Source organism: Euleptes europaea, chromosome 6 (assembly GCF_029931775.1).
Source record: "Euleptes europaea isolate rEulEur1 chromosome 6, rEulEur1.hap1, whole genome shotgun sequence".
In the NCBI taxonomy this organism is placed as follows: domain Eukaryota; kingdom Metazoa; phylum Chordata; class Lepidosauria; order Squamata; family Sphaerodactylidae; genus Euleptes; species Euleptes europaea.
The window spans coordinates 41,665,810-41,736,585 of NC_079317.1; the positions used below are offsets into that span (position 1 = coordinate 41,665,810).

A 70,776-nucleotide genomic window follows, 5' to 3' on the forward strand; every position below is an offset into this window, starting at 1 on the left:
CGCTTCTTGCCTCACCTGGCGCCCTGGACTTTCTAATATGTCCAAAATGACACACTAAACTCTGGGACTACTACATTTCCCACAGTGCAGAAAGTTGCAGTACTGCAAACATGTATGAGCTGCTGAAGGAAGCTGGAAGTGGGGGAAGAGATAGCAGCCCTATCATGCTGCACACTAGTTTGGGAGAGGAGTAGAAGGAAGAGGGGTAGATTTGGGGGGGGGCAGACTAACAGAAACAAAAAAACTGTTTTTGAAAAGAAAACATAGATTCTCCACCATATACACACCCCTTACTGCTTGGTTGAAGAGGATAAGTATCTTCAAAAAGGGCTATTTCCCCTCCCAATCTAATAACTAAATTGATAACCTCGCTTGGCTGCATACAACTCTTCCTAAAAGGCACCACAGTAGTTCCTATACAAATGCTGACAATATGTTTGACACCCACGTACTCACCAAAGCATTCTTGTAATCACTGCTGACATTTTAGAGTAAAGAATTTTATATGGTAGAGGAAATGTTATCTGATATTATATTCCTTTTAACTGGAAAGATTTAAGAAGCTAATAGCATTTAATTCCAGGAGCAGCTGTGTATTTTCTCTATATACATAAAATGGATAACTTTGACTATAACTTTAAACTTTAACTGACAGATATTAAATATACATATATGAGGGAAGCTTTGGGACAAGTTCTGCATTACTTATCTAAGCAAAACTTCCAGGGATTCCAGTAGAAGTTTTGTTAGAAGAAGGCAGAATAGTAGCCCTTTGTAGGCAAACCCCAAACTTTGCAACTTTGTGTGCTAGAACAATATAACATTTGTACCATAAAGAGAACTTGGTTTTCCTTATGTAATTTAAAATGATCTTCAGGAGCCTCCCATTCACTGATTGGAGTCCAAGAAATCTTTGCATATGGCTCGAATAACATCCGGAACGATCTGCTCCAATCCTGTAAACTCTCTGGAGAAGAAGGTGTGTGTTTCCTTTGGTTCAGATGCCATATCCCTTAGATCATCCAGTGGGGCCCAAGCAATGCCGATGGAGAATACAGTTATACCTGCGAAAAATTGATCAAGGGGTATTGTTTAAAAATGTGTTTGAAGTTTAAACAAATATGAAAACTCTTAAGTTTCAAATTCCACAGAAGTAGCTGTGTTAGTGCACTACAATATTGTGGCTCCTGGAAGACATAGGCTTTTTATGCAGAGACGTTTTCTCGCGGTCACCCTCGCTGATTGCTTTGGGGCTTCCTTTTGATTATGCATGCCTTTTCTGACAAAGATATGCATAATCAAAAGGAAGCCCCAAAGCAGATGGTAAAGGTGACCGAGAGGAAACATCCCTGCATAAAAGGCCTAACTTAAAATACTTTTCTATGCCTTATTAAACTGTTAGTTTATTTATGGTGCCACAAGGCTTTCTAGGTTTGTATTTTCATGGGGTCTCTCAAAGAACCTGTCAGACTTCTGCTACCAGTGGAATGATGTTACAGCACCAGGAATAAAAAAAAAATTTTTGGGTCCTGAATTAATCTTAATGACTGCAGTGTCCAAATAAGTAATGAGGCACACTGACCCAGAACACAAAGAAATGTTTGTGACCTTCAAGATGATTCTACAATAGTGTATATAGCAACTAGGAAGAAATTTCCTCTTGCATTCACGCCCACTCAGACTACAAGCATTCTGAAACAGAATTTTCCAGAATGTTACTTCTCTTACCCCAAGGAAGCTTGGGAACTGTAGTTATCTCAAACTTCTTAACATACGAATACCAAATTACAATTGCTAGGCTTGGGGGAAGCCACATCAATCAAACTTATTTAAATCTGGCTTGGTAGGTTTCATACCTAGGTGTATGACTGCAGTTCTGTGAACACAGATGAAAAAGCATTAATTAATTTTTAATTTGTTCCAGATTCATTTACCTGCTTTTTGAGCTGCAACAGCTGGCCCTCTGACATCATCGTAAGACTGGCCATCAGTCAAAACCACCAGGAAGTCCTTGTTCGGTCCATTTCTCACTGGTCCAAAAACATTTCTGGTTGTGTGTGTGATGGCTTCTCCAGTAGCAGTTCCACCACTCATGTAACGAACTCCTCGAACAGCAGCAATAACCCTCTCTTTTGTGATGTAGTCTGTAAAGCTGAACTCAATGCGTTGGTCGTAAGTGAACTGTACCACTGCTATTTTGGAACCGATATCTGTGATCTCAAATGCTTTGGCGATGTTACTAATAAATTCAAGCATAAGACGGAAGTTACTGTCTCCAACACTGCTGGAACCGTCAATCAGGAAAGCTATGTTGACTGAGTTGTAGCAAGTCTTGCTGCAGAGCATTTGTTCATGAGCGCATAGTTTTTGAATGAGAGGTTTCACATATTTTGTAGTACCAAACCAGGAGGGTATGTTGTAGGAGAAGAAGCCATTGTTTCGACAGACAGCCTGTTTATAAAACAAAACAAAACAGCTATGGATTTTGGGACCTCTGATTTTCTAAGGTTGCGTCTATATGGGGGGGGGGCAAATGCCCCCAATGTTGCAGCAACAAGTGGGGAGGTAACGGGCAATAACAGGATCTGCACACGGCTCTTTTTGCTTTGCCTGGCACTTCTGTCACCTCCTCCTCCCCCTTTCCTTTGCATTGCACCTGCAAAAGTGCTGTACAATGCCAGGCTGCCCACAGCCCGAACCCCCCCCCTTTCCTTTCACTGTCTCAGTCCAGCATGGATTGTCTGGGAAAGGGAAAATGGCCTTCTAAAGGCTTCAAGGGGGGAAATCTTCATATGGGAGCAGCCAAAATCAGAGGTTTGTGTATGCGTGTACGCACTTTGTTAAGCATGGTGCTTATGTCTTCCCTTGACATGTTAGAAATTGTTCATTTTCACAGCATCCAAAGCACAGTATTTAGAAATCTGTTGAAGTTACCTGTGACAGTTGTTCATCGAGTTGTCTTCTCTGCAGGTACACATTAGGACTGTGCATGTGCAGGCCAGACACTCAGAAAAAACAGCTTAAATTTTCTGCCTAGAGACAGAGCATCAGAGCCCTTCCCCTCTGGAGCATCCTAGTGGCCCTTTTCCTGTTCAGACAGCCATGTGCTCCCCTTCCCTCAGTTCTCCTGAGCTGCGGCCATGAGTCTCGATCAAGGAAGGATGAAATGAGAGCTCACAGCGGGGTCAGGGAGGGGGAATGTGTGCCTGCACAGAAGGCAACTCAATGAACAACAGTTACAGGTAAGTGCAACACAGTTTTCATTGTTGTTATTCTGTGCAGTCCCACATTGGGAGATTAGCAAGCTAATTTACCAGGAGGTGGTATGAACCTCTCATTGGAAGAGTGATTGTAGCACTGCTCTCTCCCTTCTCGTATTGGTGTTGGCCTTTTAAAGGAGATGGAACGGGTGATCAAGAGCGCAGTGATGGTATATGAGGAGGGAGGTCCTCTGGTTCTAACTGTATGGGCAGTTCCAACAACCTCAGCAGTTCCTTTGAAACCGATTGGTGCCATTCCTTATGCTTAGTTTTGGTCTTCTGTTTCTTAGAGGTTTGGAGGAATATGGTAGGTACTACTTCATGTGACCTTGATTGTCTCAGGTTGGTTCCAACCTCGGAACTGATGGAACCATGATTATTGATGATGGGTGGAAAGTCACTTTGACTGAGGAACTGATCTCATGGCTGAACGATGGTTATGTTTTGCTGAGGCAGATGAGTTAACTGCTGGTTAATTGGGACTTGAGAAGACCCTCTCCCATACAGCCACCTTGAGAAACACAGTTGCTGCGGGAAGCACAGTTGCTGCGTGCCTTAGGGGTAAACAGTTGGCAAAGCTGCAGACCACCACAGTGTCCAAGCCCAGACAGATTAAAACATAATGTGTGCTCGTCATTGTGAGTCATTTTTGTCCCACAAGAGGAACTTTTTTTAAAAAATAAGGCCTTCTGAGATATCATTGAAGGCAAAAATTATAGAAGAAAGATCTTGTGTGAAGCAAAATACTCACAGAAAGCCAAGAAGAGCCATCTTCACAGAGTGGTAGTGGAGAATGAACTGAGGGAAGGGGAGCACCTCCCCCTGGAGCATGTGGCTTTTTGAGTGGGAAAACAGCTGCTATAATGCTCCAGAAGGGAGGGGCTCCTCTGGTCTGTCTCTAGGCAGAAAATTTAAGCTAAAAAAATCTTCTGAACAGCTGGCCTGCACATACGCAGTCCCAGTGTGGGACTGGAGAGAAGATTGGTAATGAACTCTGGGAAATGTGCTACTTTCCCCAGGTATCTCACCCAATCATAACTACTGTAATTGCTATATAGAATTTGTCATAGGCTTGAGTTGGACATTTACTCTATCAAAATTAGTGATGGGACCCAACTCCCTTGGCATGCCTGCACTATCTCATACTGTTCCTTTTCTTAAACTTCTCAGCTCTCAGAGCCTTTAGTTGACACTGCCTACGGGCAATCTCTTCAGGCTACCTTTGATTTTTCAGACAAAAAACTGGGCTTGCCTAGTGGAGGTGCCTCACGTGGATGGGGCTTTGGCAGCATACTATCTGCTTGGCATGCACAAAGTCCCAGTTTCAATCCCTGGCATATGCAATTGGCAGATCTAGCAGTGGTTGATGTGACATGAAAGATCTTGGCCTGAGACCCTGGAGAGCAACTGCAAATCTGAGTAGACCAAGGGTCTTATTCAGTATAAGCAGCTTCATGGGTACAAACCAAGGCCATGTACATGTTTGCTGCTTATGTTGTTAGGGACAGAATGGAAACACTGAGGAAATTCCCTCCTCACCTTGTCAACAAAGGCAACATCTTGAACCATCCCAAGTTCTTCAGGTGCAGGTTTTGCAACGGACACAATGAATACATTAATACCAAATTCTCTGGCCACTATGCCAGCTTCTTCAATATCATCTGATGGCCAACCGTCTATGAAAACTACAATGATTTTAGGAATCCCTTTGCGTACTCCATTTTCTGCAGAGAAGAATCTTTGTGCTGCATGCTTCAAGGCTTTTCCTAATGGGGGGAAATGTAGATTTTTATCATTATTAGCTTTCATTACTGTTATAAACACAATTTTCTCTGTCTCTACCAAGGCGTAGTGGTGTACACCAAGAAAAATTTTGTTACAATTTTGGATCCAGGATTTTTTTTGGGGGGGGGGACCTTTGCCATAATTGCTGGTTGTCAGGTAGGACATTACACGTTTCAGTTACAAATCCATGTCATTTTGGGGAGGGGGGCTTCCAGATTTTTGGGACCATTATTTTCAATGGGAAACAAATTTGAGGGACTGAGGCCATCTGTTTTTAAAGATTATGGTCCCAGCTTTGCAGATCATAGTCCTTCTTGTAATCTAATGAACTTTCGGCATGGTGAGAGCCAGCGTAGTGTAGAGGTTAAGAGTGGTGGAGTCTAATCTGGAGAACCAGGTTTGATTCCCCACTCTCCCCATGAAGCCTGCTGGGTGACTTTGGGCTAGTCACAGTTCTCTCAGAACTTTCTCAGCCCCACCTACCTCACAAGGTGCCTGTTGGGGGTGGGAGGGAAGGCAATTGTAAGCTTCTTTGAAGCTCCTTACAGTAGAGAAAAGCAGGGCATAAAAACCAAATCCTCTTTTTCCAAGTTTCAAGTGAATTGGACAAGGTACCCCCAGCCATCCTTACTAGCAGGAAAAAATTCTGGAAAAGGGCTTTGCCTCCACAAAGTAGGGAGGGAAGGAGAAGGAGTGAGCCAGAATGGCAGCTCTGCCATTATTCCCTATGAAGAACTTTTTTCAAGGGGGCTGGAGTGACTGCTTTTCTACCAGATGACCCCAAAAACTGCAGAGGAGCTAATGCTGGCTGTCCACTAAAGACTCCCCCCAAGTTTCAAGCAAAGTGGACCAAAGGGTCCAATTCTATGGGTCCCTGACCATTGTGCCCCTAGCCATTCTAGCTGCAAGGAAAAAGGACTCCCCCCTCCCAAAAGGAAGGAAGGAAGGAGAAGGAGCAAGCTAGAACTGCAGTTCTGCCCAGCCCTGCACCCCAGGTTGCTGCCTGGGAAATTTGGAGAAATAAAGAAAAACAAGACACCTGCGGCAGCTGCTGGTAAACTGAACATGAACATGAAAACCTACACAGATTTTTTGGTGTGTGTGTGTAGTGTAATGTTGAAGAATCCCAGATTTTTGTAACCATTCTGGAAAATCACCATCCTATCTAAAGGGATGCATACCAAAATTCCCAAACCAAAAACATACACAAAAATCACTGTTTTGGGTCATCACTATGATTTCTGAAACAGTAAACAAATCTGGGATTCGTAGGCATTAGAAACACACATGTTTTTCGTGTTTGGGTACTTACCATAAGCAGCAGGCATCTTGTTTTTCTTTTATTCTCCTAATTACCTAGGCAATGACATTTCTCCCTTCCAACTTGACCCCTGCAAAGGATCAGGAAAGTGCTCCCAGCCAGTCATCATCAGAGACAAACCCCAGATAAGGAATTTTTTAAGGCCTGCAGCTGCTCTTCTGAGCCAGATTACATTTTCAGAGGCAAAAGAGACTCCACCCACTTCATTAAATAGCAGTAGTAATTAAGTATGAAGACATGCATATCATAGCAATTGGATGATTGATCCATCATATGCAATCACAAACACACAGTCTCTTTTTTACATTTTAAACTGTTTTCAAAGTTTGCAGTGATGGGGTAGGGCATTTTTCTGCACAGGAAGCCTTCCTTATTTTATGAAAGGAGACAACAGAGCACAAGGAAGAGTGGCAAATGGAGACTTACAGGAGAAAGGTAAAATATATGTATAATTCAGTTGCTGTCAGAGTACATAAACTGGATGGGGCCAGGAATTTAATGGTGGCAGCCAGTGCCCTCCTGCTTGGCTGCGCTCCATTTCCCCCATAGGAAAGAATGGAGAAAAGTGTTGGGGAGGCAGATGTTTCAAAAGTCTATACCACTGAACCTATTTATCCATTGAAACTTAGGGGGGGTCTTTAGATTAGAGGAAGGTGTCTTTAGATTAGAGGAAGGTGTCTTTAGATTAGAGGGAGGCATGGACTCTTGCAAATTTGGTGCCATTATCTTTAAAAACAACTGTTAGAGACCCCTGGATTTCCCCCCAATGAAAATAGAGGCCTGGGAATTCCATGACCTTGGGGGGGGGGGAAGTGAAGGGAAGCATGAATTTGAATCCTGAACTGGTACTACCCTACCCAAAAAACAAGAATGATAAAGGTGTCCTCAAATCCTGGATCCAAAATTATAATTTTTTTTCTTGGATCACTCATCTATTGGTATCTACACCCGGATGAATGGTTCTATACAATGCATTATTTGAATTACAAGGCAACTTCTTGATTTTGATTAATTTAGTTTTTATTTATTGACAGTCCTGAGATTTAAAATTGTTGTGGTCTATGTGTGTTTTTTTATAATTGTTGTTTTGTTTACAGTGTAAGCCGCCTTGAGTTCCGCAAGGTAGAAAGGTGGCTAATAAATGTTTTAAATAATTATATACACTTCAGAAGGACAATTTGAGGGGTCTAACCAGATGTTACATTTTACGTAAGTACACTCACAGGTCGGGTCTGCCTGGTTAGAGCTGCTATTGCTCTTGAAGAGGATGAGCGGGATGACAGGAGAAATCACCTAAGCTCTCTTAACACGGTTGTTCCTTCTTCCCAGCAGTGGAGCTGCCTTCCAAAAGGGCTGTGGTACGCAGCAGCCTCTTTGATTTATAATGTGAAGAATGGCTGAAGCAAGATTGCCCCCTTTACCCACATGCAGCCTTAAGAGCAGAGCAAAATCAGTCATGGGAGGTAGGAGGGATGGACAACGCAGCCCCCGCTTATTCTCCCAGTCCCATCCCACAACTCACGAACCCATCTGTGAGCCAAGAGGGCAAGATTAAAGAGTGCTCTGGAGTTGAGGAAGGGGCAGCAGTGCAACTCCAAGCCTTCCCTTCCCAGTCATCAGGGACTGACAGGAGAATCAGATGGTGGGAAATCAACAGGGCCTGCGGGCTGCTGTCTGACAACTGAGGAGGGGAAAGCAGGCAACAGGGCTGGCGCTTCCCTTTATCATTTCCTAAATGGTGTGTGTATGTTTAGCAGCAGTAGTGGGTCTAGGTCTAACCAAGTGAACATGACGCTTATGAGTTCCCGTAAATGTACATGTGTAAAATGTCAAGTCTAGTTAGGCTCATTATGAACTCTGACTGTGAAAGCCTTTGACAATATCTAGTTAGGCTCTGAACAGCTTATTTCCATATACAAATGTCCTTTGTTAAACAGAGCTATATATTGTTTGCCAGCTTGTTTCATGTACAAATGTCCTTTGTTAAATATATTGTATTCCGACTGCGGAGTAAGTTTTTTTCCATCTAGAACAGTAATTTGGGCCATTAACCATTTCAATGCCAGGTATCTTAGAAGGCAGCAGTAGCCTTTCCATGTACAGATAGGTCAAATGCAATACCATGTTATGCCAAAGAAGATAAACTACATACCGGTAGTTCTTAACATTCTTATCTTTTGCTTTCATGGGCTTATAATTACCTGTATTGGAATTGCCTCCTCTGAAGCCTATCTCTTTTATGGCAAATAAAGCATCTTTTGCTGTAGTGAAGTTTTTCAGGTAAAATTCAATTTTGGGATGCTCACTGTAAAAAAAAAAAGAAAGAAACAGAACAAATTGTAAAGATGGCCCACATTTTCCTTTAACAGACAATATTCAATGTGTTTGGAGTTCACTTACATAATTTCATTGATTAAAATCTTCTGAAAACTAATTTAAATATGTTTTGACTAGACTGTTTTCTTCTGCTTTCTATATACATTAGCAAGTGAAAAACAGCACACCTAAAATCACTGATGCACCTGATTTTATGCATATTTATTCAGAGGTAAATTCCACTGAGTTCAATATAGCTTATACTTAAGGAAATAGGTGCTTGCCTGCCACCTTAAAATCATGCTTTAAAACGACCCAGCTATGATTCACTTCTATTGTGTATATAGTTCCCCCTAGTGGAAGGTCCTAATCAACAAGCACTTTGAAGGAACCCTTGGGGGATGGGAAGTGTGTGCAATCTATAGCTCTGATACAGAAATGTGTCGTCCCCCCCCCCACCACCTGCGGATATCTTAATCCATGGATCAAGGCCAAACTGACACTAAACAGATTTTCCTGCAAACTTGGGGGACCACTCCCCCCAGATTTGCAGAAAAATCTGAACTCTCAAAATAAATATATATTGAGGGGTTTAAATTTCCTCTAAAATAAGAGTTTGTTCTCTGCGCAAGCACAGAGAATGAACCTACCTCCAGCGTGTTTGTTGGTGGCTGCAGCAGAGCCTGGGAGCCATACCGGGCCCGGCAGCAGCTGTGGCAAAACCCAGCAGCTGCAGCGGGCCCAGTGGCAGCTGCGGGGGAGCCTGGGAGCCGCGGTGGGCCTTGTAAGAAAGTCAGGGGGGGTGAGATGGGATTTCCCCCCACAAGTCTTGGAGGCCCACAGTTGTTCTTCTCTATTCCTATCCAGCCCTTTTCCAAGTTAGTCATTTCCTAAGCATAGGTAAATTGCACAGACAAAGCAGGAGGGTTGGAAAAGGGTGTACAAAACAGCCCATTCCCTTTAAGGGCCTATTGCATGACCTGCGCATGTGCTTGTTGCACACTTGTAAGAAGAGCAAAGTGCAAACACTTACACTGTTGAGCCTTCTCAGAATCCTCGATGATGCCCATGAGAACAGGGCTTGAATATTCCAGTTTTGTACTTTATAAAACTGTGTTAAGTTTTAAAACATACCTGGAATGAATTTAAGTTCTTTGGTTTTTAGGAGTCTTGCAACAAATTAGCAAACAGTGTTGTGTTGTACATTGGCTCTCATTGTCCTAGGTGAAACCTTATGCAAGTACCAAACAATTTCCCTGGGAAATACTGTCCAACCCCTTATTTGATTCTGCCAGATTTAGGAGACCAAACATTATATTTACAGTGTTAATCTTTTAACTTCTCTGTCCACGGTCTGTAGAGGAAAAAATCCTTCCATTCCCCTTCAGCATTTTCTGCCTGTGATCTTCCCCGGGTGACTCACAACTATACCTAACAGCTGCTTTGTTTTCCTACTACTCCCACTTGTCGCATTGTCTGCGTTCATGATCTGTGTCGGTAGAATAAATTCTGTGTGAGCCTTAGGGTTAGAAGTTTTGCTGTCCAATCTGTGTTGATCCTTGGGTATCAGAGGCACAGGGGGCTGTTAGGACTTATGTCACCTTAACGGCAGCCCACAATGTCAATAGACAGAGTGATGAATCAAATTTTGGTTTTAAGCAACTGGGAGTTCTGTAGTCAATAAACCCCAGGTCAAAATGCTGAACCTCTTTGATATTTAATTCCCATCCTAAAGCTTCTTGCTTCATTGAGAGTTGGTGTATGCTTTACTCCCGTTTATTTTTCTGTCAATCTATGAAAGAACTCTGACGTCAACCCGGAGCCTAGGCCTTTTCCATTGTGGCTCCCGCTCTGAGGACAGGCTCCCTGGAGAGGTGAGAGAAACCCCAGCATTGGAGATCTTCAGAGGATGTTAAAAGACTTGTTCATTTGCCAGGGCTTTTCATGGGGCAATGAATAGCAGGCGTCTTTGGGAAGTCTTTGGGTAGAGGTTGTTTTATTTGGTTTTAATCTGTAACATTTTAATTATTATCTGTAAGCCATTTTGAATCGAGTAAAGACAGAGTGCAAATGTTTCAATAAATAATAAATAAGTTTCATTTATAAACGGGATTTTTATGCCAGTGTCCTGCTCAAGGAAGCTTATGAAATCTGAGAAATGGTTTATTGAACTTGTAGCTATCAAAAGAAACAACCATTTTGCAAGCAAACCCTCACAAAGTGGTGTGAACAGTAGTGTGTAAAACTATTATTCTGGTTTGTGATAAGATTGCCAGCTCCGGGTTGGGAGATTTTGGGGGTGGAGCCTGAGTAGGGCGGAGTTTGGAAAGGGGAGGGACTTCAATGCCATAAAGTCCAATTGCCAAAGTGGTCATTTTCTCCGGGAAACTGATCTCTGTCACCTGGTGAACAGTTGTAATAGCAGGAGATCTCCAGCCAGCACCTGGGGGTTGGCAACCCTAGTTTGTGATGCTTGATTCCCCCCCCCCCGCCATAAACTGAGAGTTTCTATGGTCCAAGAAAAAATGGAAATAAAAAGCAAAAAGAAAGAAACAAACAGTGAATGGAAGTATCAAAATGTGTGTGTGGGGGGATAAGGGAAGAGATCTCAACAGGCATCCAGAAATAGTTTATTGAAATGGTGAGGCAGAATAACAACATATAAATGTTCCTAACAGAATTCTAAAATATATATTTTAAACAAAAAAAGGGAAAACATCTTTCTTGAAGATATATGGGGCACAAAGGGTGTTGGGAAAGGGCTCAGGGATCATATTTTCCCTGCATGTTGATAAATGCCAGATTATCTCCCCAAACCATATCTTTACTCTTACTGGTTCAAAATGCACTTCTGCACTTAAAAACACATGTCTGGTACTGTACTGGAAATGTTCAAGTGATTAGGAATGGAGGACTAGCAGGCAAGGAAAGGGTTAAGCTGCCCTCTCCTCTTCATTCTAAATTCTCTCCCCTCCTCATGTTTTTTTGTTTTTTTTTTAAGGCAGGGCTCTTTGCATATAATATTTTCTCAGACTTTGAACCCCAGGTATTTCAGATGTGAACCCTTCTCCGAGGGCTATGAGAACATCATTTTCCAGATCAATTTAAGAATAAAAATAAAATATTCAACAGAGCATCGTACTATCTGTTTATTCATGGAAAGGTTTTTGAAGTGCAGCTTGTGAAATTCTGCTGGGGTGTGTGTCACTCTCAGAAACAGAGTGGGAGACACAGTAGGGAATCCACATTGGGAGAATGAATCGGCAAAAATCACCCTCCCCACCTGCGCCAATGGACATGCCATTGTGTGGACAAAACAGACCTAACCCTTTGGAACCAACCCTATGTGTTTATATGGATGTTTTCACAATTGCTGTTCAAAATGGTTAACTCTCATCATTCATACATTTCAATAAACTTTGTTCATACACCTTCTACCACAAGCAACATAACTATATCCTTTGGTCCTAAGTCAGAAAGGCAATTTACTGTTTTCTTCGCTCCATAAGACGCACTTTTTCCCTCAAAAGTGAGGGGAAATGTCTGTGTGTCTTATGGAGTGAATGCCAGCTGGGCGCATGCACGTCGGGACAGCGCGAGTCACGTTCCCTGCCCCGACGGCCAGCTGGGAGGCGGGCGGGGAGCATAGAGCCAGCTCGCACCGTCCTGACGCGCACGCGCCCAGCCGGCTCTGTGCGGCCCACCTCCCAGATGGCTGCTTGCGCCGTCCCGACGCGCACGCGCAGCTCTGTGCGGCCCTGCCCGCCTCCCAGCTGGCCTTCGGGGTGGGCAACGCCGGCTCGCACCGTCCCGACATGCATGCGTGGCTGTGCGGCCCCGCCCGCCTCCCAGCTGGCCGTCGGGGCGGGGAACGCCGGCTCGCGCTGTCCCAACGAGCACGAACCCAGCCGGCATTCACTCCATAAGACAAGTTTTTAGAGGAGGAAAACAAGATTCTTTGTTTTCCTCCTCTAAAAACTAGGTGTGTCTTATGGTCAGGTGCGTCCTATGGAGAGAAAAATACGGTAACTAACTCAAGGTATGCTATTTCCAATTCAAGTCCTGCCCCACCTTAATCTCTTAAATATATTTTTTTCCACCATGGTTGATCCTTCAATCCAAACACTTGTTTTGGCTCTGCAAAAGTTTTCAGAACAATTACTCATTTTTGGAAAACAGAAGACACTAATTCCCTTGGATGAAAAGTTTGTGCTGCAAATGTGGTCAACAAGTTTATTTGGGATCATTCTTTTCTGGTTGAAACTTTTTATGTGGCAACTCATTATCAGCATAGTAACAGGCAGTATAAGTTCTTCCAGATGTTTTGGACACTTGTGTTCATGTATTTTTAAGTGCTCATTTTCACACATCATTCATACAGTAACCATCATTGTTTTGTTGACAGGTAGTGAACATTGCAGAGTTCATTACTTAGTAAAACATTTTTGAGGAAAGAGAATGAAAACCTCCACTTTGATTCTCACAGATGTTTCAACTTTGAGAAGAAAAAAAAGTTTTATAGCCCCCTTTCTCTTCCTTTACCCCAGAAATGAATGCCAGAGTAGTTACAGCATTGGAAATTTGCCATCACGCAAGACCAGATGTAGGCATGTTAATGAAGATCCCCAATAAACTGAAGTAAGTGTTCAAAGCTAGCAGAGTTGATCTGCAATGCTGCATTCTATTCCAAACCATTATACTAATCACAGATGATAGATTTCTTTTTAACTGATGTATCAAAATGAATACACTTTCTAAAGTGTCCCCTTAAATGCAGGACAATCACAGCTTTGGAACAGCCATCTATTGGAGCATGTGCTGGTGAATGGCCTATGTTTGTTCCATACTACAGCCTGGCAACTCCTTGCTAAAGTGAAATATAGAATTATTTCTGCCTATTTAGTCCAATGTTTGTCTACTCTGCAACTCTACTGTTTGCCATACAAGCAAGCATAATATTGTGTATGTGTGTGTGTGTGTGTGCGCGCGTGCGGAATCTGGAATTGTGAAAACTTCAGTTGCTGTTTAACCAGCAGCAACAACAAAAATAACAAGCTGTAGTTCTTCCAGCTGTGCAGAAGAACTTGGAAAATGTGTGACCAATGTCCGGAAGAGATCCGAAAACAAAAGAAGATCTGGCAGAATATGCAGGGGTGCGGATGCAGGGCTTCAGTGATGAGCACAGCTACCTGTTTTCTCAAATGAGTATTGTCTTCTGTCCTTGTCTGCTACAGCTAATTTTACGCTCAATCTGCACATCATCCCTCTGTAATCCTGCCCCTTCCTTTCCTCCCTTGCCAGCACTAAAATAAATCTAGACACAAAAAATCTGATAGTGTTCACAAACCAAGAGCACTATAGCCATATTCTGAGATAATCATGCCTCTGGCTATCTCTGGATAGTTAGTGGATAATTATCCCACACTCTGTGCACTTTATAGAGACAGGAAGTTGCACTAAAGTGACAATAGCAATTTTTACATTCTTACTCTTTATTTGCAGTTTTTTCTCATGTACTGCCTGGGTTTCATTCATTCTTCAATGAGTAGGGCATTGTTAGGCATTGAATGTGATTTCAACTAGAATAGCATTTAAGAGCTCTTTGAATATGTCGACCACAATCATCATATCTGTATTACTTGCATCACACCCTAAGCACAACAGTATAAGCTCTAGCACCCAAGAAGGAGTGATGTGCCAAAGAGGACGTATTTCTGGTACCTGGCTTGTACAACTCCCACATGTGGTCCTTCAGATCCAACTCCCAGCATCACCGCTAGTTTCCCAACAAAGTTCTTCTGCAAATTAAATCTACGCTGCCCAATATTGTAGCTTCCATCAATCAGAAAAGCAATATCCGCTTTACAGTCTGTGAATACCCAAGATAGTTAGATTAACTTAAGGGTAAATTAACATTGGGGATTTGTTTTGCTTGGCATGGCTGTACAGTTTCCTACCTTGGTTCCCAGACTTTTTCAAAACAGGCTTCTTATGCCGTTTTCCTAAAAAAAGGAGGAAACATCATGAATTATTTACATGGAAGTAACTTGAACAATACTGTGGCATGAAATAAAAGCTAAATGCAGAAGGCATTAAATGCTGAATTAAATTTGTATCCTGCCTCTTTCCCAAGGATCTCAGTGGCACACATGGGGCTTTCCCTATTCTATCCTCACAACCAAATGAAGCTGAATAAAAGATAAGTGACTGGCCCTTAGTGAGCTTTATGACATAATAGGGATGTGAACCAAGTTTTCCTAGTTCAATCTCTATACTACATAGGCTTATACATTATATTTTTAATGCTTGATTTTTTTCTAGATAGTTTAATTGTGTTTATTATTAGTTTTTGCTGGTTTTTAGTATTGTATTTATTGTATTAAAAATTTTGTAGTCTGCCTTGAGTCTCTACAAGAAATGAGCAGCATAAAGGAAGCAAATAAAGAAATAACTGTACATACCCTTACAATCAGTAATTGAATGGAGGTGAGAAATTAAATATATACTGTTGGTACTGACAGAAGGGTGGGGGAGATCTGCACAGCTTGTGTGTGTGAATGATCCCTGACCTTTCTCTTGTGAGAGTTTGGCCACAGGTCAGCCAAAAATAGTGACCAAATTCTTGCCAGAGAAAGGAGTCTTGCAAAGGTTTGGGAAGCCCTATGAGGAATGTTTGGCTAGGGAATGAAGAGGCAGGGAGGATTTTGCTGCACCAGCTCCCGTGCAAATGCAACTGTAAGGGGAGGTAGAGAAGGAGATTTTACATTTCAGAATCTGGTAACAGGCATGTGGGACATTGCTACCCCCCTAAGTTGACCATCTGTTGCTATGGCCATTAAGCCTCCATATTGTTGGAATCTGCCTCATATCCTCTCCTTCTTGGGTTTGTGATCAGACTCTTTTTTGCTACTCACACAGGGCTCATGACCTGCAGCTTCTAATCCCCAACTCCCCCACTTAAGTTAACACATGGCCCAGTGTGTGAGGGCACTTGGAATATTTACATTTTTGTAGGAGTCTAGTATTTACTACTGTATGCATGCCTGATATTACTCTGATTGCTTAAGTATATTTCTATATTCCTCTCAATAGATCTCTGTTTTTCTACTATATGAAAATCTGTTTTTATCCCAAACTTGATCTGGACTCTGTCTTTTTATCACAGATTCCTAAAATAGAGAATGATAGTCTGAGTCCAGATCTGAATGTTTCTCTCTAGCCAGGTATTAAAACCTAAGTCAATAGCTTCTGCCAGAACTGGAGTGAGCAACAACAGAGATTTCTTTTATCCACTTGGCTGTTTAAGTGTGATTCTGCAGGAACTGGGCTCATTCACATACCACATGGTAACACACTTCTGTTGGCCTCGCAGCCAGCTCCTGAGTCCTGTCATAGGTGGGCTTTCACTATTACGTATGGTTTGTTTCCACTGGATCTGCTGCTCTCTAACGGCATAGTATTTGCAGTCGAATTCTCAAAACACTATGTACGGGGGCTTCCCCCCCAAAGAAATTCCAGGAGTACCTTGTGATCAATTATGTATCCCCAGCAAAAATGCGGAGCTTCTGAGTCCCTCCCCCTGAAAATACTGCTTTGTAATTGGCTGTAGTGTTTTTTTTTTTAAATATGTCACCAGCCCACAGTGGGATTCTTTCATTTTAACTGAACCGAGTGGCCATTTTACAGCCAAAGCATAGAAGGGACCAGACAAACAGACATCCCCAACCAATTTGTTTCTGGCTATCTCAATGCAGGGGTCATAAGAACATAAAAACACTCGCACGGACATTTCCATTTCATTGTTCCATCAGTAATCTTGCACTCGCAAAAGAAAAAAAAAGGCTTTCATGCCTATAGGAGGAGGATAACGCTCACTCTCTCACACACTCACACACATTTTTCTTGTGATTTACAGATAAAGTACCCCCTCCCAATGTTTGTGAAAATGCTAAGAATTGTCCAGAAGTCAGAATTTTGCCAGGTTCAGCTTTCTCCAACACATGGTATAGTAGTGGCAGAAACTGCACTGTTTCCTTCTATGCAGTTCTTAAAGGTTCAGGAGTCCTCTTATCCAGACCTCAGCGGCAATCCTATTTATAGCTCCACTTTCAAAGCCAAATTTTATGTAGTGCAGTTTGTTCTGAGTTCAAAGCATTGTGTGTGTGAGAAATGGTAAGAGAATTGACATTGGACAAGGAGGTATTTGACTGATGCTTCCCCCTCCTCCCCAATCTCAATAGCACCCACTGGAGTTGACATTTTTGTGCAGGGGCAAAACATGCAGGTTTGATCAAAATGAAAGCAAAGCAAAGTTTACCAATGGGCTCATGCTAGGATATGTATTGCTTCTACACTGATTTTTTTGTGAAGTGTCTGATTCTGTCACTTCTGAATGGCAGTTCTATTGTGCCACATCATGTGAAACTTTTAAAACTTGGAGTGACCTTAGAAAAGTATATCCTAGGTAGCAAAAAGAGGGTAAGAGGGGGGTGAGAGAAGGACGTACAGGAGGTAAAGTCATTTTATGTCAACTGATATGGTTGCATGCTCTTCTATATAAGTGCTACCATATAGGATGCATACTATATAATAATAAAATAAAAGCAGAGTAGTTTCTTACTTGAAAACTCTTGATTGAAAAGATCATCTTTTGAGTGAAATATCTTACCTGTAGATGGGCGTGCTGTTGAAACTGGCCGTGCAGCTGCTTCAAGTACTCTACTACTTGCTCCTGTTACCATAATGAAAAATAAATCCATCTTGTTACCTTACTATCAAAAGATGTTGCATTTAATATAAGAACATAAGAAAGGCAATGCTGGATCAGACAAGGATCCATCAAGTCCAGCAATCTGTTCACACAGTGGCCATCCAGGTGCCTCTAGGAAGTCCGCTAACAAGACGACGGCAGCAACATTATCCTGCCTGTGTTCCAAAGCACCTAATAATAGGCACGCTCATCTGATCCTGGAGATAATAGGTATGCATCTTGACTAGTATCCATTTTTACTAGTAGCCATGAATAGCCCTCTCCTCCATGAACATGTCCACTCCCCTCTTAAAGCCTTCCAAGTTGGCAGCCATCACCACATTCTGGGGCAGGGAGTTCCACAATTTAACTATGCGTTGTGTGAAGAAATACTTCCTTTTATCTGTTTTAAATCTCTCACCCTGCAGCTTCAGCAGATGACCCCACATTCTAGTATTATGAGAGAGGGAGAAAAGCTAGTATCATGAGATAGGGAGAAAAGCTTCTCCCTGTCCACTCTCTCTATACCATGCATAATTTTATAATTTGAAGTTATTTGTTCTGTTGAATGGACTGGTGGTTAATTAATGCAGTTCACTTTAAGAGCACAGACCAGTTAGGCAGATTATATAAGTGAACAACTGACTGACAAAGGTAGGCTTACAATTATTTAACTAAGCTTTTCAGATATTACTTATACATTAGCACATTTGGAAATCCCACAACCTCCAAAATGCCCCCTCCAGGCTTCTCTAATCTCTCAGGGTCTTGACCAAGGTAATTCATCCTCCCCCATCATTTCTTTTAACAGAATTGTAGCTTCTGTCAATATTCCATCCCTTGTGATGCATATATAGTCTTCATTAGGCTGTATTAAGAGTTTCATTGTTTTTCTTTTGCTTTCGTGAATTTCCTCTGGAATATGTTCCCAAAGGACTTTCATTAAAACATTCCTTAAAGAAAGAAAAATCTGTACTCTGTTTCTTTGTTTAAACTGCACTTTGTTTAATTAAATTGTATTTGGGTTGGGGTTTTTTTTTTTTTTTTTGGTAAGCTGCTTTGAGTCCCCATTGGGCAGAAAAATGAAGTAGAATGGTTAAATAAACGAATAAACAAAACAAAACATCTAAGCTTGAGAAGGGACCATTCAGACTGCACACTATTCAGCGCCTCAAAATAAGGATCAGGATCTAAATTTTAATTAATATGTTTATGAAGACCTCTAGCATCTTGTGGTTTATGGGCTACAATTTTTAATATGTTGGTAGTCCAAGTGATTATCTCCAAAATGGGTTAGATCCAGCGATCTGTCAGCAGAAGGCGCTGACCATTGCAGATCGTCCCAGCTTTCTCCTGCCATCAGCAGCAATTTCCAAAATTGCTTCCTGTGATAGCAGGATGTATGTGGAGTAACAGCTATGCAGATCAGGGGGCTACACTGTGGAGAAAGGAACGAACCCTCTTATGTCAGCAGTCCTCCACTGAGGGAAGAGAGCAATTTTGCCCCCTTGCCTCTCCTCATTACAGCCTAATGACCCACATGGCTATTGTTCTAAGTGGGTCATGTGACCCTGGGAATAAACTTTCCCAAGGTTAGAGGGGACTTCTGGGGCCAGGGGAAAGATCCACAATCCTTCAGTGAGAGTATCGTTGGATCCAATTCTATGTGTAAACAAGGAAATGTCCAGGAATAATGTGTATCTATTTCCCCCCGTAGTTTGTTTGTGCCCAAAAGGTAATACTGCATGGAGAGAAGCTCTGACTGCTTTAACTATGAATTAGGATATTATCATTAGAGGTTCGGATTGCTTGTACAGAAAATTTTACATAGTTAATCAACATAAATCAAGAACACAAATCCAATATGTATAAAGATTTGAAACTATTGAAATTATTGTATGTTTTGTGTATTTTATTTTTGGTGTTGCTGATTTATTATTTTATTTAAAACATTTGTATGCTGCCTTTCGACCCTATGTAGGGTCCCTAAGTTGCCAAACAATCTCAATTATCGTTGTCATATTTAAAGCCACAGAGGAACAAGCAACATTTTGATAATTGCATATTCACCTGTATGTACTTTTTTACCATAGCCTAGGAATAAAGGATATTCCTACATGGATACTACAGAAATAATAAGGCTTAATTTGATTAGTGCTTACATCATGCATTCAGTTTGTCTGAAATTATCTTTAATAACACATTTACTGCAGCTAAAGAAAGCATAATTTGAAATCATGATGAAAATTAATGTTAGCCAGTCCCAGCTTTTCCTGTGCTGATAAGTTCAACATAAATTTGTAAAAGACACTACCTTCTCATTTACTTACTGGCAACTGAGAATGATGATGACCATTTACCAAGCCCTTGGGACTGGATTCCATTAGCATATATTCCAGAATAGCTCTCTTGCCCTGCTAACTTTTGCATCATTACAGGTCCACCTGAACTAGTAATCACACCTCTAGGGCAAAAAAAAAAGAAAAGAAACTATTATTTGTTGTTATTGTCATTATTGTTATTGTTTTTAGACAAATAATTCAGGTCAGTATAAGTGCAGGCATTTAAAATGGTTTCATAAAGACATGTCAAACTCCTAGCCTGAGCATTTTACGAAGCAGTTGTAAAACCTTCTTGATTGAGTTGACCTTTAATGTCCGGGATAAGCAAGTATATTAGCCCGGATAACCTATAAGAAAGAGCCCCGTGGCGCAGAGTGCTAAGCTGCAGTACTGCAGTCAAAAGCTCTGCTCACGACCTGAGTTCGATCCCGACGGAAGTCGGTTTCAGGTAGCCGGCTCAAGGTCGACTCAGCCTTCCATCCTTCTGAGGTCGGTAAAATGAGTACCCAGCTTGCTGGGGGTAAAGGGAAGATGACTGGGGAAGGCACTGGCAAACCACCCCGTAAACAAAGTCTGCCTAGAAAACGTCGGGATGTGACGTCACCCCATGGGTCAGGAATGACCCTGTGCTTGCACAGGGGACCTTTACCTTTTTAACCTATAAGAACCTATATTAGCACTGTTTCAAGGCCAGTGGTTCTCAACCTTCTTTGGTCCATTATCCCCTTTCACTATTGTTCAGAATGTAATTCCCTCCTTCCCAAGATAGTCATAAACTTTATTGAATGTCGCAGATTAAATTAAAAACAAACTACAATTTTACAGATTGTACATAATCTAAAGGACATCACACTTTGCTGAATAATGGTCCCAACCCCCCCCCCACGGAACACCAAAATTCCCCCCCAGAGGTGGAATTCCCCCCTCGTTGAGAACCCATGGCCTATAGCATTGTAATAAAAATTAGTCCTAAATATATCTACTCAGAAACAACAGGACTTGCTTTCTAACTATCTGGATTAGACATTGTAGCTTTCCTGGATTTATTGGATAGTGATATGTACGTAGTGTTAGGTTTTAATCCTGTGTATTTTTACTTGGGAATAAACCCTATTGAACTGTTTGACTAGCTCACCAATTATACAATTCACCATAGGCACAGAGTACATATAGTGAATTTGCTAAATTTGAAGCATGCAAAGTGTTCTCCAGATTTATTTAGAAGCAACTGTACCTTTATACAGTGGTACTCACTCCACACCTCATGGACAGCCACATTTGCAGTAACCATCAACCACATATATTTCCATCCCTGGCCGGCACCTCCAGCAGCCTTGCAGCTTACCTGTTCTTTTTGTGATGGCTCTTTCAAGGTGGGAACCAACTGTGAAGAAGCACAAGCCCCACTGAGCAAGGACCTTGCCCACTTTCCTGAAACATGGGAAGGTGCCATACTGGGGAATGGTGCTGAGAAGATCCATAGGTGGCACGTCAAAGAGCCACATGCGGCTCCCAAGCCACTGAGTGAGCATCACTGCCTTTATAGTTTAACTATAATTTCTATGGGTGAATAATTGTCTGGGCAGTTGATAGCCTTTGAGGTTTTGCAGTTATTTTAGTTTGATAGCACCAATGGCATATTGCCAAAGTGGCCATTTTCTCCAGGTGAACTGATCTCTATCAGCTGGAGATCAGTTGTAATAGCAGTAGATCTCCAGCTAGTACCTGGAGGTTGGCAACCTTACTTGAATCACTGCATCATTAAATTAGTGTGTAGAGCTGTTGCAGAAAACTATGGCACCAGCACATCAGAGGTTCTGGTGGTGTTCCACATACGTTCATTAATGAGTTCCTTTTGCAAGTTGTGATTTGGTGATGGCACTACAAACTTGTGCAACACAGAACTGAACTGAGTACAAATGTTCTTTGATAAAGCAGGCAATTTAACTATAAAGCTAAGCATCCTCAGATGTATCAATGTGAATAAGCACAACTGACATATTGTGTTTACTATAGGGCGATTACAACTGAAGAGTAGAGTAGCAGATATCACTAAAGATATTCCATTTGGTAATGCTAATTTAGATGTCTTCCATCCTTTCTGTCAAAAATAAATGATAACAGACCTTTTGAAAGGCGCTTCTGTTTTACATATTTCTAAATCAACCAGATTTACTTTGTGGAATAGTAATAAATAATTCTTGAGCGTACGTCATTCATACTTCTCAAGTAATCAGTTGTAAGTATTTGGCATGTTATTTTATAGGAGTAAAATGATGAAACATGTTAAGGTCAAAAGGAGTCCCACCCACACCAGTTATGCCCTGTATGTAGAAAGAACTAAAATAAATTAGATTCCTTTGAAGCAGTTCCAGATAGACAAAAACAGAGTTGGGGTGGATAACAGTAAAGCTGTAGAAGGAAAAGTAAAATAAGGATTTTATTTATATACGAATCATATCTCCCTCACAGACTATTTCAGAGAAATATTTTTTCTGCTAATGCAGAGGTTTTTTAATAGCCCCAAACCTTTTGGATTATTTAAACCCTGAACCTCTCTCTAGTGACATCTATATACATGAAGAGAAATGCCACCACACATTGTGTTCAGACCACTCAAACATTTTGGCAATTCTCAGGAATTGAAGGATTATGAGTGGTATTGGTTCTCAAAAGTGCAACTGCCTTTAAATTGCTGTAGGAGTGATAATGTGGTATTTCTACTTTAATGGTCCAGCAAAAATGAAATTATGACTCAGATCCTACAACACTGTTCCCCTCATGCTTCTTTCCAGCTTTTCACCACTACGACACTCACTTCCTCTGCATGAGAGGAACAGTGTCATAGGCTCCAAGCCAATGTATTGTATCCATGCCTAACACTGCAGCTACATGAGTTCAGTTTTTTGCAATTTTAAGGCAACATGAATATGAGGTAACTGGTAAATCACAATAGATAGGAGTGTGATCCATTAATCAGAAAGTCCTTGCTTTCTGTCTTCACTTTGTTATGAACTCATAGAACTGAAACTGATTGGTTTGCACAAATATCTGCAATATGAGGATAATAATACTGGTACGGAGTTTGGTAAAGATTAGTTTCAGAGGCAAGCCATGTTGGTCTGCAATAGAACAGCTACATTCAAGTCCAGTAGATACCTGGTATCTGACAAATGGAACTTTGACTCGAAAGCTTATACCTCCAAAACCATGTTGGTCTCTAAGATGCTACTAGACTCGAATCAAGCTGGTAAGGATTACACTTATTTTGCTTCACCTGCAGTATTTTTAATTTAACCCATTTAGACTGAAAGTACAGCAAGTGAGGCAAAGTCAGTGGAAAGGGATTGTCCCCCTTCCTGCTACAACCACTGAAACTCCATAAATTCTGCTCCAGGGTCAGAGGATCTTCAGGAACACATGAAGACAAAGTGGGAGTCTGCAACAGGAGGGAGGAATCAGCCAAAATTGCCATGTTCCTTTGCTGTTCTGTTACTGTGGGTGTTGTTACCTCTGGATTTAAGTATTATACAAAATGCTGGGTTATTATAATCTTTCATTCTGACCTTGCTGATTTTTTAAATCTTCCAATGTGTTTCAGCCACATGTTTTATTTTATAAGCTGACTCAGACAGGTTCTCCAGAGAGGCAGTATAGGCATTTTTAAAAATAATGCATACATACATACACTCACTGCTCTTTCGATTCATTTCATTAAGCTAATTGTAGACAGACCTTTAGTTAAGAAAATAACACAACCTTGACATCAGATCACCATTCATCATCATGTCTAGAAATGGCATTTTTGCTGGTGCACATTCAGACACTGTTCACTCTAAGATGCACTGTGATTTCCCATAATTTTTCATACTCCTGTTTTGCCATACACTCACACCATTATGCCTTGCAGCAAATCATTTCTGTATCTAATAGGAAAGTGGCTGGTCCTTGTGCCAATCACATAAGCACCAAAACCAGGCCACCGCAGACATGGTAGGGGAGTCCACATACTTCAGACTTCTCAAGAATGCACAAAAATAATATTTTTAATTAATAAAAAACCCACCAAACCCCTCACAAAACTTCATGAAGAATGAATGAAACCAGCTGGGTGTTAAGTAAGAAAATAAAAACATGAAGGGAGGAGGAAATGGCCTGCTCAAGTGCTGATTTCCAAATTGTTTCGCCCTCCAGAAGGCCTTGTGGTTACAGACTGTAGTTCAGTAAAACAAAAATGACCTGAAAATCACATGCAATAAAGACAATGAGGGCTACCTCCAAGATATAGGTTTGGGATTTGTGAGTTAATCAGAGTGCAATAGAACTGAAACAGAATCACATAGAAGTATTTTAGTTTAACCAAGTTGTTAATCATTTTATATCACCCCCGGGTGATATTTCTTCCATGCTGCAGACTATGTACACAGCATTTGCAAGGCTATGCAATTCCTTACTCAGAGAAGCTAGGGCTGCAAGCTCCAAGTTGCGAAATACCTGGAGATTTGGGGGGTGGAGCCTGAGGAGGGCAGGGTTTGGAGAGGGGGAGGGACTTCAATGCCATAGAGTCCAATTGCCAAAGCAGCCATTTTCTCCAGGGGAACTGATCTCTGTTGCCTGGAGATCAGTTGTAATAGTGGGAGATCTCCATCCACCACCTGGAAGTTGGCAACCCTAAGAGAAGCCCACCCGTTCAAGTTTTCTTAGCTAGAATTCAAGATGCACATTAAAAACAATATTTTCCAACAGGCAATTAGGACTAATTTTAGGTTTTTGGGTGGATGTCTCAGTTTTCTGTTGCCTTAGGCCTTGAGATTTGCATATTGTGGACTAGGATATTATTATTGTTCATTCTTAGATTTTTAGTTTTCATTTTGTAGCATTAGCTGCTTTGTAAGCCAATAAGCAAAAAAATGGAATATAATTTTTAAAAATACAACGAATAAATGTAGAATTAACCGGTCCAATATTATCTGATGTGAACTTACCACATCTGCTATTATTTTAGTGGCCACATCATTAAAACAATGGGAAAAGTCACCACAGCACAGAGCCCTTTTAGAACAGGCTTTGGATTTGCTTCAAAGGAAAGAAAATGATTTCTCTCATGAAACAGTTCTTTGCGATTCAACGCCATTTCAGTATTTGCGCCTTGGCTTGTTGCCACCTTCCATATCAACATTGCTTTAAATTACACCAACAATTTTCCAGCACTCCTTTCACTTTGGCATTTACCAATGGTTACCATATTTCCTAATACTGTCCTACTTTTCTGACAGGGACATACTCCTTTCCTTTATGCCCCACTGCACTGCTAATAATAGTACTGTTTTCACGATTTACTAATTATCTTGCATGCCAACTTCTACAGAATTGACAGTGGAATTAAAGACTTTGGGGAAAGCAGCAAAGAATATTTAGACCAACAGTCTTAAACTTTTTGGACCTAGAACACACCAATGTGCAAACAGATCCAGCTTTTAATATTTTTCCTCATGTGATTGTTGTTCTCCTTTTCTTCTCTCTCCCTTTCCTCCTCTTTCTCCCTCTTTCTTTTTCTCTCCTCTCTCTCTATCCCCCCCCCATTTTTTCCTATCTTAAACAGACCCCTTTAAAACCCACAGAAATTGTGATTGTTGTCAGGACACTTGTGCAACTGACCAGGTAAAAATTCAGTTGAAGACTAATGCTTTCGATTATCGTGGTATGTTATTATCAGCTTCTCTTCAGGGAACAGAAGAGACTAATTCACAGTGGGTAGCCGTGTTAGTCTGTTTGCAGTAGTCAAAAAGGGCAAGAGTCCAGTAGCACCTTAAAGACTAACAAAAATATTTTCTGGTAGGGTATGAGCTTTCGTGAGCCACAGCTCACTTCTTCAGATATATCTGAAGAATATATATATATATCTGAAGAAGTGAGCTGTGGCTCACGAAAGCTCATACCCTACCAGAAAATATTTTTGTTAGTCTTTAAGGTGCTACTGGACTCTTGCCCTTTTTGACTAGACTAAAATATCAAAGGCACCCTGTTCATTTCAGAAGGCTGAGTTATTCTGTCTTTTATTGGACTAATATCTGACAGTGGACATTTTTATCCCATCCTTCCTCAAAGCACTAAGAATAGCATTCTTGCTTCTCTTTCTTCCATTTTATCCTTGCAGTAGCTCTGTAAGGTAAGTTAGGCTAAGAGAGACAGTCCCAAGACCACCCAGCAAACTTGATATTACCACTGGACTCCCAGGTTTTAATCTAACACTCTAACTAGTATCCCATACTGGGTCACACTGTAATGTGCCAGTATTTCAAGTTGTACTTACATTGACTTCTTCAGTATAAAAAAAGTTATTGCCAAATTATGGCAAGATATATACACAAGTATATATCTTTTTAAAGTAGTTTTTAAAAGTAGTTTGCTTTGCCTGGACTACGCCTAAAGTTTGGGTTACTGTAAGATGAAGCACATGCATCCTCAGTATAATTTCCTTTCCAAATCAGACTTGATGACAGGCCCATGATTAGACATAGCACTAAAAGGGAAAAACCTTTACTTAATATACATTACATATACAACTTCTTTTCCTTAAAATTTGGGATTTCTACTGGGAAAGACAATTTTCAGTGGTTTCAGAATTTGTGGAATTATCAACAGATTTTTACTTCAAAATAACAACCCTCCTGTTTGTACACACAAGCTGCTTGTGCACAGATCAAACAGTGGCAAGTCCCTATTCTCTTGAATGATCTTATTGCTGTTAAAATAATGTCATGATCAGTGCAGCACAATTGTCCAGGGAGGACAAAATGGTGCCAAAATAATGTCCATTCAAGCTGCCATGCAAAGACAGGAAAAAACATGTCAAAGTGAAGGAAAATTGCTATTTGTCTTTAACTACAGGGACTATGTTCCACTGTGATGAAAGAGGTAAAAAATAAAGGAAACAAGTTGCGGCTGTATAAGCGGTACATATATTACTCAATCCAGAAATCCAAAGGAAAACAATTTCTCCTCTGAGATCCAAATGGCACACCATGATGCTGTTACTTTGCTGCCTGTGCATACAGATGCGAAAACCACATGTGCATTAAATAGAAAGCAAAATACAGCTCTCCTGGCCTACCATAACAGCATCAAAGTAACAGCATCAAAGTAACAGCATCCAAAAATGAACAATTAATTAGATGTGACATGATTTCATGTGCTTAAGTACAATATACTTAACCACTGAACTTAACCACTGGGATGCCAAAAACAAAATTACTCATTCTTGAATTCAATGGCAAAGAAAGCAAGGGAGAAAAACAACAATGCTCTCCTTCTGTCTCCCTTTTCCTACTAGTGTTTCTCTTCTGAATGTTCTTTTCTCTGTCTTTCTTTATTTTCATTTCTACCTTGCCCCAACCTTTGATTAATTGTCTTTTTTTGATGTAAGCAGCTGGATCCCTCCTCCTGCTTAGGGGTGCCATGAAGGCACAGGGGCCAAAAGACTGGCTGAAAAATAGGGCTAGCTAATCTCCATTGTGTCATCCTAAGGTGATTTAATCAGCGCTCCAAGCAGACCACTACTTAGCCTATCTGCACCCATCCCACCAATCAATCAGAATTCAAGAGGCATTCTTTTGGGTTCTGATGACTCATCAAGCCACTCCTACCTTATTGTGGGAACCCCAGAAAAGCAATAAATTCTTTGATCTGATTTTCCTGCCAGCTTACCTCATACTGCCTCACTTCTCCAGGACTACTGCATCTGCACAATGCTATCCCGCTGACCATTTCCAGTTTGTGAAGGGGCTGTTATCCCAGGCCTCTGAGGAAGTTGTGAGTCTTTTGCAATGCATTTTGCAGATAAAATTGCCTACATCCACCACAACTTAGTTGCCATAGTCAGTTCAGTTACATTTCAGGATGCCATGAGAACGCAGTTTGGTTCTAGTTGCATGGGTGAGGCCTGATGAAGTGGACAAGCTGATTAGAAGCACATGGCCTACCACATCTAGGCTGAACTCTTGTCCCTTGCAGCTGGATTGGTCAAGTGGGTCAAGGAAGTCATAGGTGCCTCTCTGCAGGGGCGTTCAGTTCCAAGGTCAATGAAAAAGGTGGTCCTGAGGTCCCTCTTGAAGAGGGCATCCTGACTGACCTAAACAACTACTACCTGGTGACCAATAATCCATTCTTAGGGGCAAGGGGCTTGATTGTGCAAGCTGGCTATTTTGAGTCAGACTGTTGGTCTATCTAGTGTAGTACTATACAGTGACTAATAATAGTTCTCCAAGATAAGAAACCTTTCCAAGCCCTGTTACTAATTATCATTTTAACTGGAAATGCCAGTGATTAAACCCAGGGAGCCACTAAACTATGAGCTTTCCCAATATATTCCTCCCAACCTCCGGTCTTCCCTTTCAGGATTTGCCAGAGTTAACAGATTTCAGCCATTCTCCACTGCTAACCTCACCAACCAAATTTAAGAAAAGATATCATCTCAAACTTTTTGATTTTTTCTTCTAAAAAACGGTTAGTGTTTGTCCCTTTAAAGAACAACAGATTTATAGTTCTTCTCTTGGTGATATGCCCAACATTATACATTCTTAGGAAAGAACGCAAGATGATATAGTAAGTGTTCAAGCTCTTTTTGGAAAGTATAAAATATTTGGAATTTATAGGCTAAGATGTGCATCATTAGAAATGATTCATCTCTATTGTGCAAAAAGGGAATTCTTCTTATGTGGTTTTCAGGCCACATAAGGGCAGCATGAGTGTTGTATTCCTTTTCACTGTATAAACAATATCTGAGTGTATCTATATTATAATAGCCAAGTCAGTCAAGAGATTGGACCCAAAAGATGAGACAGAAGAAGAGTTGGTTTTTATATGTCTCTACTTTTTTTAAAAAAGGAGTTTCAAACCAGCTTACAATCTTCTTCCCCTCCTCTCCCCACAACAGACACCTTGGGAGGATAGTGGGGCTAAGAGAGCTCAAAGAGAACTGTAACTAGCCCAAGGTCACCCAGCTGGCTTCATGTGTAGGAATGGGGAAACCAACCCAGTTCACCAGATTAGAGTCTAATGCTTATGTGGAAGAGTGGGGAACCAAACCCGGTTCTCCAGATTAGAGTCCACCACTCTTAACCATTACACCACGCTGGTTTGTAGATCTTTCTACAAACCTGAAAATTTACCCCAGTGTGCAGAAAAAGCTGATTTTTTTAAAAAAAGTACTGAGGTTTTTTAAAAAAACCAAAATGATAAAGGAAGTTTTAAGAAAGGGATGCTTCTGTCACTACAAGGCAAGGGGAAGGGACATGCCCTTTCCAGGGCTGTTTTGCCCTTTGAGGGAGGACTCATTGTGACCAGGCCCAGCAGCAACCACCGGGCAACTTGATACCACATAACTTGCATAACTCATCCAAGCCTAGCTGCTTGCTAACATTCAACAATATTCACCCTACAAAAGTGAATGTAGTGCAGTGGTTAGTTTTAGACTCAGGTCTTGAATCCCCATTCTGCCTCAGAAACTCACTGGGTGACCTTGGGCCAGTTACACACTCCCAGCCTAACTTATCTCATAGGCAGGGCCACTAAGAGCATCTGGATGCCTCCTACCCACACCTGAGCCAGCCAGCCTTCTGACAGAAGGGCTGAGTCTGACCTACCCAAGCCCCACACTAGGCAAGAGAGGCAGCATCCAGCCAGCCTGAGGTGAGGCAGGGGAGACAGACCACAGCTCATTGGAGCCCTCCATGAGAGGCAAGACGGGGGAGATGGCTCAGCCCCATCGAGGTTAGGCAGACACTGGTGCCTGGCCCAGCCAAGCTCCATACATGGTGAAGCAGACAGTGGGTAGAGGATGCCAGGAGTAGGGTAGGGTAGAAAACTGAAGATGGGGAGAAGATAAAGGTAGGTTGTCTGGTACATGGGAAGGAGAAAAAGCAGGAAAGGAGGAGAGGCTATGGAGGTTTTCAAAGAAGGGAAAGAGAAAATAGTGGGGGAAAGGGAAATTCACCCCACAAGTCTTGCAGGTTCCCACTTGTAGGTAAACAGTCATCAGGGAATTGCATACCCCAGAATGCTTCCATCTAGGTGTAAACAAAGCCAGTTAATTAACATAGATGGGCATGCTGAGTTACTGAAAACAGTGGTCTTTTACGCGTGGGGTGTTTTACTCTCCTCCATTCCTGCTTTTTCTCCTTCCCATGTACCAGCCAACCTACCTTTATCTTCTCCCCATCTTCAGTTCCGTCACCCCTCCGACAACTTTGGGACTTTCTTTGTTTGGATTATGCATGCCGTTCAGGACCGTCAGAGGACACCTTGGTCTCCCCCTCCATTTCCCCGCATTTTGCCCACGTTTTAAAATTTGAGATAATACAAGTCCCTCAAAATGCAGGCAAAACACAGGGGGAGAGCAAGGTGTCCTCTGACAGTCGGAAACTGCATGCATAATCCAAACAAAGACCCAAAGTCATCGGAGGGGTGATGGCGAGTGGAACAGCTATGCATAAAAGACCAGTGAAAATACAGGGGCAGTCCAGAATCTTATTCAGGATAAATATGATTTAATAATTATATTTAATAATCATATTTAATAACACACAGCCCTGTATTAGCTAACAACTCACCATGGAGGAAATGTGGGGAAGTCTGCTTAGTTCTTAAATGTGCAACATAGATTATAGCTTGTTTTGTCGCTCTGGAATGAAGACATTAGTATTTCCTATCCCATCATGCATTGCTCCAGAATTTTGTCCTCCTTGCTTTAAGTTGATGGAACTAGAATCACACCCCTACGCAGTGGTGGCCAACTCCCCCCCACCCAATCATAGCCCCCCTTATTAAACCTTAAACACAATGCAAAAATGAAAATTTAGAAAAAACCTCACAAGCCTGAATATTTTAGCCTTTTGAAGCATATAAACCATACTTGGTATTGTACAGAAAAAATCAGGGAAGATAACCCATTCCTTAAAAGAACACTCAAGCCATTAGCCCAACTGGGCCATACCTTCCCTGTTCATCATCACCAGTCATAGAATACCTCTACAGAAAACTCAAGGTTCTGGTATGTGTATTTTGAGGCTGAAAAACTATGTGTTGCACATGCCAGACAAAACAGTGATCACCTGTACTGCAAATATCTTGTATAGTGCATTCTCCCTGTATGCATGCTCAAACATATTGCCAGAAAAGGGTTATTTGGGACCAATCAAAACATCTGAGCTACCTTCTTGAGCAGCCTGCTTATGATCCACTTCACAAGGTGGGGAAAACACTTTGCAAACCAACTTTCTCTTCAACTGAAAGTCTATAATATCTCTTGTGAGCAACACTAAAATACATTCTAAGCCAAGAATGCCTTATTACTGGCATTCATCCATGATTTAGGGGTTATTGCAAGGATCACTATAATCACTGATGTACTTAGGCAGAAGAGGTTATATTATGGCTTGAAACATCACATTTTCTCTGATTATGTCAGCAGTCATAGTCATATGAAACCCAGATAAAAAATTATAGATCTGAACAAATAGTTCTATGGATCTGAACAAATAGTTTTAAGCTCTGTTTTCAGCAGACTTTAAGAGTAAACCTTACTCCACGTATAAAAGCTGTACTTTATTATTATTATTTTATAAGAAGGCAGTTCCACGTGTATCCACAGGTATATTCAAATATATAAGTAAATACTCAAAGCTCAGAATGATATCAGATCATTCCAAACAACTTGAAAAATGTAGTTATCTATATTGTAACCAGTAAAGTGAACAAAAAAGGGGGCAATATCCTTAACTTACCCAAAACAGAAAAAAAGAAACAGAAATTGAGGGGGAAACTGTAAATGATCAGCTATGTAGAAAGAAATAGCCATAAAAGAAATAAATAAAAGAAATGGTTGTTAACTCCACAGTTTCTAAAACAAGAAGTACAGTATGCAAACTGTACTCTGACTGTAATTAACACAAGACACTACAAATCTAACATTTAATAAAATAAAATATCCTCTGTGGGAAAATTATATTCCTCATACCGGTATATCTGTCTCAAATTTGAGGATTAGATTGCCACTAAAAACATCTTAGGATATGAGCGAATTGTTTTTAGGAAGGGCTTTGCCCCTCAGGATCACTGCCTAATCTTAGCTCATTTGGTGGAAAAATATCCCCCCCCCCAAAAAAATGGCAAACTATATGCCCCATTTATGGATTTGGAACGAGCATTTGATACTATACCCAGAAATAGGATGTGAGGAAAACTTGAACTCACTTCTACTGACAGAAGATTACTCTGGCTAATTAAATACCAATATACCTCTTGTGTGGCCCAAGTATACTGTGGCGAAAAGGGAGAACTCTAGGAGAGTTTCTATGTGAATAGAGTGAAACAGGGTTGCCTTCTGGCCCCCTTACCTTTTAAATTATATTTAAACAACCTTTCTATCAACCTCTCCTCAGCAGATTATCATCCCCTTTATCTACCTTCAAAAGCTTTAAATCTGCTTTTATACGCAGATGATGCGGTACTTTGCAATACGGAAGGACTTAAAATTAACTATTCAAAATCTAAAGTTCTGATATTTTCCAAAACCAAGAGACATATTCCTGTGATTTGGAAAATTGATAACATCAATTTAGAGCAATTCTTTAGTTTTTCATACTTGGGCGTGACCTTTAGTTCTAACGTATATTGGAAACCTCATATTAACTACATAAAAGGAAAGTTAAACCTTCGGTGGCAGCAATTGAATGCTTTCTGTTTTATAAAGGTGGCAAATATATACCTGGGGGGTTATATGCATCCAATATGAAAATCATCCCTCAGCTATTATATGGAAGGTCAGTCTGGATTCTAGACATCAAAGAGAATACTGATATCCTATTGTGTCAATTTCTGTGGCAAATTACAGGAGCGCCGAGATTATATAGCTGCAGTTACCCTATGATTAGAGTTAGGCCAAGGCTCTATTGAAGCCAAAGCATGGCTGCAAGCCTTTAAACATCGCCTAAAAATTATATTTGCGACGGTGAAGGACGGCTTTATCTATGAACTAAAACAAGATCACTTCAACACCTGTTGGATGCAAGAAATGGACAAAAATTTACAACTTTTTGGTTTGTCTAAGGATACTCTACTAAATATGAGGAAAAGAAAATCTATACTAACTATTAAGAGATGCATAAAAGAATTAGACCACTATAGCTCCACAATGGGTGCCTGGAGAGTGTGTTCAACTCAGTTCTTTGGCATTCTTTCCCCTTTGCTCACTCCACTATACTTTTACAACTTGACAGTACCTTCCTTCAAAGTGCCTTTATGCTCACCCGTTTAAATGCTGCACCCTCAGCAGTATTAAATGGAAGATATAGAAATCTACCATATTCTGACAGACTCTGTCCATGCAATACAAAGAAAATTGACACATTATCTCATAAGATGATGGAATGCCCCCTCTTTAAACACTACCGAGATAAATGGATTACCCCCCTACTGACGAGAATTCCTGCCACCATAACAAGAGACAAAATATTCCCCTTTTTGCTGATGGATAGAGACCCAAATATAACATTGGTTGTGACCAAATATCTCTCCATCATATTTTCCTCTAAGAAATAACTGCTCAGGACCTATGGGTGATAGGAGCAAAGAAGGAAAGATCAAAAGATTTAATAAAAGACCTATTACATAATGTATGCTTCAATCAAATGTGTTTTGACCAGCTGGTCTTCATCAGTGACAACAGTATGTAGCAGAAACACATTAAAGCATTCACATTCAGCAATCTGTAAAAACGAAAACAAGACAATGAAGTTATCAAACAAACAAATAGGTTAAATTGATTTTAAATCTTTTTTTAACCATTTTAACTTTTGTTGAATGTGTATGCTTTTAAATTCTCTTTATTTCTGTAATATGACTTGCTATCGTGATGTCAATCCACTTCCAAATAGGAGTCAATTATGTGCGAAGTAAACCCAGCCAAACCTTGAGAACCAAATTTTTTAATAAGTTCCAACAGTGAAGCAAATTCTTAGGAAGAATTCTTTATTGAGCTTATGACAATCTGTTGGGTCTTAGATAGCGAGATTCGTTACATGTCAGACAGTCAAAGGGTTAATTAGCCAAATGGTCAGGAAGAGCAGATCGCCATTGCTTCCATGTCATATGGTCACGTAGGCAAAGTAATCTGCATTTTACTGCTTTGGTATATCCTTTGTTTGAAAGGGAAACTGTAGCTCAGTTACTTGTAAGTTACCAACCTGCAAGCATGGAGGAGCACATTCTCCTTGTGAGAATGGCTACTCGTGAGTAAGCGTAGTAACTGCTAAAGGAGTTTAGCAAGTCTAGGAAACTTAGAGATGTAGGATGTTTATTGTTTAATCCATGTACCCTACCCTTGAGATTAGTTAGTAAAGAATTGATTTGATTAAGAAAACGACTCTGTGGTATTTTTGTGTGTGACTAACCTTTATTATCAATAAGCCAAAACCAAGATTCATCGCCCTGAATGGTAGCAGATTAATTAAGTGAGTTTCAGATCCTAACAAGTGGTAGCAGAGTGGATGGATGGTTTATTCTTGGCTATTGATATAAAGTCACACAGAACAATTTTTGATTTTTGAATAGTGTCCCATCGGGGAACTGAGGAATACAAAGGACCTTACAGACGCCTGAGGGAATTCCTGTAAAGAAGCCGAGCAGCCGAGTCTGTGGGGACGACAGGAAAACTCAACCCTCACGCCTGTGAACTGGAGGAGGAGAGCGACAAGCTGCAAGAATGGGAGAGGACGCGAACCGGGCAGCCACGCCAGTAACATCGAGCACAAACGCAGGAGCCGTGAGTGTAAATGGGAAAGGGATCCAATCAGTAATAATTCCCCACATAAGTCAGTCATCCTTCCCAATATGGAAAAGATCTGTCGAATTAGCATTTAAGGCACTGGGGATTAAACACGTACTAAATGAAGATCCCCCAGATGAGACTGACAGAGATAAGTTTAATGCCTTTGATAAAGCTGATGCCCAGGGGATGTGCCTTCTGGTGGGAGCAATATCACCAACAGAATCATCCATCATTTTAAATAGTAATTCAACGAAAGATATGATGAAAGCACTAAATGAAAAGTATGGTGTTTTGTCCAGAGGTCAGAGGATGAGCCTCAAGGCGAATCTACTCTCATATAAGATGCCTGAAAATGTAACTCTCTTACAACATTTAAAGCATATGCAAGATTTGGAATCAGAGGTGAAATTTGCAGGAGGGGAAGTGAGCTCAGAAGATTTTTTAACAATATTCATTGCCAGTCTCCACCCACGCTTTAATGCAGAGAAGCGAAACCTGCTAGCCAGAGAGGATTTAACCCTTAATAAGCTGATCACAGCCTTGAAAGAATTTGAAACAGACAGAGCACGCGAAAATGAACTGTCTAATGGAATACAGGTATTGCATGTGCATGAGAAAAAGTTCCAATGTTTCACCTGTCGCAAATTTGGCCATAAATCGTATCAATGCAAGCAGAGGGAATCAAAAGGGGGAAAACCCCCCTCTCCGGGGGAAAAGCCCGCGAATTTTAGACAAAGACCAGATTCAGCCACAACAGGAAGTCAAGGCTATAGTAAGCCCAAGAGACCAGATCAGATCGCTACGCTTTTGCTAAAAGATCAATCAACTCACATTTTACCAATAAAAGATGACCCAAAGCGTGTACAAAAATTGCTTTTAGATTCAGGGTCAAGTAACCATACATGTGGGATCATGGAAGCCTTTGATTATTTGGAACCATGTGCTGAAACATTCATAATGGCCAATGGTGAGAGACAAATATGCACCCAGAAAGGACAAATTTCTGTTTCTATCCAGTCTCTCTGTGGAAATGTAATGGGATTAAGACTACAGAATGTACTTTATATGCAAAAATCTGAACATTGTTTACTGTCTGTGAAAAGGCTAGCAAATGCTAAGTTCCAAGTGACAATAAATGAGAACGGTTGCTATTTGTTTGATTCTCAAGCAAGGGAATATGAAGTTTTGTCAGAAGGTTCTCATTACTACTTGGAGAACGTTGCAGACCAGATTGTGGATTATACTGAGGACAGTGTTAATTCTGATGAACTGTATCAGTGTGAGAAAGACAATGGACTTTGTGCAAAGGAAAATGCTGTTATTGATGAAAAGGAATGCTTTGTTGACTGCAACAAGGAGATTAAAGGTTTAAATACTGAGAATTGCAAACATGAGGATTGCGTGTATTTCTGGCATTTAAAATTGAAACACAGAAATATGGAGTCTGTGAGGCAGCAACTACATGAGTATGGCTTGCCAGTAAAGGACTGTGTGAAGAGTTATAAGCAATGTGAAATTTGTATTGAAGCATCAGAGCATGTGCAGAGTGATTCAACAGAACCTCTAGCGCCATCTACTGATGAAGGAAATGCTAGCATCTCGGGAGACAAAAGGGGAAAGGAAATTTCCATTGTAAACGAGATGAATGCAACTGAGAGAATGAGTGATGCAAAGGTTGGAAGAAGGGAAACCGAGCCGGTTACATCCTCAGCATGGGAGCTTAGGCCGCCTGGTGCAGCAAAGTGTCTACAGGATACAGCATCAGAAGAGGGCAGTCCTGAAGCTGATGGAGATGTAAAGGTTTCAACCACCTTAAACCATTCTGAAGTGAAAAGTAACTTCTCAAGCTGGGAGAACAAAGAGCAAAAGTTTCTCAGTGGGGAGAAGAAATCACTGCAACAACTTACAGCGATAAACATTCTTTTAAACATTGCCACTTCAAAGAAAATGACAGTGATGATGTTTACTGTTACAGATAGCCAAAAGCTTACTTCACAACTACAGAAGCAAGGCTTCAAAAGGGGAAATAAAGAGAAATGTCTACTCAGCAGAAAGGAAAATGGCCTATTGCAATACATTTTAATAATAATGGACAATGTTTTAATTTGCTGTGATACTGAGTCAAATGCAAAGAAAATTGCTGAACAACTGGAGAAATCAGCAGGATCCAAACTCTTTGAAGAAAGACACTGTTTTGATATGGAAACAGAAAGAGACAAAATACTGGAATTTCTCAAGCAAAGAAAAGTGCAAGAACGCAAGTCAAGCAAGACAAGGAAGAAATCTTCAACTCAAGATTAACTCAGTGAAAGACAAGAAACAAAAGGGACTTATTGATATGATATGATATGTTAATAAATGTGATGAATTATGTTTGCATGTCTGAATGTAACTGAACCTCGAAAAGGGGATTTGTTGGGTCTTAGATAGCGAGATTCGTTACATGTCAGACAGTCAAAGGGTTAATTAGCCAAATGGTCAGGAAGAGCAGATCGCCATTGCTTCCATGTCATATGGTCACGTAGGCAAAGTAATCTGCATTTTACTGCTTTGGTATATCCTTTGTTTGAAAGGGAAACTGTAGCTCAGTTACTTGTAAGTTACCAACCTGCAAGCATGGAGGAGCACATTCTCCTTGTGAGAATGGCTACTCGTGAGTAAGCGTAGTAACTGCTAAAGGAGTTTAGCAAGTCTAGGAAACTTAGAGATGTAGGATGTTTATTGTTTAATCCATGTACCCTACCCTTGAGATTAGTTAGTAAAGAATTGATTTGATTAAGAAAACGACTCTGTGGTATTTTTGTGTGTGACTAACCTTTATTATCAATAAGCCAAAACCAAGATTCATCGCCCTGAATGGTAGCAGATTAATTAAGTGAGTTTCAGATCCTAACACAATCAACAATACTTTGCTAAAAATCTGTGCATAACACACATGCCCAGCACTGTTTTCCACTGCTTTTGAGACAGATTAAACTGCATATATCTATGGCCCCAAACTTATCACTGCAAACTTTTTTTTTTGTTCTTTGGTAAAGTAATCTTCAAAATAATGCGACCTAAGGTAAACTGAACTTGGAATATAGCACTCATTGTGAAAACCAGTATCATCTTGGATGAGGCACTCCATAATGCTGCTGCTCCAGCTGTGAGAGGCAATATGGTTTAGGGATTCATGACCTAAACAGAGCATCGTATCTTCGCTGAAGAATTCTCAGAGCATTCATTCACAGTCCGTGTGCTTAATTCAAGACTGATTCTAAATCTGAGCTCTGCTAGAAATAGAATGGTCTGGGTTATTTACCATTAATTTCCATTGACTTATTGATAAACAGGCTTACCTGTGAACAGCAGCTCCACAGACGCTGGACAAGGAGGCATACACAACATTTCCAATTACACTGTACTGCCATATAGGACAGTTTGCCGGACAGAGGACATGTGCTGTTTCACTTCTGATATCTAGTCCTCTTGTATGGCACGTAATTGGAACAGGAACTACAGAGGAAAAAAAGGATAACATGAAATTTAAGTCTCATACAAAACTCAGTATGCTACCTGCAGTTCAGTCTATTGCTACTAATACATTAAAGTAAGCATAAATAAAAATACTCCATAATTTAAATTTTAAATTTAACTACAATGTATTGCCTTGTTCTGATTTTTTTGTATTATGTATGCAGTCACTACTTTAGCAATCAAATGTAATCTTTTTGTTTGCAACGCAAACAAAACAGCATTAGAGAGCAATCCTAAACAGGTCTACTCAGAATCCTACTTAGATCTATTCAGTGGGTTTTACAATCAGGAAACTGTTCTTAGAATTATACTGGTACCTTCCTTCCATTTCTGTATGATACAGGCAATTTCATATCTTCTTTCAACTTACAAACAGTATGATTTTTAGTGAATAATGTGACTACATAAATAGTATATTTATGAAAACTGGCACATCTCCAAGTACTGTTGTGAAGCGTTCAATATCCAAAACATTTAAAATGGAGTAATATTGTTTTTGATAATTGTAGGCTTTGCAGTGAAAAACACAGGCATTCTCTTTGATGCTCATTATTTATTTATATTGTAGGCTGCCTTTCTCTCCAAAACTTAGGGCAGATTACAAACATTAAAACAACGCAATAGGAACACTATTAGGCATACAATGTGCAGGTGAAAAGATCCGTCAAATCACAGAGGACTTATGGAGACCCTGTAGGGTTTCAAGCCAATAGATGTTCGAGGTAGTTCTGAGAGAACCGTGACTGGCCCAAGGTCACCCAGCAGGCTTCATGTGGAGGAGTGAGGAATCAAACCCAGTTCTCCAGGTTAAAGTCCGCTGCTCTTAACCACTACACCATGCTGGCCCTCAAAGCATATAATAAACAGTGTAATAAAAGGAGATTACAGAGTTAGAAAACAATGCAAATAAAGCAGTACGAGCCATAACTTATAAGAAATACAAACACTGGATTATAGAAAGTAGAAAACAATACAGTTAAAACAACGTAGTGTATACTGTAGGCGGTGCCATAAACTTCGGTCCTTGACCCTTTGTAAAAGTATCCTCCTGAACAATTCAATTTTATTATAACTCTTGTTATAAAAATGCTCTCCTAAACAATTCCATTCTACACATTCTGCAGTGTGACTGATATGAGTGAGCCTTCTTGACCTTCTCAGGCAGGCCATTCCAAAAAGTATGAGCCTGGTAACTGATGACCTTATCCATTTGCATGGTAACGTCATCACAGATATCAGTGAGATCTTGTACTGGTATATTTATTTACTTCATCTATACCCCATCTTTCTCCCCAGTAGGGACCCAAAACAGCACACACCATTCTCCTATGTTCTCCAACAACCATGTGAAGTAGATTAAGCTGACTGTATGTGACTTGCCCAAGGTCACCAAGCCTTGGTCCATGGCAATGTGGGGATTCGAATCTGGGTGTCCCACATACTCTGATATTCTAACTGCTACACCGCACTGGCAGTAATGATCATTTAAAAAAAATCATGGGTCTTTGCTGCTGGATTCTCAAAGTTTGTGACAGGTTTCATATCCTTTTTTTTTTAAAGCTCTCATGTTGGCAGTTGCAGTGGAGCAACCGATCTCCACTGACGCACTGGAATTCATACTGGCTTTACTTGCAATGAACTGTATGGATTCTTTGTTCACAACTGAAGAAAATACACCACAGAAGCCTCTGAAGGTTCAGATATGGATGTATGTGTTATATGTGTGGAACACATGTACTAATGTTATCTGGCTGTGATTTCAGCACGAGGTCACTGCTAATTGGTGTGACTGGAACATACATTCTGTCTATTACGGTGTTTATCCTACTCTTCCTCCACGGAAGCCCAGTCAGGATACATGGTGTTCCTTTCCTTTATCTCTGTAACAATCCTGTGAAGGAGGTTCAGCTTAGAGAGTTATGTAAATGGCCCAAGAGTAGCCAGTAAGCTCCATGGCTGAGTAGGGATTTGAACCTAGCTGCTCCTAGTGCTAGCCATGATACCAAACCTATTTTCAATTATTGAACATATTTTTGAAATATGGTCGTTATGTGGTGGCACAGAACTGGCTTATAAATTATCATGTACTTATCCTTCACCCCATGGGTCAGGAATGACCTGGTGCTTGCACAGGGGACCTTTACCTTTTTTTATCCTTCAATATTTGAGTGGTTCACCCATTCGCCTTCTGCTTTTAATTTACAAGCTTCAAGCATTTTTGTTAATGTTAATTCTGCAGTGCTATATCAGTGATTTGATGGCTATTGAATAAGTATTTTTCCTACCAAGAGGTTTAAATAAGAGATTTATTATTTTGAATCTTAAGATAAAGATATCATCAAAAATATGGTAATATAAATACAATAGCTAAAGAAATTTTAAATTTTTAAATTTTTAATTTTAAATTTTAAAATTTTAACAATTTTCATTTTTTCAATAGTATTTTCATAGGGGAAAGCATAATTGGCATTGCTAATTAAACCAACCTGAAACCCCAAATAATAGGGGTTACACTTCAGAAATAACTAAAGGAAATTCAGCATTCCACTTCCTTTAGCTTATAAAACTAATATACTGCTACTAATGGGTTGGTTCTGGTTGGTTGATGAATGGATCTTTCATGTCTTCACCATTCTTGCTGCAACTCCCTGACCCCTGAGAAGCTAATTCAGGAGGTCAGGAGAGCCTTGGGTAGGGAACTACTCTTTAAAAACATTAGTCGGGGAATGAAGAAATGGCAGAGACTATTTTTGTGTGTAAAGTGCTGTCAAGTCACAGCTTACTTGTGGCAACCCAGAAGGGTTTTCAACGCAAGAGACTACAGAGTTGGTTTGCCATTGCCTTCCTCTACATAGCAACCCTGGTATTCCTTGGTGGTCAGGTCAGAGCTTGAGACTATTTTTAGGGGGGGGGGGATAATTTTCCTATAAACATTAAATACAAATTTATAGAACAGAGTTTATTAAAAAATTTGGTCGGTGCTATAGGTGTCACTGAAAGCTGGGGAAGTGAAAAGGGTAGTGGAATAGTTGAGGGGAACACCTCCCCTCCTCTGGTTGAGCTGGGGAGAGAAAATCAGAAGAAATTCTCTTGACATGAGTGGAAGTGCCCTTCCCCTCACAGAAGAGGTAGTTACAATCCAATATTTAATAATTATAAAGAACCTAACGGGCAGCCCATTCCTGAAGTGGGGGGTAGATCCTCAGCGGTGGGGAGGAGCACAGCCCCAACTCCTCCTCCAGTTTCCCAGCTGCCACAGAGGGGAAAAGAGCAGTTTAAAATAATTAAAAGTAAAAAAGCGGGAAATGCCCCATTGAACAAAACGAGGCTGCACCACCCAAAAAGGTGGCACAGCCACACCGCAGTTCACCGGGGCATTTCTGGGGCAAACCAGGTTAGGAAGGTGCCCAAAGGCAGCTCTGCCTCCGGGAACTCCCTGGGAATGCCTCTCCCACACTGGCGCAGGCGTTTTCTTCTGGGATTTAGTTCCCGGAGTGGCTGCCCTGGCGGCAGGGGCAGGTGGAGTTCTGTGGCTCCCAGACACCAGCGTGTTTGCCCCAGTACTGGTGTAGGTGTCACTTTATTCCATGATAAAGTGGCACCTACGCCGGTGTGTGGTCATGCCAGCTCCTAAGGAGTTTCCATCCCCCCTTAAGGATTATCCTTCTGGTACTTTAAAAAACCTTCTATCAAAACCTATTTATGTTGTAGTCAATTTTTTGCTGTCAGGTCACAGCTGACTTATGGTGACCCCTGGTGGGGTTTTCAAGGCAAGAGATGTTCAGAGGTGGTTTGCCATTGCCTGCCTTTGCATCATGACCCTGGTATTTCTTGGAGGTCTTCCATCCAAATACTTGCCAGGGTTGATCCTGCTTAGCTTCCGAAATCAGATGAGATCGGGCTGGCCTAGCCTATCCATGTCAGAGCTGTAATCAGTTAGCTGTACTTAATTAAATACTATCGTTATGTTTCATTATTGGTCCATTAATGAGATGTTATTTACTTAGACGTTATGTACTCTTCTGCATTCTGTAAAGGGATGTATAAATAAAACTATTGTAAAAGTCTCTTGCATTCTCCATATAGCACAGAAACACACCACTTTAAGATACTGTATTATTATGCAAATTATTTATTCCTATTTTATTCATGTAAACAAGATTAAGAAAAGTTCTTCAAGGAATGTAGGATGACATCTATCTTCTGTTCTGAACCTATAAAAGAAAAAGAAAATAAGAAACTACAAGTTAACGTAAAAATTTATTTTTAAGACACTTATATATTAATTCCTTGATCAAATGAGAGTGATATAAGCACAAAGAAAATGTAAAAGGATGTCATTCCTGGGGAAGGGTATCTGTATCCAGCTATGGGAGCTACGTGCATGGTTCCAGAACTGGATTTGGAAACCCATTAAGTGATAAACAAATAATCCGTACTGCCTAAGTAACTGTTGAGTTGCTACTCAGTTCATGTACACAGTAATGCACAAATTTGTAAGAATCTTATAAATATAAAGGAACACCATCTTTTGAACATAATATAAATATATATCCAGATTACATTTCATAAATATTTATTTAGAAAAATTCTAAGACATTTCTCCAAATAGCATGCTTGAGCTGCCTTATAATATAAAATGTGACAAAATATTAAACAGCATAAAATAGCAAACTGTTAAAAATCCAGCATTACCCTGCCCAGTATTTACTGTTATTTAAATAGAAGTCCCATGTTTGGCTCAGTATTTCTCAAATTTAGTTCTCCCCCAACATCGTAGAGCCTTTATGTTGGCTAGGCTGAATACATTTCCATCAGCTATGGTTAGTGGCAGATATAAGAAAATACCATGCGAGAAAAGGCTTTGTAGCTGCCATTTTAAAGAGCCAGATTATGTCCATCATATCCTTCTGCGCTGTCCACTCTATACTCAACAGCATTCAAAATTAATTAATCCTCATTTACAAGCCCAAGAAAACTTAGTAGACATGAGAACTAAATTTTTATTAATGGATAGAATTCCGGAAGTCACTGAGCAGGTGACAGAGTTTCTTACAATTGTTATAAAGATGAGAGAGAAAGAGAGAGAATGGAAGAACTGTGGCTATATTTCAGTGTATTTGACATTAAAGGGTCTGGATGGTATCACTTGTTGTGATATGAGAAGGAGAGACTTAGCAATTGATTTTAGCTGATGAACAGTTTAAGATAGAATATGATTTTTTTCATGATGCTTGTAGTAATGTATGCCATAATGTTGTTATTATGCCAATAAAGGTTTATGTATGTGTGTGAAGTCCCATGTTCACAAACTATAAATTATAAGTTATTATGAGAAATGTAAAAATAGCTCAGATTTGCACACTGCTAAAACTATATTCAGGTTTGAGATCAAGTATTACTTTTATGGATAGGGAGATATTCTTGAATTTTGTTATAACAGTTACAAAAAATGAAGGTTCTAAATACATGCAAGACTAACAGTGAAATTCTAAACAGTTACACCCTTCTGTGCCCACTGACTCCTAAATGGATTTAGGGCAGAACTCTGTTTAGGATTGTACTGGACCACAGATCCTTCACGAAACAGTGACAACTTGAGTCAGCTAAAAAGGGTGAAACCTTTACATGACACAGATCAAATACTTTAGAAATATAATTTTCAGCTATATTTAAGTTACAAATGTTATTATAGGGTACCTTCACTCCTCTTCCAGAGTTATGATCTCTTTGCCAGCTTTCACTTCACTTACTTGATGAAAAAGAAAGCATTTTTACTAGTTTGCATTGCTGTTTTCCAGAGCACAAGACAGCTTTGTGTCAAGGTTATTATAGGTCCTTTAAGTGCTGCCAATTCCAACTTCTGATGAGTTTTCAGATCCTCATATTGTAAATACAACGCCTCATATTGTACATACACACACTAAAGATCTCACTTACCATTTTGGAATGAGTCCTGTGTTCGCCTTCCCGTTATGTGGAGATTAGGCAGGGATACGGCTCTTTTCAACTCAAGTTCTCTTCCACTGAATATTAAAAATTCTTCACTGGAAACATGATCCCTTTTGCAAAAAGTAATTTGATCTCTTCACATTGATGGATCAATTTATTTTAATTTTTCTGGCCATCTAGTGCTCTTTAGTGGTGGTCTGTAGCTTCTTGTGTGCTCCTGTCCTTCTTAATTATACAATTCCACTCCTTGGGTAACATCATTATGTTGCTCATATCCTTGCTCATATCAGACTCCAATAATTTTTGCATTAATTCCAAAACAAGGAGAAATATGTGTAGCCTTTGTGTATGTTTTCTTGCAGTCATAAAATGTGATTAACAGTCCAATCCTTGTGTAAATGTCAGGTGTTTCAGTTTATGCTGTTGGCTGTTTCTCACTATTTAGACTGAGTACTGAAAATATGTTAATATTCTCACCCCCTCAGTCACTAGTGGGTAGCAAGAGCAAACCCAGAACCCACAGTTCACCTAGTCCCCAAGGGTGAATGTAGACTATCACAGGCTGATGTGGAATATTACCAAGAAAGTTGCTATATTGGACCTTCTGTTTTCTCCTTCAAATCCTTTGTGAGAGATGGTACCAGTAAGAAATATAATATTATTCCTCTGCTGTGTTCTGTAGTTCTCCCAGCGTTACAGTTGTGTGCCATTATCTCTATGAACCAAGCAGTGTGCCATTATCTCTATGAACCAAGCAGTACTTTTAACAATTACAGGAGAATATAACTGAACTGGTATTCTATATCACCACATTTTTACACCATATCGAAATTATCTTTTTCATGCAACCACTGGAAAGGGTTCTATTCAGCCATTTACACATGCCTTAAAGGCATTTTTAAAATTCACTATTATACACAAATAATATTGCAGCCATAACATTGATAAATATGGAGCTGAAGATCATTGTACAGTAACAATGCCAGTATATTAAAACCAGTTGTCTTTAGAACCACCAACTAACCTCCTTTACACAACTAAGTGCCTTACCACACATGATGCAATAGTTCAAAGAGCTGTACCAAGGCTCCCCCACCTGAAAAGCTTGAGGAATGATTTAGATGGAGGAAAGAGCATTTGAGGGCGAGAAGATGTGCTGCTCCAACTGAATTCAGAACCAACTGAATTCAGAACTTCTGCATCTGATCACAAATCTTTTGCATTGCATGTGGATTGGCCCAGAAGCATAGAGGCTATAATCAAGAGAACCATATTAGACTTGTTCTCAAAAACCCTGGCACGTCACAAAAAAAGACAAGATGTTAGGAAACTTTGGGAAGTTTTGAAAACTGGGGAAATGTCAAAGGCAGACTGTAGTGTTATAAGGGCATCTGTTGTATTCCAAAAGTGTGTGTGTGGGGGGGGGGGGGGAGAGTCCAAACTGGGTGTGTGCCCACTTTGGCAAGCCTAAACAACTATCTGGATTGTGTGTTATAGCTAATGTGTCTTACAGCTAATGCTCTTCGCCCGCCCCCTGTCCACACTGAATTTTAAAATGGTCCCTATCTACTACGATATATGGCATGACTGCCCATAAAACCACACATTTGTTTTTTAAAATGTTAATATTGATGTTTAGCTTTCCAAAAGCCACAAATGGATGCACAGAATAGCTCTTGGTAAACCCAAGAATACAATCACTTACCTGATGAGTGCTGATGTGTTTGGTGAGATTTCGCTGTGATCGGAGTGTTTAAGCTACCCTGGCTACTCAGTGGTACTGACTCCTCCAAGCCAAAGGCAACCCCCCACCCCACAAAAAACAGTGGCACAGACAAATACCAGGTTTTTCTAACTTTAGTTAACTGTGACAGAACATATTGTAGAGTGAAAAGGAGAAGCTCTAGAGCCAAGAGATACACCTGACATGAGAACCAGTATTAATAATTTATTTTCAGATATTGGTGGTATTCGATTATATTTGTTCACTGCCCTTTCACAACCATGATGATTCTCCAAGCATTTAAAACAGGGGCTGTTTATGCATTGGAGGTTTTGCCTTGGATTTGCCACTCTCTAAATGCACATTTTCCCCACCCGAATTCTCAATATTCTGCATGGGGGCTTATTGTTGAGTTTTGAGAATGTGGATGGGAAAATGTGCATCTAGAGAGTGGCAAATCCAAGGCAAAACCTCCCATGCATAAGTGGCCTGGGTTGGGGGAAAGGGTCACAAGACAGATGCAAAAGACATTCTAGAAACAGCCCATAGGGGAGCAGAGAAAACACCACAGAACAGGACATCTCTACCCACATACAAGTAATCTCTGAAGGCAGGTGTAAGACTCTGCTGCCTTTCTCCTCTCCGCTATTAGAAGCCTATTTCTGATTACGGGAGAAGACAAAACAGTTGTTACCAACCCAAGAAAGAACTCACCTGGGCTCTCGCCCTCGGCGGGACCGGCCAGGCAGAAGACACCTGAAATCAGAGCAGGGGTGCGCGTGCGTCAGAGGGAGCCTCGAGGCGCCAGCTGGGCACCGAGCAGCGCCCCAAAGGCAGGCGGGTCGGCTCCCGGGGCCCTTCCCGAGGGGGTCGCGCGCGCCCGCGCAATAGCCCGTCCCATACGCACCTAGGAGGAGGAGCAGGGCAGGGGTCGGAGCCATGGTCGCACCTAGGAAACAGAGACGGCCGGGAGTCAGCCACCGCGGTGGGGGGGGGGAGCGCTCCTCCTCCCCACGACGAAAATTTGAGGAGTCGGTGAGGGGGCAACTACCTTCGGGCTGGCGGCGGGATGGGCGGGGGTCGCCGTCGAGGGCCCAGCGGCTTCTCGGCCCTGCTGGCCCCTGGCGAAGGAGACGCCGCGGGCCAGGCGAGGGAGGGAGCCTTTGCAGCCCTGAGGGGTGAAGAGGATGCGCTGCGCTGTCCGCCTGCCTGCCTGCCTGGACCGGCGCTGCGAGCCGGAGGGCGCGCGCGCCCAGGCTTTAAACCCTGCCCTGGCGCATGAGCACTGGGCCCTGCGGCCGCTGCCTGGGTGGCCTGGGAGGGCAGCTGGGCTGACCCTGCAGGGAGGGAGGGACGCAGGGAGGGCGGTCCGGCGCCTCTGGCAGCGCTCGGCTTCCCAGGAGGAGGCGGCAGCGGCGCGCGGGCAACGCCGCCGACAGGTGCGCTCCTCTCCGGCGCGCGCAGCTCAGCGGGTCCCTGTCGGCTGTTTGCTGTCCACTTTGGTGGAGGGGTGGGTAGAAAGGTTTTCATAATTACAATTGTTAAGCCCGCGTGGGAAGGATTCACGAGCTCAGAGGCGGCGTCCACCAACACCGCTTTGCTTGATTGCAGCACAGAGGTTAACATCAGTAGGTAGTAGCGAGTCCTCTTGGAAGGTGAGCGCACATGGCTTCTCTTGGTTTGTTTATTCGTAGGAATGGCCCGATCCACACCGTGCTGTTTCCATCTGTCATAGAAAAAGTAACGACTTTTTCTCCAAAAGAGATACGGTATCATTCTCACATAGTTTCAGTTGGTTCCTCTTTGCAGGGATGTAGTCCTGAACAGACAACATGTGTGAAGACTAGATGACATAAGTAAGATAATTGCTCAAGAATTACCCATACAGAAGTTAATTCACAGTGGGTAGCCGTGTTAGTCTGTTTGCAGGAGTCAAAAAGGGCCAGAGTCCAGTAGCACCTTAAAGACTAACAAAAATATTTTCTGGTAGGGTATGAGCTTTGGTGAGCCACAGCTCACTTCTTCAGATACAGCTAGAATGTGAATCCATTGGTCTTTAAGTGTTCACCTTTGTTCATGTGACCATACCTTGGAGGGGTTTTTTTTTATGTTTGGGGCAGATTCTCCAGGAAGAGGTGGGCTTTAGGGGCTGCTCTGCCAACCTGTTTTCTATTGAGACTGAGAATTTTCCTTTGTTTTCCCTCTGTTCATTTTGCTTTTGAAAGCTTTGCTATACCATATGTCTCACTGTAGCTGGTAGCATTGTCTTAAGAGTTTAAAGGCCACAGGAAGACTTTTACAACAAGGAACATTTAAGAGAACTGATTCTGGTTCAAAATAAAAGCAAATATTTAAATCCTTTTTGATGTCTGTTTTGTCCACCGAGTTGGCGTCAAACTGATATACTAGTTAGAGTAAAACTGATATTGGTTTTGATATATTATTTATGGCTTACAAATAGAATTTGAGTCCATATTGGACATGGTCTATTTACTTCCAGTGCCTCTCCTTCCCTACACGTGCACATTTTGGTGCTTTACTCAAGGAAAGATGCTGGATGGTGGGAAGGTGTAAACAAACTGCCAATATCCTCTGCTGACTTGATGTGTCACCTGGGGAAAGGAAAAACGGTTCTGTTGAGCTCTATGGGAATCCTCTACTTGCGGGTAATTTTACCTATGCTATGAGTAGATTGTGTCCATTATGGTTCTATGGCATTTATTTAGTAATAATTGCTATTCAGTTTTACAAGTGGACTGTGCTTAGACCTTACTCGGTGAATTATGTATAGTAAATGCTCATATAAGTAGGAATGCAATCTAAGCTAAATTTAGAAATTGTCTGTGTCAGAAAGTGATAGAACATAATATGTGCATATGCATATTTATAGGTTTATAAGCCATTTATAAGTTCTATGCCATTTATGTTCTAAGAAATGAAGTCATTTGATTTTAATTGATTTTTTAAAATTTTAATTGCTTTGGGTGGTGCAGAGAAATTTATATTATTAATATTACAATATTCATCTTTACCTCCTTTACAAATGTTTTATGAGGGGCATAATTATCTTTTACAATGGTTTATCATGTCTCAGAGAGATAGAATCCTTTGAATTCTGGTTGGCCCATAGTCAAAATCTCTGTTGTAGAATAAGGGGTTTGTGCTATGTAGCTCTTATTTCCCTTTTCAAAAAATGGTAAAAAATTAACTCATCATTGTCTAAGGTTTTTATTACAGGAAAAGTAAACCACAGTGCTGGGTTCTTCACTGTCCAAAGAATAACTCAATGATCATACAATCCCATTCACTTCAGATACAGTAGTTAAACAATTACATGTTTACTGGAATCTGGCATCACATTAGTAGAACATTGATATGATCTGTGAAGCCCAACCTTTTTTGTGAGAACGTCATTGTTTATGACTGAATGTGCTTTGAAGAGCCAGCAAAATATTTCACCTAAAAACTTCTATTTTAGTGGACTTATTGATAATTAGAAATGTTGCATAATATTTGAACTATTGTTTCGAACAACCACACCACAGTACAGCCTCTTATTAGCCATAATTTAACCCTGGTTGTGAATGTAAGTTTCTGAATGTTTGTGTTTTGCTTCACTTTTAGCCAAATCAAAACATGCATCTTTTAATTCTAAACTCAAGCTGCAGACTGACCTTGTCATACACAAACTCTAAGAGACAGACATGCACACATACAAAATTCCTTCCCCTTCAGTTGGTAGTGTATCATGCTTTTTATGGGGTGTTTAGAACTCAGAAAAGCAGGCTTATCGCTACAGATTCTATGACCTTCACAGAAGTCCTGAATACAAAATTTTAAAAAGCCAGCCAGGAAGATTACATCAACGGACTTGGAAATCTGTGGGTCTTGGTAATCACTAATGTCCTAGTGCCAGAATAGCAAAGGGGAATGAACAGCTGAATCCTGTGTTTTATAGAGGATCTTATAGGATATCGAACTGCAGCTCTAGGATAACATCAGAGATCTGTTACCTTTTCTGTCTCCTTTTCATAAAATGCATTGCCTAAATTGTTAAATAACTGAGACCCGGCATTTGACACCTGTGGGCTTGGTTTTGAAAGATGTACTATGGTGCCAGTTAGAAACTTGTTTACAAGATTTCACTTGAAGTATTTGGTCATATTAGTGAAAATATAAACACAAGTAGAACAGTAATAAAATGAAAACTGTTGATTTAGAAAACATCCTGAAGGACACAAATATTTGTAAAAACATGACCATTTGGTGTGTTATTGTATGAGCCAATCTTCCTCAGATTTGTTTTCCAGTCTTCTGATATTGGGTAGCCCTGACCTGGATGGCCCAGGATATCTCAGTCTTGTCAGATCTCAGAAACTAAGCAAGGGTGGCCCTGGTTAGTAGTTGGATGCAAGACCACTAAGGAAGTCCAGGGTCACTGTCCAGAGATAGGCAATGGTAAACCACCACTAAACATCTCTTGCCTTGAAAACCATACAAGGTCCTCATAAGTCAGCTGCGACTTGACGGTGCTTTCCACCACCAATATTGGATAAAGCTGATAATCAAGTAAGGGATTCCATGGAAGCTAAGGATTGCAGCCCCTGCCCAGGAAGATACAGAATGAAATAATTTACTGGTTACATATGCAGTTGGAAGTTTAATGCAATTTGGAATGCAGCAACCTAAATAGATATAAAGAATATTGGAATTAAAGAATATTGGAATTTAATCATATTTACGGTGTTTTGACAATTATCAGGGCAATAAATGTGTTATGCTTTCCATTATACAGATCTTCACATGTAGCTTTTAATATCTATCTGGTTCTTTAATAATAGCCTCTGTATAATGAATTCTGATGCAACATTGCATGCAGTATTTTTATATCTAGATATTCATTTTAAACTGGATTTTTCAGGGTTGAATATACAGTTATGCTTTGAGAAAATAAATAATCTCCATTATTAAAACATATATTTGTATCAATGGCTCACAACCTTATGGCAAGCGTTTTCTGAACTATAGAAAGGCAGATCACTGGGGCATTCTTTAAGGATTCAGCAGAGTCTTAAGCAAATATGTAGATTCATTTGAAGAGCATAGATTATTTCCTCCCCCAAACAGTATATTAGGCTGTTATTCATAACAGGAAGCATCCTGGCAGAGCTTGGCTTCAGTCCTATGGATACACTGAATGTATGACTTTTACTGTTTTTAGCTGCAGTACCAGTGAACATGTAGTTCCTTCCACTTCCTCCCATAATGGTCATCTGAATATTCTCAGGGCCTTCCTGAGGACCACAAATGTGTGCAAATCCATACTTAAGTATGCAATTTAGCACATGCATACACACGTACACTTTCCCCAACTACACTTTCCTCAGTAGGCTATGGTTAACAAGAAGAAAAGAAATGACATGTCTAACCCAGCAGCTCCCCCCTCACTTTCATACTCTGGTATATCCTTAAGTATAGACTACTAGATTCAGTTCCAGGTGTTTTCCAGCCCCCATCAACTGTTGCTTACATTTCTCTCTCTCTTCTTACAAATAATACTCTTGTGGATTCTAACTTTTTCTTTTAATTGCTTGTTAAATAGTCTTTTGCTATCATGTAGCTTGATTCTATGCACGTTCACTTGAAATTGTCCCACAGTGGTCAGTCCTTATTTGTGGGCAATTGTGCATAGTGTTGTAGAATGACATATCTAATCTTAAACAGTTACAACTTATTTTAAATACTTATGGTCCTTTTATTCTTGTGTTTTAATAATTTTGATTTTAAAACGTATATTAAACATACATAAAATAAAACCTACATCTTAACATACAACATAGTAAAGGCGCCTTAAAAAGGTAAAGGTCCCCTGTGCAAGCACCAGGTCATTCCTGACCCATGGGGTGACGTCACATCCCTACATTTCCTAGGCAGACTTTGTTTACAGGGTGGTTTGCCAGTGCCTTCCCCAGCCATCTTCCCTTTACCCCCAGCAGCTGGGTACTAATTTTACCAACCTTGGAAGGATGGAAGGCTGAGTCAACCTTGAGCCAGCTACCTGCAGCCAACTTCCATTGGGATCGAACTCAGGTCGTGAGCAGAGCTTGGACTGCAGTACTGCAGCTTACCACTCTGCGCCACTGGGCTCTTAAAGGTGCCTTACTATCTCCTAAATTAACCAACTATTCCAACAATTCTTTCTACTACCTTCCTTTCCAAGATATTATATTATTAAGTTATTGATATTTCACCTTATGTTCTAATATAGATATCATTTAGGACTAACCGTTAAAAGTGTGTTATACTTAAACATCTATATTAACAGCCCATTCCTGAGCCTTTGACAGCTGCGGCAGTGCAGGGAGGCCGGCATGAGGGGCCCATCGCTGGTGTCCCTGCCTCTCGCAGTGGCGCAAGTGGCCCAGGCGCCAACTCCAGCAGCCCGGACGCCAGCACAGGCACTTGCACTCCTCCTGAGTTCTTTCGGGCCAAGAGCTCAGGAACGGGTTGTCAGACTAATAAACTATCTATATTACTTCTTCCAGCGATCATGCCTATTTTTTATCCTCTAATATTTATTGTTGAACATAGATTGTGTATATTTGTTCTGTATATTTCTTATCCTACTATAAGATAACTACTACATCTAATACTCTTCTGTAGTAATATTAGGAAAAACAAAACATGCCTTCACATAGATAACCTATTTGCATAGATATAGTACAGCTTCCATTTTCTTTTCAGTTCTTCTGCCGGTCTTCTGTTCAACAGGTGCATCAGCCTGGCCATCGCTGCACATTCTGCCATTTTCTCTTGCGATCTGTTTATTTCTGGTATTTCTTCCTGTTTCCATTTTGTTGCAATTGCTACTCTGGCTGTAGTTATTATACAGTTAAATACTTCTACCTTGTTTTTTTTTCCAGGTCAGGTGGTGGGTTATAGATCAAATCAAGCCTGAACTGACCCTAGAAGCTAAAATGACTAAACTGAGGCTATCGTATTTTGGTCACATCATGGGACGACAAGAGTCACTGGAAAAGACAGTCATGCTAGAAAAAGTTGAGGGCAGCAGGAAAAGAGGAAGACCCAACAAGAGATGGACTGACTCAATAAAGGAAGCCACAGCCCTCAATTTGCAAGACGTGGGCAAGGCTGTCAAAGATAGGACATTTTGGAGGACTTTGATTCATAGGGTTGCCATGAGTCGGAAGCAACTTGACTGCACTTAACACACACGCACCTTGTTTTTTTCCAGGTCAGGTGGTAGAATTCCTAATAGCATTGTCCTCAGGTCTAGAGGGAAGTTGATTTTCAGAACTTTTTGCATCTCTTGGTGAACTTCAATCCAAAACTTTTTAATTTTTTTGCATGGCCACCAAGCATGAAAATAAGTCCCCTCTTTTTCTTTGCACTTTATTCTTGATAGAGTTAGGATTCAGTGCCAATAGAAGCTTTAGCTTTGTATATTTGGTAAAATATGAAGATTCCAGGATTTATTAGTAGTATAAGTAGCTAATATTAACTGTAGATTTATATTATGACTTTAAATATTGATCTCTAACTTTTGTTATGTCCTTAGCTTTTCTACATTAATAATATTAATATTAAATATTAAAAGTGGCATCTTCAAAAAACTGCAAAAGCCTGCCTCCCAACTTGGCTTTGAAAAAACAGTCAATTAACATCCTAATTTTATATGCTGCTGTTCTTTATTCCAACGTTAGGATTCCTGCTCTGGATTAAAATTTGCTTCTGGCATTGCTGCATGGTAAATTCTCTTCACCCCCTTCAAAGCACAGCTGTGCTGAGCATGAAATATGTCACTCTTAAGAGCTGCACAGGCTAGCAGAAAGCTAAGAAGGCCATTGTTGATAGTAGGAGAAGGGGAAGACAGAGGACTTGGGAAGAGGGTCATAGCCAGCCAGCATATGTGGCTTCGGCTGAATCTTTCAATATTGTCTATTTGGACTGGGACTAGACCTCCAGGCTGTTAGGCAGAAAAGGTCTTTCCCAACACCTGCTACCTGTGAGCACCCTTAAATGAAAATGCCAGGAATTAGACCTGGGATTTCATGATTGCAAAGCATGCACTTTATCACTTGCACAACAAATCCAGGTGATTCAACATTATACAGACATTCTCCTGATGCCAAATGTGCAAGATTTTGGGCATTAGGGAAATACATTTGTATTTCCACAAGTCTTTTAGATCCCTCTCTCTTGTGGAATTTTATCAGATGTCCTGCTTACTGTTTTAGAAGGTTCTATCTTGATTTTATGGTGGCTGTTTTTAAATCTCTCCAGTTTTAATCTGCATTCGTTTTAAATTGTTTTTAATCTTTCTTTTGCTTCTTGTATTTATTATTGTTATTTTTAAAGTATATTGGTGTAAGCTGCCTCACATAAATAATGGTGTTTGCCAGAGGAGTTGTTCCAATGAGCCTGGAAAAATAGTACCTGCTCTTCCAAACTTGCTTCCAAAATCTCCTTTGACACTGTTTCATGCAAATCTGCCAATTGAAGAGAACAAGAAGCTTTTTTCTGGATATATCCTTCATTCAGACCTATCTTGTTCATGTGCTTTAAACTGTAAGGGTTTTGTTTGGTTAGGTAATGGTTTGCAAAAAATGTTTTTTAATGTAGACTTTCCCATCAGTCTAATTTTCTGCTTTAAATTGTTATGTGTGATACCATGTGCAGATTGCTGTTTTCTGCTAATAATGAAATTATTAGGCAGTTTGTCAGAGCATATCTGTGATGCTTTTGATATTATTAATCTCTCTGGGATTTAATGTGTTCATTTTCTTGGCTAAATCATGTCACTAATACAAAGGTACACAAAGACCAGTTTTCACAATGGGTTTTTAAGGAGGGGGTCCCTTCAGGTATTACTACATCCTTATATATTCTGTAACAATATTGGCCAAAATCCTGGCTCCAATTAAATCTTTATATTATTTCTTTGATGTTTTAAATCATGATATTGATAATATCCAGAGTACTCGACTTGGATATAGTACAATGAATCAGATCATTCTACTGTGAGAAAAAATAACAGATGAGACATATAAAAATATCTTTACTCAAAGCCATCTGCAGTAGTCATTAGCTTCATTTCAAATATCAGGCCAACTTAGGCAACATTAGAAAAACTGGAAGAAGTTTGATCTGTTAGGTCGCTACTTCATACACATTGTATAAAAGGCTAGCTTGTTTATTCGTTTTAGGTTTGATGAGGGTGATTTTTTGAGGACACTTTTGTTTGAGGAATATGACATTTCTTTTGATTGTTTATGTACCAAATGTTCCTTTTCCATTGTATTTGTGTGAGACTTTAGTTTTACTTGTTGAAGGTTAAGGCTTGTGTGTTGAGAATGATGTTTTGTGAGGTGAATGGTGCCACTGTTAACGTGGCGTGTCTCTCTTGCTGGGCTGAGTTTCAGTGCCAACTCTGCTTACCTCTATGAAGTCCTTCAGCTCTTCACCAGCATAATTCCTTAACTGTGTTAAATCTACTAAAAAAAACCCAGGGCTAATGCTTTTTCACAGTACTTGTACTAGCATAATGTAGCATGTTTTCATTGAAGTGATTAAATCACAAAGGAAGATCACCTCTTATAAAAAGGATATATCTTTGAACACATGAAGCTGCCTTAAACTTATACAGACCCTTGGTCCATCCAAGTCAGTATTGCCAACTCAGACTGGCAGCGGCTGTCCATGGTCTCAGGCAGAGGTCTTTCCCATCACCTACTTGCCTAGTCCCTTGAACTGGAGATGCCGGGGATTGAACCTGGGACCTTCTGCCTGCCAAGCAGATGCTCTACCACTGAGCCACAGCCCTCCCCAATAATAGCATTTAGCCATATGTGCCATTTTTAAAGTTAAGTAGGCTAAACATGTTTCATGGATTTAAACTGATAACAGCAGATATTGTATTTCTAGAAAGAGTTTAATAATGGAGCAGGTCTTTAGAAAAAAATGTTCAGCAATGTAAAGACAACAAGAACAACAAAACTCCAAAGCAAAAACAGAATAAGATGACAAAGCCCCGCCAAACTATAAGAACTTCCAATGGTCAAGTACCGGTAATAACAAACTTTGTGTGATGGACAGAAGGCTATCCTGCCCCTGAAGTGAAAAACAGCCACTTAGCCTAGAGGAGTGCTTCTCTAGCATCCAGTCACCTCTGAGAAAGGGGATGGAATGATGGAGGGAACACAGGAGAAGGGGGAGTTGAGATCTGCCTCAGCGAGGGAGCAGTGGCAACTCAGGTCTGACTCAGGAAAAAGAGCTGAGTGAAGGGTAGCTCTGCCTGGTAGCGTGACAGAGTGGTTTCACTCAGTCTCTGGGAGAAAAGAGAATACTCGATTGCTAGGCTTGTCTCTGGGGATGAGCAGACCTTGTAGCATTTAGTTTGACTCATGAGAAAGGGCAGGCTGGTGTGGGTGGAATCCTGAGTGTGAGAGAGGATCCAACTTGGTGGCTAGTCAGTAAAAGCCTTTTTGTGCCTGAAAGCATTAAAGAAAATTCTAACTACTCTGTAAAGCCATAACTAATTTAAATTTATGTGCCTCAGCCAAGTTTTTCCTTTGTCTTCCAGAGACCTGTGTTGCTGAACTAGTCCTTGAGACTAACCTATAAATAAATAAATCTTCTTTGTTGTTTATATTCAGATCCCGTGTCAGTGATCTCCACATCTTGTGCACTACAATACTTCATGGCAGTGAACCCAAAGCCTATACACTCACTTTAGAACACCTGGTAACTGAGGGGAAGATATATAGTTCAAAACAAACCTAGATCCCAAAAATCTTAGGAGGCTATGTATCCCCTCAGTGGGAGGGGGGAGTCTTGTCACAATGGGTATTAAGGAAGAGATTTTGCAAGCTGCCATCTCAACAGAATGTACTCAGGTGACTTGTCCAAGTGGATGCCAAACATCTCAGTCTGCTTATAATTCAAGATACATATTGAGCCTTGGCTTCCAAAGGGGAAATGTCATCAGTATCCTCTGGTATGGCAGGATAGTTTTGAGACACAAAATACAGACTGACTCCTAGAAATCTTAAAACACAGAAAGAAGCAACTGTTTCTTCATCCAAGGTCTTCACCAAATCCTAGCAGGTGTTATAGATAATGTATAGTTACGGTTCCAATTGGGAGCTTGAAGACGCTATCGGGGTGAGCTCCAATAAGGAGTTATTTTGTTTTATTTTAGTTTTCCCTCCTGAGGCATAGCCGACGTACCGGGATCATAGACAAGTACATTACTGAGATTGTAAAAGGCTTAAAGATAAACACAAGGTGATAATATGAAGCAGAGCAGAAAAAGGAGGATGAATTCAAACCAGGCCTCACTGAGGTCTTCATCCTCTGAAACTTTGAAGCAGTTATGGGTGGATGAGCTCCAGTGTAATGATATGGTGAGTGTGCTGGTATCCTCCCCCTTAAACAGTCCATGTTTAATTAACTTGGATGAATACAATTTGGCCCTGATACAGCCTCAGATAATTAGAGCACGAACTATTCTGGGGGAAGCTTCTCGGGAAGAGGAAAAGGAAGCAAGTCTTTTAATTACAAGTCCCTCAAATATTTTACTAAATGACTCCAGCATTTCACTTACAACAGGGGCAACAAATAAGAAATCAAAGACTGATGAGAACAATTTTCTTTAATGCTTTCAGGCACAAAAAGGCTTTTACTGACTAGCCACCAAGTTGGATCCTCTCTCACACTCAGGATTCCACCCATACCAGCCTGCCCTTTCCCAAGAGTCAGACTAAATACTTAAATATGGTGTCTGGAGCTGTGAATGTTCAAGACCAATCATTCTACAAACCTGAAAAAACCCTCAAGTTTGCAGAAAAAATCATAAATCTTAAAAAAAAATAGATTTGGGGGTTAAAAAACCCCAAAATGATCAATGGAGTGCCTGTAGCTTTAAGCAATGGGTTCCCTCAGTGGCTGCTGTTAGGCAACCATAGCATTCCAGGCTCAGTTCTGTTAGTAAAAGGCAGGGGGAGGGCTCTTTCCAGGCCGATTTTAGCTTTCAAAAGAGGGCTCATTGGGGCTAGGCCTGGCTAGCATTGCCATCCCCAGGTTTGGAAATTCCAGGCGATTTTGTAGTGGAGTCTGAGGAAGACTGAGTTTAGGGAGGGAAGAGACCTCAGCTGAATATAATGCCATCAATTCCACCCTCCAAAGCAACCATTTTCTCCAGGAAGACACTTCTCTGTTGTTTGGAGTTTAGTTGAAATTCTGGGAGATCTCCAGGTCCCACCTAGAGGCTGGCAAACCTAGGCCTGCCAGCAACCTCTGGGTGACTTGATCCCACCCGACTTGCATGACTCAACTATGTGTGACTTTTTGCTTCTGTTCAACAGCAGCCCCGTGGCACAGAGTGTTAAGCTGCAGTACTGCAGTCAAAAGCTCTGCTCACGACCTGAGTTCGATCCTGACGGAAGTTGGTTCCAGGTAGCCAGCTCAAGGTTGACTCAGCCTTCCATCCTTCCAAGGTCAGCGAAATGAGTATCCAGCTTGCTGGGGATAAAGGGAAAATGACTGGGGAAGGCACTGGCAAACCACCCCGCAAACTAAGTCTGCCTTGGAAACGTCGGGATGTGACGTCACTCCATGGGTCAGGAATGACCCGGTTCTTGCACAAAGGATCTTTACCTTTACCTTTTTTCAACAGCAGCCACCCTATGAAAGCTAGTGTGATATAGTGGTTAGAGCTTCAAATTAGGATCTGGGAGACCCAGGATGTAATTCCTATCTTTCTGTGGAAGCTCACTGGATTATTTTGGACCAGTCACATACTTTTAGCCTAACCTGCTTCACAGAGTTGTGAGGATAAAAAGGAGGAGAGGAGAATAATGTAAACCGCTTTGGTCCCTACTGTTAAATCCGCATGGGAAGGATTCATGAGGTCGGAGACGGAGTTCAACAATTGGTTAACACAATGAGCAACCCCTGTTTATATGCCCCCTTGGCCGCCTGCGGCCACTCCCCCCTTGATCCGTGATAGGGGGACATAACCTTCCTGGTGACCAATGGTATATATTGGCTTAAAGCCAATAGGGTCCGTTTGCTTGACCAATAAGGTGAGCAGGGTTTAGGATCCTTCGTGCAGAACTCAAGCTCCTAAGTCTCCCTTGCTTACTCCCCAACTATATACATAACCAACACCTACCATAAAGAAAAGTTGGGTAAAAATGAATAAATCAATCATAATCATCATTATGAAGAAGAAGAGTTGGTTTTTATACCCTGATTTTCTCTATCTTTAAGAAGTCTCAAACCAGCTTACAATCACCTTCCCTTCCTCTCCCCACAACACACACTTTGTGAAGTAGGTGTGGCCGAGAGTGCAAGGCTATGAGGGTTTTCAGTAAAGAGAAAGAGGAAATAGTGGGGGAGAAACTTGTTTTTTCTTATGTTTTAAAAGGTAAAATAAGATGTTTAGATATTTCCCTCTTTAGGGGTGTTTCATCTCCAGTCACGCTACTATCAGTTTCTGTCCCACTGAGATTGCTGGGCCAGAATAAACAAACAAAAAAACTCCCTTGTAATTATAAAGTGCCTCAGCTACTGCAACCTTAGTACCCCCCCTGCAGCACCCCTTCCCTTCCCACTCATCTGCCCCTTTACACAAGCCACTAAAAGTACCTTTGAATTTCTCTCTACATATAGTGTTTAGTTTTTCAATTGGGATTAGACACAATTAACACAAGGGACATTTTATTTGTGTTTTAATTAGTTAATCTCTAAATTGGTATCTATAAATACAAAAAACCAACCAAGTTAAGAAAACGAGGAACAAATTCTTTTATGGCAGCCCTCATAATGCCCTGTGACTGCAATCTCAAGAACACTTTTCTGGGAGGGAACACCACTGAATAAAATGGAACTTGTTTCCAAATAGACCTCTTCAGGATTGCCCTGTAATTCTCTCATGTCAGCTGTTCAGTGTAGAAAAGCTATTAACAAATAGCAGACATTCTTTCCTCTCACCACTGCACTTGTATAGGGACACTAGTGTGGCGAAGACTGACATTATTCAAATAATATTCTCCTGTCTAACCTTTGAGCACCACATTGTGATCACACATTCTTTCAGTACAATGCCGATTCTGTTTAGTGTACTTGTATTTTTTAATGCTTTTGACATTTCCTTCTTATTTTATGTGTAGAAAAGGCACTACTCAGATGTGCTCTGGCATGTACAAAACATCTTTGGTGTCAGTTTTGAGCATACATTTAATTGTACAAGATTTCTCCAGTGAGTATCATTGCTTTCCCAAAAGGTGATACTGGAATGTATAATAAATAGGCATGTGCATGTCAGTTCGGTGAATTATATTTGATCTGTGGTTAAGTTAATTTCAGGCAAGTAGCCATAGACAAATGAAAAAGATCTTCCTCTTGTGTATTCTGCTTTTTTAGTACATGGGATAAAAGAAACTGCCATTGGCCCCACTAAGCCAGTGATGAGTATTCTGATGGACAGCTGCCGTCCAGAGATTCAGGAAGCTATAACTAATATATATAGCTGTATCTCAGTTTGGGCTTCCGCACTGCAATGTGTGTGTAAAGTGCCGTCAAGTCGCAGCCGACTTATTGCGACCCCAGGAATGATAATAATAAAAAATGATCATAAAGAATTACTGAAAGAATGCTTGCTGATGCAGAAATTTCTCCCCTTCCCCCTTCCCCAGTTGTCCCTAAGAATTCTAAAAACTTGATCCTGGGGGCTGGGAGGAGCCTTTTGGACAAAGGTCGTAGGGCATGGGATGCTGCTATGAGATGGGTAATCAGGCGCAAATGCCCCATCTTCCTCTTCTGCCAATTGTGCTTTGTTGGCAGAAAAGGGGGGCATTCTCACTTGATTTCCCTACTTCGTGGAAGCCCCTTGTACCCTGTAGACCTCTGTTCATGTGGCTCCCACTGGCTTCTAGCAGCAGCACTTCAGAGGTCTCAGGGAGCTGGGGGGGGGGGAAGAGTGAGGCATGAAGGATTCATGTCCATGAACACTCTTGGCTCATGGTTCATAGGATCCAACTGATCATACAAAAAGTACTTTGAGCGATTAGAAAAACCATAAATTTAACAAATATAGTATTTTATTTATTCTGTTTTTATTTCTCATCTGATCTATTTTTCCTGGACAGCAGAGTTGTTTTTGATTTTATATGTGGAAATCTATAGAAGGCACAGTTGCTAAGGTAGTGCAATCAGTTCTCTATAAACTATAAATTTCCATTTTTTAAAATGTCAGCAGGTAAAATGCGGAATTACACAACTTTAAGGTTGATGATTAAGAAACTGGAATTGTTGAAGATGTTTTATTCCTTGGCTTCATCATCCACCAAAAGGAGACTGCAACTGAGAAATCAGAAGGAAGTTGAGACTGGGAAGGGCAGCTATGAAGGAGCTAGAAAAGATTCTTAAGTATAAGAATGTATTGCTGGCAACCAAAATCAAGATAATTCATACCATAATATAGGCATTACTATGTATGAGTGTGAAAGTTGGACAATGAAGAAAGCTGACAAGAAGAAAGTTAAATTGTTTGAAATTTGTTTGGTGTTGGAGGATTTATGGATGCCATGGACTGCAAAAAAGACAATTCAGTGGGTTCTAGAACAAATCAAGCCTGAACTCTCCCTAGAAGCTAAAATTACTAAACTGAGACTATTGTTCTTTGGTCACATTATGAGAAGACACGAGTCACTGGGAAAGACAATAATACTAGGAAAAATTGAAGGCAGCAGGAAAAAAGGAAGATCGAACATAAGATGGATTGATTCAATAAAGAAAGCAATGGCACTCAGGTTGCAAGACCTGAGCAAGGCTGTTAACAATAGGATGATTTGGAGGTCATTAATTCATAGGATCTCTGTAAGCTGGAAGCAACAGCACTTAATACACACAGAGAGAATATGGAATTGGCCCCTTCCCTTCATTGTATGAAGGTGCCTGAAGATGATGAAGCAATTCCTGACTTTTTGCTAACTGTGACTCTTGAGCCTTTTATGGATGGCTGTTTCTTCGTGGTCACCCGCACACACTGCTTCAGGACTTTGCTTTGATTATGCATGCATTTTCTGACTGTCAGAGGTCGCCTTGCTCTCCCTGTACATTTCTGCACGTTTTGCCCACGTTTTCTGAATGCTGGCTGAAACCACATCCAGAAAACATGAGCAAAATGCGTGGAAAAACATGGGGAGATTGAGGAGATTGAGTCAGAAAAGACATGTATAATCAAAGCAAAGCCCCATAGCAGTCTGGGGGAGGGGTGACCGTGACAGAAATAGCCCAACATAAAAGGCCTTGGAAAGTTTTAATGCAAACTTTAGGTGGGATCCATGAAACATTTATCTGAAATAGGTACACTGGAATTCAAGGAGCCTGTTGCAGAGTAAGTTGTTTCAGGATTGTAGCCATAGCTGTGTAACAACTTGAGTTGCTTATTCATAGCTGCTTTTTATTTCTTAAAAAAAAGAAAAGAAACAATCTGATCTTGTTCTGAAACAGTTTTTTTGAGCTGGGAATTTTTGTTGTTTTACATATCATTGAAACAGGATCACAAGACAGTGTATTTTTGTAGTATTAGAATTGGAAATCCAGCAGGAATGTGTTTCTGTTGTGATATGTTATAGATGTTCACTTTGGCTGAAAATAGACTGTTTGTGAGGGTATGCAAGGACAGTTAACCTTAATATAATCATCTGAGGGCCTATAAAAATACCACTGGCTTTCTTGACCACTTGCACATAGATATTAAAAACACAGTGTTAAAGTAAGAGGCACAATTAACACAATTCCCATTGCTTTACTCCAATTAACCTGTGTACAGAGAATACATTAAATAAAATGAAATTTTGTTTGTTTGTTTGTTTTAAGGGCTTTTTTTACTGCCTCTCAGCAATAATTTCCAATAAATTAAAATACAATTAGAAACAATAACAACAATGAAAGCAGCAGCATGAATTATTAAAACAGTACAAAACCTATAAAAAAATAATCCAGAACCAAGACAAAGTCAGTGCCTGTGCTATCCTAAAGCAAAGTTACATCCTTCTAAGTCCATTAAAGTCAATGGGCTTAGGAGGATGGTAACTCTGCTTACCATGGCACTATAAAATGCCTTTTGCCAGGAAAATAAGAGCAGTTGGTACTTAAAGCTCAAAAGTGTAGGATCCTGGTGAACACATGCTTTTAAATTTCTTTTGCATGCTTGGATGTTAACAGCCTTACTTTGGAAGGTAAACAACTGAAGATCTTCACTCCAGCAGGTTCATATGGGAGTAGGTGGCCCTTTAGATACTCTCATTCCAGACTATTTAAAGATTTTATGGTATCAATCAGCACTTTGAATTGAGCATAAGCACACAACAGGATCTGCCAAAGATTTAGGTGACAGGTAAGCACATATATCTCTCTGGTTAATATTTTTATTCCCTTTCCTATGTTCCAGATGGCACCCATATAGCTCTGTTTGTTATTCTATCTGAGCTATAAAACTTATCAAAGAAGACACTGACATTCCCAATATCCCCTTCCTGCCTAACCATTATTCACCTGATCTCCCAATAAGGTTTAAAATGCTTTGCTCCAACCCAATTGGCTTGGAGGAACATTCTATTCCCACCCTCCATATTAATACTTGTTAGGTATAAAGATAGCCCCAGGAACCTCAGTACTGGGTTCCAGCCACTGGGTTCCAACCCCAGTACTGGTGAGTGTGTGTAACGGGAATGTGTGTACGAAGCTGCATTGCCCTGTGACTAATGTAGGCACCCCAAATACTATGCTCTGTTCCCATTTCTGCACACTTTATATGAGCTGAGAATTGACATTGGAATGGAACGCACACTGCAAAATATAGACAGCAAAATATAGACAGCAGTAAAAATTACATTCTGACATTACAATTTTCTTCTTTATAGAGAACTGTTTTCCAAAGGCCAAATAAGTAAAATATTTAAAACAGAGCAAAAAACCCACATTAAATGGGTGCAATGGTAAAAAATTATGTACCTCATTTGGCCAAAATGGCATTATACTAATAATATTTTTTAGGAGTTGAGAGCCTAAATTGGTTTATATGTTGTCTACTCATTAGGATTGAGAAGGAGTAGCCTGGATTATATTTAACTGTGCTATTTAACAGTTGCATTGGTCAGGGTTAGCAGTATTGCGCAAAGTCCTCCTGTGACATACTATTTCTGTTTTCAAAGGAACAAGACACTTTGCAATCTTGACTTCCTTTTCTTGCTGTGAAGCAGCAGTAGCAGCAGCAGTAGCGGGAGGAAGTGTGGAAAGAAGATGGACACAGACAGGTATTTTTGTGCAGTCTCATCAATATTGAGGACTAGAGCTTTCTTCTTGTGCCAGCTGAACTGTCACTAGTGTTATTTTTAAAAGTCTGACTGCTGTGTCTGGTTGTTGCCAAACATTTTTGAGAAGAGAACTTCAAATATTGTTTAGGCTCTATCTGTTAAGAGTAAACCCAGTTTTGCTAACAATCTTCACATTGTGTAAAGTATTATGGAGCAACTGAACTCACAGAGCAATCTTAGGTACGCTTATTAGGTAGTTAGTCTTACTGGAATTAGTGGAACTTACTTCTGAGGGAACATATGTAAGTAGGGTTGCCAACCTCCAGGTGGTGGCTGGAGATCACCTGTTATTATGACTGATCTCCAGCCGATAGAGATCAGTTCCCCTGGAGAAAATGGCCACTTTGGCAATTGGACTCTATGGCGTTGAAGTCCCTCCCCTCTCCAAGCCCTGCCCTTTTCAGGCTCTGCCTCCAAAATCTCCAGTTATTTCCCAACCCAGAGCTGGCAACCCTATATGTGAGTCTTGTAAAAAAAAAAAAAAGGCTTTGTGATGCTCCCCTGCCCCCAGGGCATGCTTCCCTGCCTTCCATTGTTTCCCCAGAAGAAAGGGTGGTGAGGAGGAGGCCGTCACTCTGGCCTCAGAATTGGGAAAGAGAAGGAGTGCTGGCACCCTGGTTCTTGGGCTTCCCTGGACAGGTGCTGTCTCGCTCTCCCTCCATCTGTTTGCCAGGTCCTTCTTTGCCACCAGCGAGAGGTTTTTGGGGCAGAACCTGAGGAGGGTGGAGTATGGGAAGGGGAGGGACTTCAATTCCATAGAATCCAGTTGCCAAAGGGGCCATTTTCTGCAGGTGAACTGATCTCTATCAGCTGGAGATCAGTGGTAATAGCAGGAGATCTCCAGCTAGTACCTGGAGGTTGGCAACCCAAGCTCAGTCCCTTCCTTCCTTGGGTATGGTGCCTTCCCTTTTAGGGGATTCCCTGGCCCTATCACCCCACCTGACCTATCTCCAATCCCCTTTCACCTGCTCCACCTAGAAGGTTATATAAGGGAAGGGAAGGCGTCCTTGCTTCTTTCCCCTGTTGGCTGTCTCCCAGCTCTGCTTTTCCCCCTGACTGCTCAGGGCTTCGTCTTAGCCTTTCCCATCCTGGCCTTCCCCAAATTCAAGCTCAGCCTTGCTTTCTGAATATGCAGCTTCCTGCCACTGCCTGCCTCTTGTAAGGATGATCCTTTGTCAACAAAGACTTCATCCCAATAGATGGAACAATTCTCTAAATGTTAAAAAAAATGGACCCTTCATTAAAGTCAATGGGGAATTTCATCTATGGTTCAGTGGAGTTCACAGGCTATGGACTGGAGGCACATTTCTAATTACTTATTACAAAAGTTATAGCCTGTCTTGCCACTAAAAATAATTAATATCATGCCATCTCACCTAGCTTTGTTCAAGGAAGGGAGACCTCCCAGGCTAGGGTTGCCAACCTCCAGGTACTAGCTGGAGATCTCCTGCTATTACAACTGATCTCCAGCCGATAGAGATCAGTTCACCTGGAGAAAATGACTGCTTTGGCAATTAGACTCTATGGCATTGAAGTCTCCCCTCCCCAAACCCCGCCCTCCTCAGGTTCCACCCCCAAAACTCCCACCGATGGCGAAGAGGGACCTGCCAACCCTAGCTTACCCTCAGCCACTGGCCCTGAGGACACTGAGATGCCCAGTGTCCGCAGGACAGACCCGGTCATAGCTTCATCTCATGGGGGTTAGGGTGCAGACATGGTCCACAACATCAGCTGCAAATATCAGGGGAAAGGATCCTGGGGTCCAGAGAGCAGAGTGTCAGCCCCTTTAGGATTGCACTGTTAGTCTGTCAATAGCAACCTAACTATAGAATTACTGAAAAATGGTCACAAAAAGCTGGTAAAGCTTTTCGGTTGAAGGAAATGAACATTCTGGGCGATGGGATACAATGTTGCTGTTATGATGAAACTGTGGAGACAATAATCTCTGCTAAAATAATCTGTTGACACGCTCACTCAAAAATGAGTTGCGAGGAGCCAGCAACCACAGTTATAAAACAGACTTTTGATTTAGTAGTGCTGGAGACAGAATCCATCTAGGATGCTGAGTCAAATTTCAATCTTGTCAATTATTTGTCAGGGCGATGTGGATTGTAAACTTTGCAAAAATGTGAACTGCAGAAAACCTCACAAAGTCCAAATTCAGTAATAGAAGTATTTGTTGAAAAAATAAATCACTTTTAATTTTGTTTCAATACGTGTCTTTTTGCATCCTACTTTGTTTTGGTACTTTATAGACATAATCTGAAGGCATTCACTTCTTTACACATTCAAAAACAAATTGGCAGTTGAAGCAGCATATATATGTAAGGCGGCACAAAAGCTCTAGTTTCTGGGTAATATGAGTTCACCACTGGCAGGACATTTTCTACCATATAAACAAAATCCCTCTTGTCTGTGGTATGCTTGGATTGAAAGGGATATAGGCAACTTACAGTTTAGGAAAGAAAAATGTCTGTATTTATTAAAGTGCTTGTATTAGGGAGAAAAGGTAAGGGGATGCTTAATGATATCTGCAAGTCCTGTCCCTTGACTCCCCTCAATTTTAACCTCTCCTACTGTTCCTCATGGGAGGCAACATGGTATAGCCTGATCATGGAAGCTAATCAGGGTTGATACTTGGATGGGAGACCACCGAGGAAGACTCTGCAGAGGAAGGCAATGGCAAACCACCTCTGCTTCTCATTTGCCTTGAAAATCCTATGGGGATCTCATCTTGCTGTGGACTGGAACCTATCCTCCAGCTACCCCCTAATGTCAGAAGATAATTTTCAGGAATCTTGGGGTATGATAAGGGGCTTGGACTGACAGGAGAAATTATCTGACCTAACCAAATGCAAGAGAGAAAGGGGCAGGTTATGCTGGCTAATTAGAGATCCTACCTGGATCATAACAGGATCTCTACTAATAAATAAAATAAAAATAAAGAGTAGACTGTCTCTCTCAGCCAGGCACATGAACAGAGAGACACAGTGAACAGGCAGAGGAGCTGTAGAGACAGGAGACTCCCTCTGGAGTCATCAGAAAACTAAGCTAAGGGGCCTGTTGAATTGGTCCCAAAGCTGCAGCCAGGCCATATCAGAGACCTAGAGAGGCATGGGCCACTTACAGTTTTCAAGATGTGTGTATGTGGTCAAATCACAGCTGACTTATGGCTACCTCATAGGGTTTTCAAGGCAAGAGGTGTTCAAAGGTGGTTTTTGCCATTGCCTGACAATGCATCACACCCCTGGTATTTCACACCCCTGGTATTTCCCATCCAAATACTAACCAGGGCTGACCTTGCTTAGCTTCCAAGAGCTGATGAGATCAGGCTAGCCTGGGGCTATCCGGGTCAGGTAGCTTTTGAGATACCTAGCCATAATTTAAAAAATGATGATACAGTAAAACAAACTAAGGTGAAGAAGAAGAAGATCCAAAGGAAAAACCCCCCAACAAGTCTCTAAATCTGAGCTCCTTTTGACCTCGAGGCATAGGCAAACAGATCTCATGTCCCCACCTCCTCTAATTGGTGATGGCTGCAGCCATTAAGAAAGACTGGATAATAAGAGAGCAGATCTTCTGCTGGCTCTGTCTGAAGGGCCATCTGAGCATGCAGGGAACTGGATCTCCAGGGAAGCCTTATATGTGAATGAGCCTTTTTTTAAATCCTGAGAAAGGTTTGTTACAGTATATGGTGCACAACTGCAGTGTAAACCATGTGGCTGTATAATGTAGCTCTTATACACTTAATATTAAACTGATAATTGTGTTTTGCATTCAAACAATAAAACTGTCTCTAATAAATAAGTTTAGTGATCTTTCTGGCATTTATGGACTTCAATAGTGTTAACAAGAGTCAGACTCATTAACTGACAGTAGAACTTAAACTGTTCAGATTTAGCTTGCGATCAACAACTCATTTAATTAATGTCTAATTTCCTGTTGATTTCAATAGAAAAGGATTATACTATGGTGAACTCCAACCAATTTTCAAGGTGCCTATGTGTACAATTGGTAGCTCTAGCAAGGAGCGTTCGTTTTTCAATATCGGTAATGCTTAGTTCTAGAGTTCTAAAGGTTTGTGCCTCATTTAGGGGGAGTAGCGCCTCGAAAGATACCCCCATGGATTTGATTTTCTCGCTGCTATTCTTGCTCCAGGGTGAAACAAAGTGATCCGATAGCATAGGCCACGTCAAACTCAAAGGGGTGGCTCTGAAATGAAGCCTCAACCAGAACTTAGCCAGGCTCTATTTTCTAGTAGACCTAGCCCTGTCTCTAAACAAAGAGTGGGGTAAGGGACACAGCTGGAAATTCCCAATATTCGCCGCAGAAAAATAGACTGGGCGGACTCTAACTTCTGGTTGTGAGTTACCCCCCAAATAGGAATTCTGTAGAATAACAAGGGGAGCAGCTTCACTTTATAAATTCTAAGAGCAGCTGGCACATATTGGCCACCACTGGAATAAAAGAAATTTGTGACTACACCGGATCGATGTCTCATTGCATTAGTAGCCTGGTTTACCTGGCTATTCCATTTTAAATTGCTCTGGAAGTTGACACCAAGGTACTTGAACACCTTAACCTGCTCAATATTATTTCCATTCAGCACCCAAGACCTGATCTTACGGGACTTAGAGAACACCATAATTTTAGATTTGTCAAAGTTAATAAATAAGGAGTTTTCATCACAAAAAAACCACAAAAGCCTGCAGAAATTGATCCAACCTATGAGTTGGATTCACATATTTTCTGCTAGTGGAAAGTCCTCCTGATTCCTAGGGGCAATGTTTCCATGCATGTAATGTTCTGCAGAGGGGTACAAATTTCTGTTCTGTGTGCTGAGTTCCACTATGGAATTTAGGACCCAACCCATCCATTGCTCTGGTCCAAGTCCAACACTTGATTCATTATACAACCACACTGGTTTTCCAGTGTGCTTGAGCCATCAGCATAATGCCTTAGGTTAATGACCATACTTTGGTAATTGTTTCCCATTTAAAACATTTATTATTTGTACAATTGGGCCTTATATGATTTACGTTCCATCTGATCGAAGGAAGTCTTGTTCCTACGTGAAATAAATGTGAGTTGAACAGCAGAAGAAGCCATCTGTATCATTATTTTAAATACAACAGGAATTCAAAGAAATCAGGTAACAGATGGAAGCCATTCATTCTCAACAGCAGAAACATTCCAGTAGTTTTAGAGTACTGAAATAGTTACCCATATCTCTATTGCTACGGTTGCCAGGTCCCTCCTTGCCACTAGTGGGAGGTTTTTGGGGTGGAGCCTGAGGAGGGTGGGGTTTGAGGAGGGGAGGCATAGAGTCCAATTGCCAAAGAGGCCATTTTCTCCAGGTGAACTGATCTCTATCGGCTGCAGAACAGTTGTAATAGCAGGAGATCTCCAGCTAGTACCTGGAGGCTGGCAATCCTATTACACATCACAGGAATGTGGTAAAATCTAACCTAGAAAAAGTGGGTGTGTTGTTGTTGTTTTGGTTGTTTGGTTTAATTTTTGCCCACATATTTGAACAAGATGGAGAACTGGCTGTGGATACTGGAGTTTATTACAAATTTCCGTTGAGAATATGTGACTTTGTTTAGTACATGGGGCTCTTGGCTTCTGCGAAAGACTGAGGAGAAAGTTCTGCTTGAATATAGGAATAGTTGACTAAAGTATAGAGTTTCTGGTTGTGCAGCAATGTGTGACTTGTATTTGAAATACACAGTAGTTTACTTTAAATGGTAATGTGAGGCTTCTGAAAAGATTTGCTATGTTGGCTTAAGTGAGGTAAGGCTAATTAACTGAACGTGAACAGTCAGAGGAGGAAGCAGGAAGCTGAAGTCTCTCCTCAGACTGTTGACGAACTGTTTGATTTAGACTTTCAAAGATCGGAACGCATGGTAGAAAGAGTACCTGTTCTTATTTACTTCAAAGAACTGTTTCCCCTTCCTGTTGTTGTTGATATTGGCTTATGAAGCATTAGCCTTAAGGGGAAAAAATGCTGCGAGAAATGCCACCGGATCCCTGAGAAAACAATTTAAAAACAGTTCTTCGGTATCCTTTTGAATTCCACCGAGTTTGCGCTATGCCTTTTAAATCGATACGGAGTAAACACATCCAGCTGGCCACCTCATGTGGCTACTGGCCATTCACTGTCCTCTAGGGTTTGCAGCCTTATTGTTTATTGTCCACTGAAAATCTGACAAATTCCCTTTTGTATCCCCTCACCCCACACTAAGCTGATAATAAAACATCAAGCAATGCCAGCGCCAACCCTTGCACGTACCTCTCTTGTCCTATTAGTGATTGTTAGGGGATTTTTTTTTTGTACGCAGCCAAAAATAGTTATTTTTATCCTGCATTTTCTAGAGCATTTGTGAAGATGCAAAACGCATTGAAAGATGCTGTTAAGATCAAATGCCGAGGTCCCAGGCTTCACCTGCTTTCTGACCAGCACATGCTGCTCTTGCATATGAGACCATAACCAGACCATAGCCACTTGGGACAATTATTTCACCCACCTAAGTTTAAAACAACAACAAAAGGTGACAGTTTCCATTTAAAGAACC

General features: G+C 40.9%; 1 protein-coding gene across 1 annotated transcript; it reads right to left on the reverse strand.

Moving 5' to 3' along the window:
- Positions 1–786: 786 nt before the first annotated feature.
- On the reverse strand, positions 787–39,921 carry COCH (cochlin). Its single transcript, XM_056851862.1, has 10 exons — positions 39,858–39,921; positions 37,942–38,098; positions 19,762–19,895; positions 17,351–17,413; positions 14,640–14,684; positions 14,404–14,551; positions 8,568–8,671; positions 4,800–5,026; positions 1,935–2,451; positions 787–1,064 (listed from the first exon to the last, which is right to left on the reverse strand). The coding sequence occupies exons 1-10, from the start codon at positions 39,919–39,921 to the stop codon at positions 889–891; spliced, it is 1,635 nt and encodes a 544-aa protein (XP_056707840.1). The 3' UTR covers positions 787–888.
- Positions 39,922–70,776: the final 30,855 nt, after the last annotated feature.

What these genes read in the sequence shown, in the direction of transcription:
- COCH (XM_056851862.1), bottom strand. Translation starts at nt 39,921, where the DNA reads ATGTATGTTCCAGTCACACCAATTAGCAGTGACCTCGTGCTGAAATCA. An exon ending in TGTGGAGCTGCTGTTCACAG is followed by an intron (nt 19,896 to 37,941) that starts GTAAGCCTGTTT and finishes TTTTTGCCCTAG; the next exon opens with AGGTGTGATTACTAGTTCAG. An exon ending in ATGTTGCCTTTGTTGACAAG is followed by an intron (nt 2,452 to 4,799) that starts GTGAGGAGGGAA and finishes TTTTATAAACAG; the next exon opens with GCTGTCTGTCGAAACAATGG.